This window comes from Pygocentrus nattereri, chromosome 19, assembly GCF_015220715.1.
Source record: "Pygocentrus nattereri isolate fPygNat1 chromosome 19, fPygNat1.pri, whole genome shotgun sequence".
Taxonomy (NCBI): Eukaryota; Metazoa; Chordata; class Actinopteri; order Characiformes; family Serrasalmidae; genus Pygocentrus; species Pygocentrus nattereri.
The window spans coordinates 34,206,670-34,278,758 of NC_051229.1; the positions used below are offsets into that span (position 1 = coordinate 34,206,670).

At 39.5% G+C, this 72,089-nt stretch overlaps 2 protein-coding genes across 3 annotated transcripts; one reads left to right on the forward strand and one right to left on the reverse strand.

The window, feature by feature from the left end:
- The first annotated feature begins 2,140 nt into the window (after positions 1–2,140).
- Positions 2,141–9,882, forward strand: LOC108424046 (cysteinyl leukotriene receptor 2-like). 2 transcript variants are annotated; one of them, XM_017691803.2, is made up of 3 exons: positions 2,141–2,175; positions 2,314–2,381; positions 5,829–9,882. In XM_017691803.2, the coding sequence occupies exon 3, from the start codon at positions 5,852–5,854 to the stop codon at positions 6,953–6,955; it is 1,104 nt and encodes a 367-aa protein (XP_017547292.1). In that variant the 5' UTR covers positions 2,141–2,175; positions 2,314–2,381; positions 5,829–5,851; the 3' UTR covers positions 6,956–9,882. The 2 variants fall into 2 exon arrangements, with proteins under 2 accessions (XP_017547292.1, XP_017547291.1); XM_017691802.2 differs by having other exon boundaries at positions 2,170–2,188.
- A 4,532-nt stretch (positions 9,883–14,414) lies between these two features.
- Positions 14,415–28,289, reverse strand: aadac (arylacetamide deacetylase). Its single transcript, XM_017691749.2, has 5 exons — positions 27,893–28,289; positions 25,310–25,538; positions 21,140–21,209; positions 15,788–15,959; positions 14,415–15,136 (listed from the first exon to the last, which is right to left on the reverse strand). The coding sequence occupies exons 1-5, from the start codon at positions 28,031–28,033 to the stop codon at positions 14,516–14,518; spliced, it is 1,233 nt and encodes a 410-aa protein (XP_017547238.1). The 5' UTR covers positions 28,034–28,289; the 3' UTR covers positions 14,415–14,515.
- Between the last annotated feature and the right edge of the window lie 43,800 nt (positions 28,290–72,089).

The following is a 72,089-nucleotide window of genomic DNA, read 5'->3' on the forward strand; positions in this document are numbered from 1 at the left end:
CATCTTAGCTCAAAACAATAGCGGCCACCATTGTCCTTGCTCTTATTGGCCTTTGTAAACAGTAGAATCCCAAACCAAGTCCATCTGAGTTTACCTAACAAACACAGTTTGCGGTGAGTGTGTGGGCATTTAGGTGTGCAGTTTGCACCATGGTAATTAGTGGGGTGTAAGTTTCCATTGTATGCTCCAATTTGCTCCAATGCAAAACATGAAATGTGCACCAAATGTGTTTTGGATGACTGACTAGATTTAAGGTGAGGTAATATTTGCAATTTCATTTTTAGACCAACTTTAAGAATTTTGAGAGTCTACCAGTGGTCTGATGATGGGGATTAGGAGTGATGAGGATGAGGAGTCGACTCCAGATGTGTCTGGTCTTCGATTCTGATGCTGACGATGCTTGGAGTTCGACTTTTCCACCATGTCAGCTCCACATTGTTTTAGACATAATGTTGGGGTCCTCCCAAATCTTTTTATTTACCGCTCATTCCTGGCTGTTTTAATAGCATGTGTAATGAATTTTCTGCAGAACGTCTTCAGGCTTGGTGAGTGTAAAAGAGCACCACCCTGCTAGCCCATTTGAGACTTTTCCATGCCAACGTTGATCCACAACAAGCGCCCTTTACCTGAGGCATCCATATACACAGCTCAGGGGAAGCTCTTCTTAAATATTCTTCATGTTAGAGCTATGATAAACAGGTTGTGAAAACTGAGTAAAACTGATAAACAGAGTGAAAACTGTGCCATAAGTATGCCATGGCAGGTGTTATATATGTCAGAAGGATATGTTTATGGCACGGTAGCCTCAGTGTTGTGTGGCAGGGTTCAAGTACTACCATGAAAATAATACTTTTAAACATGGTTAACTGGTAAATAACTATTATTTTGTTCTGGTTTACAAAATGTGGGATCAGGTCTAATGCCAAGTCATACATGCTGAATCATGCATTGATGTAGATTTGTTATGCAAATTTCTTGTACATCAGTGCAAAGAGACTGAGTCTCAGTGTTTCAGGACTTTGAGTAGGCCTTGTATGGTTCTTGTAGTGCACCACAGTGTCACAATAGAATCCCTACACTCTCAGATATGAAGGTACTAAACTGTCACTGGGGCAGTGCCCCTCTTTTAACTGAGGTGGTACCATCAAGGGTACATCTCAGGACCTTTAGTCAGGGAACATCAGTCCAAATATCCATAGAAACGATATTTTCTGTCAGCTGTACTGACTCCACGTACCCCGTCTCGTCTCCAGGCTTTTATTTTACTGTTCTGTTTAAAACATTCTGTTATGAAAAGGTACCAAAATGAACTTTTCACCTGGAAAAACTTATTTAAGCTTCACAATCGGACCTTAAAATCACTGTAGTACCTTTAAGGGAACATTTGTACCATGATGCATGTGAAATGTACCTGCAGAGTATCTTTATTCCTAACTTTGTACCACTTTTAAGCACTCAAGGAAATTATTAGGTCAATGTGGACAAGTCAATTATCTATACAATAGTATGTTACCATTTTTTGCGGCTCACTTCTCTCACCATGTCCTTATGTTCCAACAGAGGGCGCCTGGGCCTTCTGATAAAAGGGCTGCACTAGTGATTAGGGCTGTTACCATGTGTGCAAACAGCATTGCAGTATTTCAGCATTGGCCTTCTGCTTTATAGACATATAGAGTTCAAATTAAGCTCTGAACTCCAGAGTAGCACGTTTAGCCCTGAAACTGATCTGATGTTTTCACTTTATGAAATAATGAGCATAATGAGGCCAATGCCTCTGAATAAACTGACGTGCTTATGTTATCATCTTTGCCATCAATTTCATGTTTAACTTCCTTATGCACTGCATGCTGATAGTTGCTTTGCATTCATATCAAAAGACCTGAATTTGGTCATTCTCTCAAATCTAAGGTTTCAAGAGATGTCATAGAAGAACCTGTATTGTACATGTAAGAGCAGCAGGGCATGTGCGGTAAGATAAAATGAAATGATGAAATGGATAAGATCTGTCACTTTTTCCTTTGTTAATGCTTATTCATGAAAAATGGATAGATTAGGCTGCTGGGGGAAATTGCACAAATTGATAGGTGGAGGAGAGTAGACCACTTCCTTTAATTGTACCTCCGTCATCTCTTAGTCAATCGTAGCATAGCTCGCATAACTCCTCTTCAGCCTGTGGTGAGACAGCAAAGTACAAAAGACTTTTCAGACGATTCAAGCCATATACTACCTATCTGTTATCTGAGTTGTCAGCAGACAGTTTTTTTGTGTCAACGTATATGCAAACTGGTTAAAGACTGAATTTGAATTTTGCAGGACTGAGAACAACCATCTACCTCTACATACCGCATGTCGTTCAGCAGCCAGGCACAGCATTAACTCAGGTAATGTAGGACATTTTCATTACTTTTTGTCTGTTTCTCAGAAGAGTCTAGAGCTTGATGACGCAGATGTCAAGACGTAGTAACACAGTAATTACTTCTTAAAAGCAATGCAGATGGTGTGAAAGTGAATGCAAATGTCTTTTAATGTAAGATAACTACCCCCCCGACACAGCAAGAAAAGGATATTTTAAGGAGTGAAATCATCTTAAATCTAGTCAGTTCATCACATTGTTCCTATCGTGAGACTGCATTAGTAATATTTTAAGATTATGCAACTTTTTTTAGAGAAATGTATGCTTGAAACAAGCAAACCTGTCTGCCAATGGAATCAGAGCATTTGCCTGGACAAAATAAATGGGAAAAAAAAGTATAAACATTAAAAATAAACAAGTGTTTATATCATATTCATAATGAATTATTCTCGATATACAGACTAGGTTTAAGATGTTTATTCTTTGCTAGCATTTCTTGCAGTGTGTCCAGGAGTTTTCTTAAACTATGCACAGTAGTGTGTGATATGGCCAGACATTTCTCTCACAGTATAATTAACATTTCTGCATTTCTCACAATTTTGATTTACATCATAGTACATACACCAATCAGCCAACACACCACTGACCGGGGTATATTTCAATAAGCAAAATAATTTCTGATAAAATGCATTTGCATATTTGCATTTAGATCCAGTTGTAGATAACCTACAGAACGTACAGAAGAAGCAACCTGCATCACGTTTCTCATTACAACAGAAACACGGTCATACTTCCCCTTTAGAATAAGGTTAGTTTCACTTTTGGGTGAAAGGTTCATTAGGCTCATTAGGTTCAGAAGCAATTTAAAAATAACATTTCGATCCCTGGTGATGGTGCAGCCGTCCATAGCCGGGAGTCCAAGAGAGCACAATTAGCCTCGCTCTCTCTGGGTGGTAGGATGGCCCCCCTGTCAATGTGATACTAGTCAGTGCAGGCGTCTGTTAGCTGACATAACAGATCTGGCGGTTGGTGCTTTCCTCCGTAACCCCTCCTGTCACTGGGGTGGTACCCTCCCCGCCTTCAGTCAGGGAACATAATCGTCCTGTAATTCTATGTTTAGAACTGTACTGACTTCACACATCCTGTCTTGTCCCCAGGCCTTTTCTTTTTGATGTACACATGTAAAAGAGACGGTGCTTCAAGGGTTCTTTAGTAAAGAAATTGGTTCTATGTAGAACCATCAGCACTCTTAGAACACTTTGCATGGTTTAAGGGTTCTTTACTTTAAGAAATGTTCTTCAGACTGATGGTGAATATACTATAGATGGATCTACGTAGAACATGGCATCCAAAAAGGTTCTGCTATAGTTATGGTGTCAAGCTTGTAACAATAACATTTCCCATCCAAAAGAATCCAAAGAACCCTTTCATGATGCAACAAACCCTTTGACCATGCAAACGGTTCTTTGAGTGTTCATGGTTCTATATAGAGCCATTTTCTTTACTAAACCATCCTTGAAGCACCACCTTATTTAGAGTGTAAATTTGAGGGTACTTGCTTATCCAAAAATGTACTAGCACAGCTTTTTTCTATGACAGTGTAGAGGAGTCATTTACAAAGATGTGCAGAGAAATTTGGTGAATCATGGTGGATCATGCGGTTGCATTTTTCTGGTTCAATAAAGAACAGAAAAACCCCACACAGCATGCAAAGACCTGAGAAACAGCAAAACACTTTTCTTTCTCAGTCCTGAACTGTCTGTTCCCTGGGCCATAACAAATTGATCATCTTGCTGACACTGAACACAACTGCCAAAAAATTCCAGGAAAATTACAAACATGAATGTTCCCTGCAGCACGGCCTATAAGTGCACACTCCCTTGCGAGGTTAAACTATTTTGGCACTTTAACAAAAATAATCTCATATGAAATACAAATTAGTTCCATTAACCCTAAAGGCCACGGCACACTGACCCAACATTCTCTAATGCTGGAGAGTGACTTTGTCCTGTTCCAGAATAAGAGGTAACAACAGTAAATGGCAAGAACAATCTAGAACAGAGTGAATGGGGTGAACGTTGCAGAAGTGTGAATGCAGAGAACATTTTAGCATAGAGTGAATGGGAAAAACATTAAAGAAATATAAGTGTGGAGAACATTCTAGTATAGAATAAATGGGGAAGAACATTCTAGAACAGAATAAATAAGGTAGAACATTGTAGACTAGAGTGAATGGCAAAAACATAATAGAAATGTAAATGTGTGTAACATTCTAGAACAGATTAAGGTAGAACATTCTAGATTGGAGTAAATGGGTAGAACATTATAGAAACATGAATGTGGAGAACAATTTAGAACAGAGTAAATAAGGTAGATCATTGTAGACTAGAGTGAATGGGGAGAACAATAGAAATGTGAATGCCAAGAACATTGTAGAATAGAGTGAGTGGGGAGAATACTCTAGAACAGAGTGAATAAAGTAGAACATTCTAGAATGACTGAGTAGAACATTATAAAAGCGTGAATGTCAACAACATTCTAGAACAAAGTGAACAGAAAGAACACTTTACCACAGACTGAATGGGGAGAACAGTAGAAGTGTGAATGTCAAAAACACTCTAGAACAGAATGAACAGGAAGAACATCTTAGAACAGACTGAATGGGGAGAACATAAAAACTGTGAATGCCAAGAACATTCTGGAACAGAGTGAACAGGAAGATCGTTTTAGAACAGAATGAATGGGGAGAACATTAGAAATGTAAATATCAAGAACATTCTAGAACAGAGTGAATAGGAAGATCGTTTTAGAACAGACTGAATGGGGAAAACATTGTAGAGCAGAGTAAAGGCAGAGTAAAGGGGGTAGAACAGAAATCCCTAACAATGTGCCACACCACACGAACATTAGGGTAAACTGATAGAGAACTCTGGGTTGATGGCCTTAAGTTCTTTCAGCTCCTACTTCAGTTCTGCTTATGCAACAACACACAGTTGTAGGCAGAAGTTTGAACAGTTGCGGTCAAATGACGTTTTGGTGATTTTGAAAGAGAGAACAAGTGACCACATCGTCTACAGGAAACAGCTTGAACATGGCAGGGCAAATTTCTGTGTACAACTTCTAATTTCTTTCACAACTGTTAAAATCCAGCAAATAACCAGCAATTGTCCATTAAAATGTGCAGAAATGTGTTCTATGTAGAGGATGTGTTCACTTACTTTCTCTCTGGAAATCAGCAAAACATGTCATTTGACAAGGGATTCCAAACATTTGCATACATATGACAGTATTTTCACAGTAGTTACCAAATAACTCATAGTAGTTCATCACTAATAATCTAAGGATTCTTAACTGAATAAGAAGCACAGGAGTTAATGTCCTAAAACACCTCACACAAACATTAGACACTGTTTTACTTGCTTTGCATTTGCATCCATGAAAGCCAACATATTTTCCTATGTGCTCTGCTTTGTAGGATCTGTTGAACCCACTTCAGTGATGGCAAGCAACAACTCAACCCGGAGCCTCAGCTGTAACCACTCAGAGGAGTACAAATTCACCACCTACACTGTGGTGTTCAGCCTGATCTTTGTTTTCGGTCTTGTGGGCAATGTGGGTGCACTGTATGTCTTCTGCAAGTTCTCTATCAAGAATCGGCTGTCCACCATCTTCCTCAAACACCTGGCCGCCTCTGACCTCGTCTTCATCCTCACCCTGCCCATCCGGATCGCCTTTTACTCCACTTATTCTACGTCGAGTGACGGTGTGTCGAGATCTTTCATTATGGTGGCCTTGGACTTTACCTGCCGTTTCTCCACCTACTTGTTCTACATCAGCATGTACTGCAGCATCTTGTTCCTGACTGCTTTGAGCTTGTGCCGCTACCTAGTGTTGGCCGGTCGTGTTCGTCTCCAGAACAGCGAGGCCTGCCGGTGGGCTCGCATCCTGTGCTGGGGCATCTGGGTCTTCGTGCTTGGAGGGAACATGTTATATATTGCTGCTACTTTTGGGTTCAATATAAGAGCAGAAGGATGCCTAGAACCCAGGGGTGAATCCTGGGGTTGGCTGTATCAGCTGAACCTGATTGTCCTGGTGATCTGCTTTCTACTTCCACTGACCGTGGTGTTAATTTGCTACTCACTAATGATCCGACACATTTTGAGGACAAGGTCAGGCCAGAGGCAGCGGGATGTGGCACTGGTGTGCCTGGTGCTTTGTATCTTCTGCTTGTGCTTCCTGCCCTACCACATCCAGCGCACACTCCACCTCTACTACATTATGCACCACCAGAAGGATTGCCAATTGCTAGCCACCTTGCAGAAGACAGTGGTGGTAACTCTCTGCTTTGCTGCTTTAAATAGTTGCCTGGATCCACTCATCTTCTTGTTTGTTGGCCACGGATTCATACCGGTGATGAACAAGCTTATTGCTCAATGCGCACTACGAGGACAGTCCCACCAGGGGGGGGTGTCTTCTGCTTTAAGTTTTACATCTCCACCTGCAGTGCGACTACCATTGATTAGAGGTCAAAACAATGTGGAAATAGAACCGGCTTCTCCTGTAATATTGCGGTTCTCGCAAAAGATGGATACTACAGACTGACTGTAAATTTATACCATTTGTCATGACAACATATTTTGTTTTATTGTTGTGAGTATAGACTTACCTCAGGGTTCATTTCCAGATTATTTTATCCCCCCTGTTTCAAAGGACTAGGTACCTGGCAGTAGCTCTTATTATTCTGCAAGGCGGGAGCCATTTTTGTTGACAGAAATGTATTCTGGATGCAAAACGATAGCCTGAACTTTTTTGGGATGTTGTGCTACACTCAAAACTTTATCACCACTTGAACCAAAGTGATTTTGAAGTCCTAGTCTGGTTTTAAACTGTTGCATCTTTGCAAACCTCCTCTTATCCAGGATCACCAGTTTCCAAGAGGAGATTTTACTCAAAACAAGAGACATGTCCACCACAGTTTCCCCATTTTGTAGAAAAAGACAGACTGGAACGAATGGTCAGGAACAAGGAGATGTAAGATTTACATTTTGGCAAGATGTTTTCTTTTTCCTGCAAAAAAAAAGGCAGACAGGCTCAGAACTCTCAAGATTGTCTTCTGGGAATTTGACAGAACAGTGTGGTTTGAAGACATCTAAGGACGTCTTAAAAAACTTGTGTTTATATGATCTCTATCTATGATTGAAGAGATCTAAGTGTGTGAAGTGAGTGAAATCAGGCTATTTTCGTTTTTGCTGGCGAACTATGCATGTATATGCAAAATGGATAAGCCTGGATTAGCTATATCAAAAGATTAAGGGGGAGCACATGGTACGTCATGTACTGCCTTCTATCACATATCTTCGAGATAAGTCTCTTCTCCCTGCCCACAGCAACATCATGCACTTTTTTCATCAACTTAAGCCCATTTGATATTGCATTCCAAAAAGGTCATAGTTCGTAAAGGAAAACTTTAGTGCTCAAACTTCATTTAGGAACAGAGGAAACACTTTGGCCTAGAGTGCTGTCCTGATTGTACCTTTGATTAACTGGAATCTTTGGAATGGGTATCATTTAATCAGTGTCTGCTAAGGCCTAGGCCTAAAATAATGGCCTTCCATATGTTATTAGCAGTTCTACGGAGGCCTGTTTTAATCCCTGTCACACCATTCTCATTATACCTAAATCACAGCTTTGTTCCATGTACATCTATGCCTATCGCATGTTAAATTGGCCACAAGTTCTGGATTTTGTCTGTGATTGGCTATCCACCGGTATGTGTATGCACTTCAATGCACCGGGTCCAATCTGTCCAACAAACTTTCGCAAGCAGTTGCTCACCCTGTCGAGTGTTTTGGTGCAGGATACAGCTGCTGGATTTAAAAAAGCTTGCAAATGTCATGGGGCCACATGTTTAAAAGTTGCTCAGGAGTTTTCTTTAAAGAACTTAGTAGCTAGTAAGCAAGACATGTTTGCAAGCATATCACTTTGTTTTCTGTGGGTGTGCTTTTTTATTGGGGTCCTTTTTAAAAGTTGCCTATCGATACAAGTCAGAAAAAAACAATGGTTTATGGTTAGTTATTTTGCACGTTAAAAATAGGTGTCACGATTGGCCCCTCCCAATCCTGTCCATGTGCTTTTTGTTTACTTTTGATCTTCCATGTGTGTTTGTTTTGGTTGTTAGTCCAGCCCCTTGTTTCGTGACTCCACCCCTGATCGTCTCCACCTGTTTCCACCTGTCCGTTGTTTACCCTTATGTATTTAATATACCCCCAATCAATCCGTGCTGGCTCTATGACCCTGGACCATTTCAACTATAAGCCTGGATTTGCCCACAATAAAAGTCGCTTATCTCTGCATATGCACCCGCAACGCTCCCTGTTACAATAGGCAGTAAGCGACAGACTCTGGAATGTAAGGCCTTCCTAGAGTGTTGAATCAGTGCAAGTGGGAATGGTGCTATAATGTCAAGTAGGAACATCACTTCCTAAAGATCCCAAATGAACAGACGCCCAAACCACTACCTATCTGGCCACAAAAAAATGTCTCATCGGAAAAGTTGCACTTCTGGAATGGAACAATGTGCTTTGATGACATCTAAGGACAGTGAGGCTTCTGCTGTTCAGAGAACTTTGAAGACTGGTGTGATTTCTTATCTAAATGAAACTAAATTTGGTTTGTGTAGTAGTCTGTCTCCTAAGGATATATGCTTCATAAAACAACACTCATTTAAATCACAGTTTGTTTGGAATTTAGCCAGAAACTCTGAAACCCCTCTGAACACAAATGTATCATGGTGTGAAAATTCTAACATTTATCCAAGTCACCTGTTTATGCATTTTAAATCATTCTTTAAGAGATATTTGTAAATATTTGTAAAAAAGACGTGTAATACCACATTTCTTGTCAGTTTAAACAGGTATATTTGACTTTTTTAGTGGAGAGGGTGTTCATTTCTTTAATTACAACCACTGCAGTAGCACAATGTTGTATTCATTATCACTGCTCATGCTTTGATGTTTCATTTTGGCCCTATAACTACTGCAATAATGGATAAAGGAATCATTGCTTAGCTTGAATGATCAAACTTGTCCCACAAGTCTGATTTGGTGACAGTGGATTTAGAATGGCTTAATTTTTAAAATGCATACAGATTAGCAGTATTTACTGCTTGGGATGGGCATTTCAGTCAAAATTGATACTGATATTAATACCCTGCTACCGGATGCATCAGCCAGCTGCCAGCACAAACAGTGATGCCACCAAGAGCCACAGGTCAATCTAAAGTCTTCAATATAGTCAGACAAATGCTAGTTGTGTGTTTTTACCTCAGGTAACATTACTAGCCTTGCCACACTGTATTTTAGCTCAAAGTTTTACACTTGGTTTTTGGAGTGCTGGCTTGCTGATAGAAAACGTGATATACGTGGTTTCTATTCTTGTCTTTGGTAAAAGTAGTTTATCTTTGTCTTTTGGCATCAATGGCTTCATGTTCTGCATTTTTTAATAAAACTGATCAACTCACAAGTCCTTAATGGTGGTCTTGTCTTCTAACTCAGATGGAGGTGTTCGAGTCAGGATAGATATAAATGTTTAAAATGGTTGTTTGAGAATTAGAGAGCTTGAAAAAGCGCTCTACTGTTATCTCTCATACTTCTTATTCTTCTACCACACATTTCTGTGATTAATACAGCCGGAACCGCTTAACGTACAGACTCCGTTCAAACTACGTTTCGAAGGTCTCGGCGCTGTGACGTGTACTATGTATTTCGGGAGTTGATTGCATTGGCAGTTTTTAATAAAATTAAGTTTAAATGTTAAAAACCTCCCATAAGAATGAATGGTGGAATGGATGTCACAGCAGGCCACTCAGTCTCACGGACACAGCTGATCACGCAGGAAATCTGCTTTAAAATCCTTAAACTTTCACCTAGAAACTCCATTTCAGTTTAAATGGTAGAGAAACTTGTCCTTTCGGAAATCTCAAAATATCTCATCGTTTTATCAATTAGCTTTAGAGTTATGAGCATTTGTTTGGCAATAGGCAAAGAAAACTGCCCCATTCACTCCCATGTAAATTTCTCAAAATCAGAATCTGCTTATTTCAAGATTTTTTCCTGTGTTTAACTTGTCATAACTCAGACATCTTCTTCTCAATACACACAACATTACACCAAAACAATCCTCCAGGGATCTTATCTCACACCATCTATGTGGTTAAGCAACAGAGTAAACATTTCCTGAGTTATGACTGTTTGTTAAGAGGGTGCAAATCAGGCTCAAACAAGGCTTCTCCACTAAGAGCTGCATAATAACAGAGTGACAGTTCATTTGAATGACCCCGCCTCCTCCCCCCTCAAACACATACATCTCTCCCTCTCATACACACCACACAGACACACACCTAAGGAGACACACACACTTGCAGCTCTTTTCAAGCACCCTTGCAGTTCCTTCAGGAAATGCACATCTAGTTAATATATTACTATACTGCAAAGTTTGGGTAGCACTTTCTATGAATGTTACCTTTGTAAGCATCTATAAACACATTCATAACGTGTTATAATGCATTCATAAGGCATTATAAACATTGCTATAAATATTTATAAAAATGCATTACACATTGTAGCCATACTTATTATGCATTATGAATTGTTAACATAACACATAAGTACTGTACATAAAATACAGCTCATAAGCTGTATTTGTCCGCTCTAAGTAAAGTGACACATACTGTACTGAAGTCCCCTCCAGTGTTGAGTGAAGGATTTACTGAACGATTTACTGAAACAGTAAAACATACACAGGGAAGCACATTACAGGCTTCAAATGTCAGAGTTTAAACTAGTGCTGCTATCAGTGTTTCATCCAGTGTGGGAAGTCAATGTTCACCATTGTTAATGTACACCATCGTTAGCCTGGCACTACATTAACACTGTATACTGAATAGAATGCTAGCAGAAATTAGCATTACTGCACTGTAGTGTAGGAATGTTACAGAGTGAAGGGTTCTAGCACTTTACATTAGAACCAGTGAGGGAAAATATTACAACGACAGCACTCAATTATCTCACCTCTCCCTCTTCAGGCCTTCATTCCACAGTAACTTCATGCTCAGAGTGGTGTCAGAGGGGGTTCAGGGGAGGGGCTGATGGGTACTTTGGGTTTGCCATGATTTACTATAACATTTAAAGTGACAGCACTGGGTAGGAAAAGCAGTCATTTTAGGCAAGACAGCTTATGTCTTCAATGTAATTAATTTTGATTAATATTTATAGCCATGTTTATAATGCCATCTGAATGCATTATAATGTTATAAATGTGTCTACAGATGCTTACAAATGTGACATTCATAGAAAGTTACCAAAATGTGTAAATGACTTATGAACAATTATATTTATATGAACTGAAGTGAAATAAAATAAATAAATAGTTTTTTCATCCGATTACAGGCTGCAAAGCTGTTGAAGATTGTTGACTTTTTCTAAAAATGACCAAGAAAAATCACTGCTGTTTGTTAATGTTTGCCAAATTATTTAGCAGCGGCCTAAAGGTTTTAGCATTCTTTTTGTTGGGGGTCCCAAAACAACGATCTATCTATCTAAAAGCTCCCTCGCAGAAAGTTATGAAATAGTTCAAGACATGCTGTCTAAAGTCTGAGGCATTGTGTTATGATAGTTTAGTGATTATGGTTTGGATTGAAATGTATTTTAATCAATTTCTTTAAATCGATTCATGGTGAAGGGGTACATGCAGGGTGTTAAGAGGCAAAGTAATCTCAAAAAAAATTTTTTTTTTCAGATTTATCACTATTTTGCCAAAATTCTGTGTAGATTCACTGGTGGTTTTGGACAGTAATTAAACTGGCTATATTTGTGTTGCAGTCATGGTGACCCCTTGTTCCCGTCACCTCCACTGTAAAGATATCTGAGTCTTTACAATCAGTCATTTCTCACCAAATCACTCTGAATGACTTTATTTACATCTCAAGGACTGAATTATTCAGATAGAAACAGTGGAATGCCCATTGACAGTATAGCAGTAGGCCTATGCATTCCTATTCGTATGAATGCTAAGAATGGAATGAACTTTCCTCTTCATTTGGAGACCAAGGCCAAGGCCTTGCAGGTGCAAAGCTAAGTGAGCGCATACCTCAGCTGATCTTCCAATTCCCCTATCCTCTGGGTGACCTCTCCTCCTCTGATCTCAAAGGGAATGCTTTAGCTCAGGTGCCTCAGAGTGGGAGAGGGGGTTCACCCTCCACCAAACAATATCCTGCTGGATCTGTATAGATGAACCGGCTCATCCTTCCAAAGGTCCACATGACTGTAAAGAAAAGGAACTCCCAAACAGAAAGGTCAGTGGTTATCAGACTGGGCTTTCACATTGTGAAAACACTTACTAGAGAAAACAGAGGGGAAAAGTAATGTGATACTGTTTTATGCCTATGTAACCTTCGTAACCAAGTATATTTGAGTCAATATTCAATGTGTGTATCTAAAATGTCCTGAAGTTAAATCAAGATAGTGATTAGGAGAGGCAGTGTTTTTGTTTGTTTAAGTAGAGGTTATAATCGTGTCTTCGTTATCGCTTCATTGCATGCTTCAGTGTTTAATCTGAGTGAAGTGGGTGAGCCCATTTGTCAAACACAAACAATGACCTGGCTATACTTTAACACACACGAGGCCTCTCTTACAGCTCGCTCTCCACATGCACTCTTGGAGGCACATAAGAGTGCAACGTGACAGGGATGGGGAGGGAGATGGGCGGATAAGACAGTAGTGCAATTTTACACCAAGGTCACATGAAGAAGAAGGCCCCAAGGCCATCAGCTCCAATCCAGATTTCATTCATCTAGGACATTTAAACAAAGAGGCTTTTTTCTCGTATTCCACTGTTTTGTCACATAACAAAAAAAAGGTCCATTAGAGGCACTCTTTCCCCTGAAAAACAGCAAGAGATGAAGCCTTAAAGCAGAACCTTCAGTTGACTTTTTTACTTCTTGTCAAACTGAATCCTATCAAGTACATCATTCAGTGTGGAAACACAGAACTGTAGCAAAAAAAAAAAACTTCTTGTTCTAAGAGTTGAAGTCAATGAACAAACAACAACAATTAACTTGTACAGTCATTTCAGGAAATGAAAAATGATTAAACCCTGGCAGAAGGGCACTGACATTCAACGGAGGCTAAGCAGACACTACAATTAAGAAGTCTTGTATTTTTGTTGAAACCAGGTCCAGTATCTGTTATTACAGAGCCGTAGTGAAAAATAAAAAGTCAGTGGTCACAAAAATATTACAACACCTTGATGAAATAATAAAGTCAAAACTGTGCCCTTGGAGAAAAGAAAATACCCAAACTGTCAGCAGCAGCTATGTAAACAGCATTAAACACTCAGAATACATTTGGTTAAATAAAAAAAAAAAAGCAACACTGAACATCTAACCACAGCCTGGTTCCAGGAGGGCATCTGAGAGAAGGAATGTAAAGCTATTCTTTTTGAATTCTTTTTTAACTTTGTAAATTATATAATTTTTGTATTTACATTGATATAACGAGCTAATTCTAATGTATGTAATATTATATATTATAATTAATATGTAAGTCGCTTTTTAAAAATAATATCATTTATAATGGTAGCATTTCAAAATTATACAATTTTAAAATGTATGCATTTGGTAAAATAGTGTAATTTACCATTTCAAAGCTATATAATTTCCACATTTATAAAGTTACATAATATTAAATGTTTTTGTGAATATATATGAATATATATGTACTTATTGTATATTGTAAAATTTGCAAATTTTGTACAATTACATAGTTTGTGAATTTTGTAAAATTATGTAATTAAAATTTTTTGTAGCTATATCATTCACAAATTTGGTAGCTTTATAATTTTCACATTTTGTCAAATTCTATAAATTTACAAATTGCGTAGCTATAAAATTCACACAATTTGTAAAATTAAATATATTACTAATTTTGAAAAATCTAATCTACAAATTTGTAACTTTGTAATTTGCATTTTTTTTTACAATCATATAAATCACAAATTTGTAGCTACATAATTTGCATATTAAATAAAATTACATCATTTGCAAATTTTGTAAAAATTGCATTTCTTGCAAAATCATGTAATTTACTAATTTTGTAAAATGATCATTCACAAGTTTTCCTTGAGCCATAGTATATAGTTGTTTGCCATCCTTCGAGCGATTTCAAAGTCGGTGGGCCATATGTTGAACATGAGGGCACCGTGGAAGCCGTCTGAGTAATGTTCATGTGTCACGTCCACCCCAGCCTGACGTAAGCGCATGGCATACATCATACCGTCGTCCCGCAGCACGTCATACTCGCACGTCAGCACATAGGCTTTGGGCAGTGGCCGTAGCACAGCGTCGGGCACCAGCAAGGGTGAAGCCCGTGGGTCTATCATGGAACGAACTGGGCCATTGGAACCCTTTGGTGTTTCGTTTGCTGCTATAGGCGGGGCGCTGTAATTGTATGCCTGGCGGTACGACTCTGGCAGGAAGGCACTCCAGTTGACAAACTTTAGCAGTGCAGCTGACTCAGGGCTGTTGTGATCATTGGCCATCATGGACCAGAAGAGGGACTTGTCGCTGGTGAAGTACTGGCTCCAGAAGCGCACCATGAGTGTGCGTGGCAGGATGGGCATGTGCTGGTTCTGTTGGTAGGATGGAGTGTTGAGGTCCAGGGCCTGCAGTACTGGGTAGATCAAGGCCTGGACCTTCAGCTTCACATGCTGCTCTGGGTCCAGCTGCAACTGAGGTCAGAAAAAGACCAGAAGTACATTGATCACACCACTATTCTGACAGGAGTGACATTAGGACAGATTTTTCTTTGAAAATCCAACTACAAATACCGAAGCAATAATTTGGCAAAATAATTATTTTATACTTTAAAATATCTCTTAAGCCCAAACACAACAAAAACTTTGGCTAATGCAGCAAACAAATAACGTACACATATACCCTACCCATTAGCACCACACATGCTGCATACCTTTATCATCACATGCATCAAACCATGTTAAGTTTTGTGATTTTACCAGGTACATCCAAATGTTATGCCTGATCGGAGTACATAACTCACAGTGAGAACTAGCTAGCCAAAAGTACAGCCTCCACACGGTGAGGTTAGTTTTAATGTAGTTCTACATCTAAGCCTCTCAAAGTAAACAATCCCCCAATCTGTCAGTCTATAACTCTTCACTAAGCTTCTCTTGGCTAATTATATTCATTTTGATGCACATGTTTTCTGCATCTGTTTTGGAAAGCTCTTTTCACACAAACAACATAGACCTGTATTGAATTAATTGTTCTTGCATCACCAGACTTTTTATGTACTGTTATAAATACATGTTAGGTTAGGTTGCCTCACTCTTCCCTGCTGTGATGCTCCCTCTGAGCCTCACCTGCTGTGCCACTGCGGCCGCCAGGTTGCCTCCTGCACTGTCCCCGGAGACTGCCACGCGTTCCGGGTCCACTTTGTAGCTGTCCAGGATGTCCACTTGGAGGAAGTGCTTGACTACATGGTACACATCCTCAAACTGGACAGGGAAGTGGTGAGCTGGGGCCAGCCGGTATCTGCATACAGGTCAGGTAAGATTCCAGTATAAAAAGAACATCAAAACCCATGTAAACGTTCGCTATAGAAGCTTTCAAAGATAGCACTCAGACCTTACGTGTGAGTCTGACCGTAAACAAGAGGAAGTCAAGCCACCTTCGTTTGTAAAGCACATTTAAAAGACTGTGTCGACTGAAGTGCTGCACAACAAAATATAACTAAAAATAACTTTTCATGATCGCACAATAAATTCAACAAGGAACATCACATGCAGATAAAAACTAATCAAAAAAAGTATAAGAACTACTAAAGACAACACAGAAAAAAACAAAAAACAACAGATGACTGAATATGTAGTCTTTAAAATGCCTGAGGATATAAAGAAGTTTGGTAATACTTTACTAGGTAACACTTTACTGTAGGGTACTGTTCATATGGCTACATGATACCAACATAAACTCATCTTGACAACTGACAGTAGTCTGTATATCTGTTCAGACGTGCTTATTCCAATAGGCAACATCTGTCATGAAGGCTAATTTAGCTAACTTAGATCAAAACAGGCAAATATAACCTTTATATCGAATGTGTCACAATTGGCCCCTCCCAGTCTTGTCCATGTGCATTTTTGTTTTGGTTTTTCTAGTCCGGCCGCCTTGTTTCGTAACTCTGCCACTGATTGTTTTCACCTGTCCCTCGTTGTCCCTTTGTTACTTAAGCCCTGTGTTTGCCCTTTGTCTTTGCTGGTCTTTGTATCGGTCTTTGTTTGATGTCCCTCTCCTGTTTGAACCTTTGTTTGCTGTTGGATGTTTTGTTCAGTTCAAGTCAAGTCAAGTCTAGTTTGTCTGTCATGTCTGTACCTGGATCTCTACATATTGGCTCAAAGACCCTGGACCGTTATGACCCTGATTTTGGATTTGCCCTCAATAAAAGTTGCTTATCTCCGCACATGCGTCCGCTACCTCGCTCCTCGTCACAGAATGGCACGTATAAACATTTATTTAAGGTTATGTCAGTTGTCATGACAAGCTTATGTAGGTGTTATATAGCCTTATGAACAGCACTCTACAGTAAAGTGTTGCCACTTACTTTAGCGTCCTGTTCACAAGGCTACATGACACCTGCACAAGCTTGTCATTACAAGTAATGTAGCACTACATAGACATGCTTATTCCAATAGACATCATTCAGTATAAAGGTTACATTTGCCCATTTTGATCAAAGTTAGCTATAGTAGCCCATGTGAAAAATGTCAATAGGACTTTTGCACATTTCTGGGTTTCTGTTAGCAGGATATTTCGTTTCTGGTCAAACCAAAACAAAGGGCGCAGTTCAGTTTTAAGGTGCTTTGCTGTGTTGTGTTCCTTACTGCCACAACTCCAAACAAAAAAGGCACACCTGGGTTTTCACATATTTCTGACCAAGCACATGTTATGATCAAAATGGATCCAGTCAATCAGAAGGGTAGAGGGTCATAATTGTAGAGAAAAAGCAGGTATTCATGTTGACAACCACTGTTTGGCAAAATGGACGTTTATAAGACTCCTCTGGGTCAATTCATGCTCAGAGGTGGTGCTGTACCCTCAGGTTTCATACAACAAAACACAAATGTTTTATTTCATCCAACAAAACATTCACGTTCATGAGGCTTCTCATTCAATTTTCCTTTCCACCTTAATGATGCAACAGTCCTTAATGGCCAACCTTAAATGGCACCTGAGTTAGTGCGGGTAGCTGATATCTTTGATTAGCCACCTCAATATGGCTATAGCCAGTACAATATCACTGCAAATGCAGCCATAACTGTGTGAAACCCGCACATTGTGAGGATCTTCGTTCTTCCTCATTCATCCGTACGGTCTGGCCCTCCCTATCATCTCCTCATATACAACCTATGAATCTACACGTACATATAAAAACCATTTATATTTTAAATAAATGTAAATATTAAAAACAAGCCAACGATTTCTAATCAGGTTTGCTAAGTTAGCTCGCTAGGTTAGCTACGTTAGCTAAAGTTATGTTAAAGTAACTTACCTTGAAAGCAAAAAAAAAAAAAAAATACCAATGTTTTATTGGTCAAAAGACCAATCAGCCAGTCTGCATCACTGCCACATATCTTCAAGACAACATGTGAAGCACCTTACTTCCATGTTTTGAAACCAGCACCAGGCTAACTGGATGTGTTCCCTGCTTAGCCACTTTTTTCTCTTAATGTGAAAAAACCGCAGCAGAATTTGAAAAGGGCATACTCCAATAAGCATTTATGAATATTTATGATCATTACGTGAGTTCTCAGGCTTATGTAGGAGTCATGTAGCTTTATGAACAGTACCTCACAGCAGAAGACATCTTGGGGGGTCACCTTTGAATCTCATTGAAAGCGTGGAATGGCTAAGAGCAAGTGGTGGGAAGATCATAGGACTCGTGATGTGGAATGGAATGGAGAGGAGGTCAGAGATCGAGCCCACAGCCAAGCCATGCAAAACTTTAAAAGTGAGTAACAAACCTTAAATACAACTCATTTTTTTACTGGCAACCAGTGCAATGTTATGAGTACAGGGGTAAGGCGTTCTCTTTTCTTAGTACGATTCAGGAGCCTCACAGCTGTAGACATGACAAACTTGTCTAACAGATTCCAAAGTACAGCAAGACTGCAATAGTAATCAATAAGAGAGGCAATAAAAGCAAAAACAACATTTAGGTTGCTTTTTAAATTTTCCTACAATTCTATTTTGCCTCACACAACATTGCTTATTTGCATCTTAAACTTATCTTTGATTTTTTCCTCTAATATCAACAATTTTTTACATGTCAATGTGCATTATATGTGCCGCAGATAATTAGCTATAGCTCTGGCCAATTGATGACGTGACGTGCAACCAGAAGGCAGACGCTCGTGCAGAAAGATGCAGAAAGTAGTCAGGAGACAGGCAGGAGTCAAGTCCAGTAAACACATAAAAACAATAAAGACAATCATGACCAACAAGGGCAAGGCAAAGCAAGGCAGAGTCCACAGAACAAGCGATGAGTCAAAACCATGAATCCAAAAAGCTAGGCAACAGTACAAAAGGGGAGGTCCAAAAATCAGAGTCAGGAGGAAAAAACAGGCAGAAAATCTAAACATGATCAAAGTCAGAACAGAAATAACGCTCAGTAGTTTCACAGGGAAAAACAATAGTTCTTAACTAAACTATTCTAAAGCATGGGCTTATATACTAAACTAAGAATGTCATGTGACAAACACACAGTTGTAGTTTATTAGAATTCTAGCGACCTAGATCGCTGATAGGCAGATGAGGACATGTCCAGAGTCATGTGATCTTGCGGAGGAGTCTGGGAATTGGAGTCTAAGTCTGGAAAGATCAGCGAAGGGAACAGTTCCTCCTCATGAGTCTGCAACGGATTCTGATCAATGCAGTGTGGACAGGTTGCAGGTGTGACAAAAGATTTCAAAACATTGTAATTTCTATTTTGTCTTGGTTTAATTTAATAAAGCTCTTAGGCATCTAGCACTTTATGTCTCTTAATCAATTGGAAATGAGGTACAGAGAGCCATTTTCACCCGGTTTAAGAGCTGTGTCCCATTTACATAACAGTAATGGGGTGATTTTGTACTTCTGAATGATAGACCCAATGTTAGTATGTAGAAAGAGAACAAAACAGGGCCCAAGACAGAGCCCTGAGGTAACCCACCACTAATATGCATAGAAGAGAAGGAAAAATCATCCACATTAACAGAAAAAGTTATATTTTAAGATGCAAACTTCCTTGGATGACAACACCATATTTCAGGTGATCCAACAAGATGATGGATCAGTAACAAATTCTGCTCTGAAGTCTAAAAGAACCAAAACAGCACATTTTCCACTATCAACAACTAAAGTGCAGACTCAGTAAAGTGTGACTTAAATAAGCAAATGGGAGAAACCTGCTATCTACATGTGAAAGGTTTTGTAAACTGAAACCTTTTATCTGTAAAGCTTTTCTACAATCACAGCTTATCTTGAAAGGAGTCTCTAGGGGATGGACGTCCCCAAGAGTAAGTAAGTAAAGAGCACTCACGGAAGATAACATAGTCTGCAAAGCTGTTTTTATGTGAATGGTGAAATACCTTGTGTGGTTGAGCAAAAGTCAGAGACCACCTTCATTTTATTTAGTTTCCAGTCAAAATGGCCATTAAAAGGTTTAAGAGCCAAGTGAAAACCAACTGACAAGAAAAAATGCAACCAACCTCTAAGACTAAACCTAAAAATATCTCTGCTAATTTTTCTGTAAAAAACTGAAAGCAAGTTTCTCATAAAGAATGGAAGCTGTAATAAAGGCAAAGTGTGGACACAAATGCTGAACATCTACAATTATAATTCATTGTTGGGGCTTCATTGTAATTTTCTGTCTGGTGTGTTTTCTTATGTTGAAAAATGAACAACTTATATTTAATGGCCATGAACTTAATAAATGAAGAGCTGTTTGTGACGCTTGCACAGTCTTGTTTTCTGAGAATAGAAATAAGATTTAACATGATCTTTCCTTGGTCATAAAAAGGACATTTGAGATAATCAGATTAAGGCAGAGTCAGCTCAAAAAGGGGTGATCAGTGGCACAAAACAAAACTGTTACAATTACTGCCTTTATATTGTTGTATTTCATCACAATTACAGTTAATTATGACTACTGTTTACTCCTTGGGCATCATACAAAATGCGTCTGAAATTAAAGTCACACATCATTTGTACGGTGAGACTGAGTGTCCAAAGCGGAATGTCTGAATTGCTGTTTTAGGCAGATCCCTGGCTTACTGTATCATGCCATGTAGTCTGGGTGAGGCAGACCACAGAGCACAGCATAATGCTCATTATGCACTGTTTGGACAAGCACAGCTAAGCGGATCTCTACTGAAGGCCGGAACAGCCAGGTCTTTCAGCCCATGGCAAAAAGGCGAGCCAGTGTGGTTCATCAGTGATTATAATGACGCCAGTCCAGCATTCATTTAACTCATTCATAGTTAATCTCTGCTGAATCCAGTCTGTGTTCAATCAAAGGTTATTGTCATTATGCTACTTATACAAAATTACAAACACAACTGGCACATTTTAATAGTCAATAAAAATCACTTCAAACCAGATGGTCACACTTACTGGGAGAAAAAGACAAGAACTTCCTTGTTTTGACTGGGGAGAAAAAGTGTCATGATACTCACTCTACTGAAACAACAACCGCATTGAGCTCTGTAACCAGCTGTCTGGCCAAAAGATCATAGGGTCCCATTCCTGCAGTAAGAGAAACAGATGGAGAAAAAAAAGAAATGAGAAAGAGAGAGACACACTCAGGACATATTATTATAGTGGAACTGAGATAATAGAAAAGATGGACTTAAATTTGTTCTTAAACAAAACGTCCTAAGAAACAGTCTACATTCGATTCGTGACATGTTTTTACACTGCAGAAGAGTTTTGAACGTGTGTAGATTCTGAATCCCAAATAAGAAAGCATTGGTGAATGAAAACTGATTCATTGGATTTCAAAAAGAAATGTAATATGTATGCGGGAGGGCTGGGTGGAAGTGCACGTGGGCAGTATCAGTTCCACTGTTTGTTGATAATACTCACTACAAGAAAGTCCAAGCAGGAGGCAGAGTGTTGGAGAGTTGTTTCACTGATGGCTGACTGTGTGAATGTGTGGGGGAGTGGGGACGTTCAAGCACTGGGGTGGATAGTTGTTGTATTGCAGAAATTGTGGGGTGGCATCTGAGGTGACCAGATTTCAGGTAGGGCCTTGGGCACCTTGTCCCTTGCCGCAGTTGCAGCAAAACTACTGCATTGTCACACTCATTTACATAAAGTATTGAAGTTACAGCTACTGTCACTGTTAAAGCCACAGTCACTGTTACAGTCAGCATTGCAGTGTCATAACAGCAGTAAGCCACCGATGAGGTAGTTTACAGTTGCTGCACTGTTCCACAGTAACAAAGTACCCGATGTAGTACTGCTATAAAATATAGTCTTGTGCAAAAGAAAATTGACCAGTGCAGAATAAGCAGTAATAAAGTCCAGTGCAGACAGAATAGTGTAGAGTTTTACAGTTTGATGGCCACAGGAAGAAATGACCCTGCTTTCTGCAGTGAGACTGGACTCCTGTACTCCTCTGGCCCTGCTGTGTTTTGTGGAGAGGGTGGGAATGGCTCTGCATAATCCCTGACACCTTTGCCAGAATGCTCCTCACCAACACCATCTCCACAGCCCACAAGACTGAACTGCCCAATATAATGATCTTGTATAGTCTAATAGTGTCCTTCACTTTAATACTGCTGCCCATGCAGACAACAGTATGCAGGCCGCTAACATCAAAGGACCTCAGCCTCCTCAGAAAGGCCTTTCTGTACAGCTTGTCCACATTAACTTCCCATCCCCATTCACTTCCCATTAACTTCCCTTGCTTGTATTTTTTACTGTTTTTAATCAAATACAGGTCAAATTGGATTTACAACTCACTGCTTTCTGTTTTATTGAGGTAGTTTGCAGGCAAGGGGTCCTATTTTTCTTTTTTTGCACCAGACCTATAAGATCCTATTTAAGCCACTTACTTTAACATTCAAAGCCAGTGTGATTGAACAACCACCTGCAGATCAATGCATCATGATGCACTTTTACACCATCAAAGTGACACGTCCGGTTAGATGTTTTCAAGGGAATGAAAGCAATAAAACATGCCTGCCAGGGACTCTATTTGTTTGGCACAGTTCTAGCATGTGGTGACCCATCCGTTCTGTGCGGTTCTGACAGCAGCTTGAACAGACAGCATGACATCCCCCATCAGATAATGTTACCAACATTATGTCAGCCTTCTAACGGCTGGTTACCGAGGGTTACTGTGGTCAGGATGAATGTCTGACGGTTTTACCAGATGGTATGGTTTTGTTTTCACAGATAGGGTGTGACTTCACTCAGAGATGAGGATGATACAACAAACAGTCAAGGAAAGAATGATGTTTTGGTTGTCATTCTGTAATCTTCAAGTTGTATACTCATTAGCACTGAACTGTGTATTAGAAGTTCAGAGCTGTTGCAAACAATTCAGTCCTCTAACTTTGAATACTTCTAATTCTATATTTACAGTACTAGGCAAAAGTCAGACACAACCCTTCTTTTCTTTAATTTCCAGTCAGAATAGCCATTAATTACAAGCAATTTCCTTTTTAGGAAATATGTCTGAGATTAATTATAAGATAAGTTGAATAAGGAAAGAAAAAGTCCAAAGACAACAAGTAAAAAAACTGTATTTCCTCCAAACTGAAGTGCAAAACATTATTGAAAGCTATAGAGAAAATGAGACTCCTAACAACCACCTGCAGGGCCTGGTAAACCGCCAAAGCTGTCCCCATCAGACAAACAGCACTTAACACTTTCATCTTTGAGAGAGAGGAGAAAATCAAGCTGCCTCAGATCTGAAAACATCCACAGGTGTTTCTGTCCATCCTTCCACTGTAAGAAGACGACTCAGTGCTATGGGTCTGGATGTGTAGCTGATCAAGAAGAACTTCAAAGAAGTGATCTCAGAACAACGGACTGACCAAACCATCACCCAGACCTCAGCAACCCCGAATGTGTTACTTGGGTCATGAGAAGCAGAAACTAAATTCTAAGACTGAACTTCAGAGGTGTGGAAAAATATCCCTGCAGATTTGTTCAAAAAACTAAAAATATTTCATTTTATGGTTTTCTACTGTTGAAGAATCCTTAATTTACCTGAAAGTAGGACATTTTATTACAAAACACACATTTTTGAGCATGTAATGGGTTAAAATGGCTATTTTGGTGTCAGTATTCTACTGCATTATCTCTAGCATGTATGTACATCATAGATGTGGTGTTGACATCACATTATGAATAAATTCACTTTTATATTGTAAGTTACAAATGAAACTAGATGAGTTTTATTCATTTTTTCTGAACATCCTGTGGGCCCAGGGGTCAATGAGTTTTAGAAGGAGGTGTGGAACATTTAGTATTTAGTATCCACATCATGCTCAACATTGTCCTCTGTTTCAGATGCCTCTTCTTCTGTTTCACTCTCAGCATTTTGTAAATCATGGCTTATTGATAAGCAATTTACTGAATTTCATAGAAACCTCCTGTTAGTCATTATAGTAGCAGCAGATATGAAGTTATGCACAGGACATAACAGTTTTGCCCCTTCCTCGGCACGTCTGCATTATACTTGTGCAATATTTGGCTTTTGTGGATAGTGTGTGTGTGTGTGTGTGTGTGTGTGTGTGTGTGTGTGTGTGTGTGTGTACAAATTGTAATAAACTTTATCTGCACTGTTTTTAAATTTGACCCTGAACAGTATCTTTGTACCTAAAATGGTGCAGAGACTTTACAAAAGCATCAAAGTGGTCATTGTCATTCTTCCACACGTCGTCACTGTTGAAAAAGCCATCAAGTGATAAAGTTTAATACAGGGGGATTCACTTGAAAGAGGTCCCAAATATTTTGTAATAACTCTCACTAGGATGAATCAACAAGCCAAGACGCCCCTGCCTGAGAGCGATGAGGTAGGCGCTGGGCAGCCACCGTGATGTTGTACCCCCATTTGCAACTTCTGGGTGCAGACCTCTCACTTCCAGCACTGCATGCAATGCAATCAATTACACATACATCAAGGTATGTCGCCTACTCTTTGGTCCAGATTGCTTCATCCCATCCAGAGTTACACTAGAATATTCAGGGCCTCTTTTTAGTGAATCTCCCTGTAGTTTTTAACTTAAAAAAAAAAAAAAGTCCAGATTTGACCCAGAAACGAGGGTTAAATAAATGATGTGTGGTCTCTGACTTTTGCACAGTAATGTGGATACAATCATATGCAAAGGTTTGAACTCCTTTGGCCAACTTACATTTTGTTCTTTTTTAGGTTAAAATAAATTGTAAGTACCGTAAGCGAAGCCTCAACAGTGAGCAAACTTAAATATGGCCTGTTCTGCACATTGTAATCTACAATTCATTTTTCTTTGCTAAGTTTAACATATTAGGAAAAAATAACTATAAAAAAAATCAAGCTATGATATGTGGCATAACTTATGTAGATTTGGTGTTTTTTGTTTAATTCTGTAAATAAACAGTAATTGTGCTTCAAAATGTGCAACAACCCATTTTGTATTAGTCTTTGAAACACAGTGTGATGAATGTTATGTTATGGCTATTTTGACATCTCGCTGTTAATCTTCACATCTGAATATTTTCAGAGAGATAAAATAGATGCAGCATTTCTAGCGCAAAGTCTTCTGAGCTTTTTTTGTCGCTGCATATCAGAATAAATATTTTAGTCGTGAGCAACTGAAGAGTGATGTAGTTATGAGTGGGACAGGACTCACTGGAGCTGCCGAGGCACCATCCTCCCCCGTGCAGATAGATAATGGCTCTCCTCATCTCTCCTGCTCCTCTCTCCTGCCTGGGCTGATACATCAACACCTCCACACCACTGAAAAGCTCTTCCGCCACCTGCACCCGCTCATCGGACACAGGTACCACCCGCTCGACAAAAGTGATGAACATCATCACCCCCATGTAGTCCTTCAGCCCCAGGAGCTCACTGAAGTCTGCCTAGAGAGAAACAGGGACACAGAAGAATTAGCTAGCTCTACAAACGGTTTGCGAGCACCCGAGTAATTTTTCTATTGTTCACAAGGGGAAAGGGGCATTTCGCACACCACCTTAGCATTTAGCATAGCACTTTTTACCCCTGTCCGACTGTTTTTGTTGTTGTTGTTTTTCTGTAAAGTGCTACGGGTGACCCAAGTTGAAAACAATTTCAGTTCAAAGTGGTCAAGTTGACGACGTCATGCGTGTTTTTAGTGTGCTGATGAATAAGATCAAGACATTTGGGGCTCCAGTGACGGTTGCAGTCACTGAGTCCATTGAACTATGTAACGTCAACGGCTCAAAGTTAGCATGACCTGACTAAAGAGAAGTGTAGCTTATTTTGCTAGTAGCGCCACACTTGCTGGTTAATAGTAACTCGCCTTCGAAACAGGAGAGGCCCACATGGCTGGTGGGTCAGGAGACAGACATGCTGCAGGCTAGTCACTAATATTGTATAAGCACAGAACTCCTTGACCTCAGAAGTTCTCTCAGGTTGCTGGGTGAAAATAACTTTCACAGAACGTAACAAAGATATTTAGCTTGTCAAAAACAAACACTGGGCTGACTTGCTCCTGGTCATAAACCAACATTAGTCATAGCAGTATGCGCCTGTGGGAGCTTCCGGCTTAGAGCAGTGCTCACCAACCTTGCTAACGGAGATCTGCCTTCCTGAAGAAGAGTTTAGTTCAAACCTTAATCTGCTTCACCTGATCCATCTAATCAATCTCTTCAGAAGACCTTGATCAGCTGGATCAGGAGTGTCAGATCGGGGGGCTGGAACAGCAGGCCGATGGCTAACTGCAGCAGCTTAGAACACATAGCTTAGACCAGCATTTCCCAACTTCTTTAATGCTTTTCTTGCCCAAACACAACTGATTCAGCTCAAGGACGCCACCATCAACTAACAAACTGGCCTGCACAACTTTGCATGTCCTCCGATTGGCCTCCTCTACAACTCTAAGCATAAACCAGTTCATTAATGCTCCTAACTCTGAGGCCTTAGCTGCTGTCAGTCCAGCCATGCCTTTTTTATTTCTCCGTGGCTTGAACGGTGGCTAAGCATCTGCCAAGCATGCGTCAGAGTGTGAGAAGTTTGGCTGTAGTAAACAGGGTGTTGAGATTTAGCACTTTTGCAAGTGGCAGGTTTAAAAAATACCAGCACATCAAGTTTAATAAATATTAAAGACCTTGAGGCGAGCGCTCACGAATACGAGCAACTCCCACGCAGATCAATTCAACTGTGGCAAACCGGCAAAAACTGACATGTCAGCCTTGGAAATGACCAGAAGTACTGATGTGAAGCTACAAACCAACAAAATCTTTAGTCAAAGCACTGAATCAGGACAACGCAAGACCAACGGAACTCACCGGCAGCACCATAAATAAATATTGATTTCTGTAATAGGGCCTATTATTAGAACAGGTGAGCCCATTGCTCGGATTATGATCTGACATAATCTGTTGTAACTGCCACTCTGCCTTGCAGTACTTAGGCCTACAGCTTGACCGTGGAGACAGTCAACAATAGTGACAAACCCATTAAATATATCTCTGCTGTCCGAAGAAAACCTCGTATTTCCATGTTTGTTATTTTTCAGTTTTTGACATAATTCGGAAATATCTATTGTCCTTTATATCGTGGGTTAATTTCATGATGAATGGACCAAAAGAAACGAACCAAAACGACTTGGCAAGACGTCTGGTTCCATTGACTTACATTAAAACTAAAGTAGGTTTGTTCCTTTTCTTCCGAAAGCACTGATATAGCACAGAGTCACATAATGCAGAAACTGTCCAGGAATTGTGAAATTACCATGCAAAATTCCCGACAAGTTCATACTGAGACAGCAACCTGAAATAAATACCGCAGCTCATTATAAGCCAGGTGCAATAGAACCAACCTTCAAATCTCCATCTAAAACACTGACCAGCAGCTTTACGGCTCAGTAGACCTCTTAAATATTATCTTGATGACATGAAAACACATGATCAGCTCATGATTAGTACTGCATTTAACTAAATGTGATACTTTGTTTAATTGCATAGCAGAAATGTAGTTGTGTTGGAGCATCTGAGCAACTGAAGTCGTGCAGAGACTCAACAAGAAGCAGTCAAATAACTACAAGAACCACAAGAACCACAAGCACCATCTACAACACTGTAACTGTGTGCAGTCATGCTCACTGCTGTCTTGATCCAAATGATTAACAAGTGGATTCAAACACAAAGCTAATTTACTGCCTTCAACAACATTTCAGTCCATGCCAAGTCATCTGCAGACTAGGCGCTACTTTAGAGCCATGAATCAGTTTTACCAGGTGGCTTAAACTTCTGAAGAAGCAGTCCGTCAGCATGAGCTTCCATCTCTCCTCAATGTCGTCCGGAATGGGCGAGTAAACATAGTACGCCGTGAACGCGCCCAGCACTAAAAACAATAGCACTGCTTTGGACCGCATTCCGTTTGTTTTGGTTTTGGTTTGTTTGCTTGCTTTCTAATCGGAGATTCCTCGGCGACGGCGAGCGCGCGAACGGCGCTGTGAGTGAGCGCTCCTGCTTAACGGCGCGCTCCCTTCGGAGTAAATCCGCGAGCGTGTGGAAGGGGGGAGGAGGGGGCGATTAATTTTGGAACGGACGGAGCCGGCACGTGTGCACGTCTCCGAGCGAACATGATCGGGCGCGTGGCGTCCTCCTCGACGGAATTCCGAAGAGGCGACGGGGTCCGACTCGTGAATGACTCTTTTGAACCGACTCTATTCGATAAGTTGGTCGAATTGATTCAGAAAAAAAAGCATTAGTGTTTCTGTTGGTTCCTGATAGTTTTGTAATGTGTTCGGGCTTTTTAACGGGTTTACAATGTAAAGGACCCTGATGGTTTAACAGGTGACCAGTGGCTGATTCTGATGGTTTTGATGGTTTCCAGGGACGTCACACTGAACTTGTGTTTTGCAGCATTATATTATATTATATATGTAGAAATATATTCCATGATGCAACAAACCCTTTGAATCATGCAACTGCTTCTTTGACTGTTCTGGGTTCTCTATAGAACCTTTTTTTTCCACTAAAGAACCCCTGAAGAACGAAATAGGCAATAGTTTTTAGATAAAATGCTCCAAAATATATCACAACCGTGTGTTATAGTGCATTACAACATGTAACTATAGCTACTTATAAGCAACTTATACTAGGCGCTATAGGTGTTTATGCATGCATTATAACGCATATGAACATGAATTATTAAGTGTTACCATAATTCCTCGGACATCTACTTGGCGAACAAATGTTATTGATTCTGTTTCTGAAGTGATGAAAGTAAAGTTGACTTATGAATCAGTGCCGCATTGAAACTTACAGATTAAAAGAATCGGTTCGGGAAACTGATTCGAACTGATTCGTCACTATTCCGAAGCTCAGCAGTCTCAGGTGGTGCGCGCTCCCCATGCGTGGGCTCCTCCGCGCGCGCCAGAGAGCCTCGCGTTCAGGAGGCTAAACGGGTTAGCAACAAGTCCGAAAGAAGCCGTACGAACGGAAATCGTTCGAAGCCATCGCTGTACCTGGTGTGGATCTGTAGAGATGATAGGATTTTCCCTCAAAAAAAAAGTCCGATGCGAAAGTGAAGCTATTTTCAGCATTTGAGCAAAGAAAAGTGAGCTCGCAGGCTGCGCGCGCTCTAAGGTTATGGAAAAGCCTTTGGCTCGTGATATCCGCTAAATATAACTTGAGTGAGACCGTCAAGTGTTTGAAACCGAAGCCCGTTAACGTTTTCTTAATGTAACTGTGAGACTGAAATGGGATTTTGTTACACGGTCTATTAATCTTCCTTAAGTGCATATGAACTGTTTGTGGTGCTTAGAGACAGATACTCTATACTGCCCAAAGTATTTACTCCAGTCACTTCCATGGCCACAGGTGTATAAAACCAAGCCCCTAGGACTGCAGACTGCTTCAACAGACATTTGTGAAAGGTTGAGTCGCTCTCAGGAGCTCAGTGAATTCCAGCGTGGTACCGTGATCGGACGCCACCTGTACAACAAGTGCAGTCGTGAAATTTCCTCACTACTAAATATTCCAGTCAACTGTCAGTGGGATTATAACAAAGTGGAAGTGATTGGGAATGACAGACACTCAGCCATAAAGTGGTAGACCACATAAAATGACAGCAACGGATGCTGAGGCGCATAGTAGGTCGCCAACTTTCTGCGGAGTCCATCGCTACAGACCTCCAAACTGCAGCTGCATCCAAGCCTTACATCACCAAAAGCGTTCAAAGCATCGAATGCAGTGGTGTAAAGCGCCACCACTGGACTCTAGAGCAGTGGAGATGTGTTCTCTGGAGTGACCAATCATGCTTCTCTGTCTGGCAATCTGCTGGAAGAGTCTGGGTTTGGTGGTTGCCACAAGAACAGTGCGTGTCTGACTGCATTGTGCCAGGTGTAAAGTTTGGTAGAGGGGGGCTTATGGTGTGAGGTTGTTTATCAGGAATTGTGCTTGGCCCCTTAGTTCCAGTGAAAGGAACTCTTAATGCTTCAGCAGACCAAGAGATTTTGGATGATTTCATGTTCCCAGTTTGTGGGAACAGTTTGGGAACAGCACCTTTCTGTTGCAACATGACTGTGCACCAGTGCACAAAGCAAGGTTCATAAAGACATGGGTGGGTGAGTTTGTTGTGGAAGAACTTGACTGGCCTGCACAGAGTCCTGACCTCAACCCGATAGAACACCTTTGGGATGAATTATAGCGGAGACTGCCAGGCCTTCCTGTCCAGCATCAGTGTCTGACCTCACAAATGCGCTTCTGGAAGAATGGTCAAAAGGTCCCATGAACACACTCCTAAACTTTGTGGAAAGCCTTCCCAGAAGAGTTGAAGCTGTTACAGCTGCAAAGGGTGGGCCAACATCATATTAAACCCTATGTATTAAGAATGAGATGTCACTCAATTTCATATGTGTGTGAAGGCAGACGAGCAACTTCTTTTGGAAATATAGTGTATAAACATACAAATGGGTCTTCGGTGGTTGTCTAGCAAAAGAATGGTTCTATTTAGAACCATGAGTTCTATGTGGATCCAGTTCATGCTTAAATTGTTCTTTGTGAAAACATTCTTCAGATTAACGGAGGATGCTTGTGGTTCTATATAGAACATTTTTGAAAATGGTTGTGTGATGAGGAATTGATTGCCAAGCTCATGTACTGAACATGGACAATTGCTGCAACAATTGATTCGATTACACCTTCAATTCAGTTTCTATAGTTGTACTAGTGTTCGGATTAGCAGGGTTGCTAACATTAATATGTGTTGGCATGATCATTTTTATTACTATTTAATCTGCTTAGATCTCAAATTTTGCCAATTTATTTCATAGTGATATGAAATGTGAGCCCTCCTGGCTCTCTGTGTTTTAGAGTACCCCTATTTTGCCCCTCATCTAGTGATGGATATCCTCCAAGTCTAGGTCTTCAAACTTGTACCTATTTGGCAACATGGTAAATGTGGGTCACCCTCAATGTTCTCCCAGATTAAATAAAGGTTGATTGATTGATAATAAACACCTGGGAAACAAATTTTTGTTCAGGTTTAATATTGTCATGCACAGGAGGCATGGCCATGCAAAACAGCCACACAAAAGAGACGTGTTGCATTTGTGGTGGGAATGACATTTATAAGTTATTGTTGTTTGCACAGGCACTAATGTAAGTTGTGCTATTCTTTGCTGGGCTGTGGGATGCTTGGAGTTGCTGTCTACCATAGAGAAGAATTAAATGACAAAAAGCGAGCTGTCTGCTATCTTGACCCCTTGGTTAGTGATTTTCTGAGCAGTCTTTCTCCATTGCTGCTATTTCAATTAAAGAGCTTTCACATTTAAAGAGCAGTGTTTCCCATGTCTTTTTATTGGCTAAAGCTAGACTGGTGTCAGAAATGGGATAGCAGCACTTCCCCAGTAGCCTGGAGAGGAATGGTGCTTCAAAAGCAAACATCAGAGAAGACGGAGCTTGGCCAAAGATGGTGGAACAAGCAGTGCTGAGCAGACTTTGTCCTTCTGTTCATTAAAAGAGCATTTGCTTTTAAAGTGAAACGTTTCCCATGTCTTGTTCTTCACTAATTCTACAATAATTTGAAATGGCTGACATTTTAAATGTCTTTTGCTCAAAAGGGATATTTGGATATTTTCTCTTTCTGCTCTAATAAAGTCTTCAAATATGATATGTGGATCACAGCTTGTGCACTTAGTCTTACAGTAGACATGCTACTGTGTGGTACCATTATACGTTTGCACATGCATGCACAGCAAGACACTTGTGGGTGCTGCCCTCAGTGAGGGTGATGTGCCATGTGTCTGTGCACGTGAGCCTGTTTTCTTCAGAGTTCTCTGTTCCATAACTTTTCGCCAGAGTTTCAGCCTTTAATTGGGCAGAGCGGGGGATGCCTGGCTGTCTGCTTCCACCCGTGATCAGGACAGCTTGTGCAGTAGGAGGCAGGGGAAGGCTGGGGTGAAAGCCCTTTAGAGGAAGATCAATGCAGCGTGCTTGAATATCTAATCAGTTCACCGACTGTCTGGGAATTCCCTCACAGTTTGCTTCTTTGCCTATGCATCAGTATGGGGGGAACCTCCAGAACAGCTGGTGCCTTTTCTTAACTGTGCTTCCATGTGACCTTTTGCGACTTTCTATGTCGGGCCACCTGTAACTATCTCCAAAAGGGAATTTTTAAATTGAGATGTTTCTTAGGAACACCTTGCATACATATAGGTGGGAAAGAAGGAGCAGGTTCTTTTTTGTAAAGATGAAAACACTAACTCCCACGGACAAGTGCTCATGCTGTGTCTGGGACTCAAACATGCAGACAGAATCCTTTTAATTAGTTGAGAGTAGAGGAATGAAACTTTGGCACATCAGCAGATTTCTGCGGCTCTGAACTCTGAAATGTTGAGAGCTGGACGTGCTCAGTGTTGGTCAGGAATGCTGTTGTCAGGCTATACTAAGCTTTAAACTGTGAGGTGTTAGTCAGGTCATAGTCACTTAACTTCGGCTGAAAGGACAATAATCCATGACGGGTAAAGGAAAATTTTTTATACAGGTCATGAAGTATTTCACTACCTCTAAATCCTTAAAAAATGAGAGCAGGGATTTGCGTCCTGAGCACTGGCACATATCTGGAACAAACATTAGCCTAAGTGTTGATCCAGGCATAGCCGTAGTACTTAGTTGCTGTTAAAATGAAAATGTCTAAGTAGAATTAGGATGGTAATTTCTATATGTAAACTCCGTTTAAACACCAAAAAGTCTACAGTGAGTAAATTAAGTTACAGATCAAAAACCGCTCCATATACATAGATCAGCATCCGATACCAACAAAGTCATTCAAGGACATGTTTAATGTTTTGAGTAATATGTGAAATATAATGAAATGTGCTACTTAAACAAATTCTGTCTGCATGTTTGAGTCCCTGACACAGCATGAGCACCACCATGGTCAGTCCACCTCTTCATTGTCTTTTTTTGAGAGAGACAAAAAGATAACTTTTTAATGCAAAAATCTTCATCACATGATGACTCCCTTCTTCCTATTGATGCCCAACCACATTTTTTCCCCCGCAACAGTGTGTCAAAATTTTGACTTAGTATCACATCATAGCATCCAAAGTCATTCTTTCAAGAATGAAAATCATTATTTTGTGATACTGTATGAAAATGTCAAGAAAACAAGTAATTTTTTTCAGATACTATATTAAAATTTTGATAGAGTAAGAAGTTATTTTGATGTAGTAAGTCATTATTTTCAAGATACCATGTCAATATACGGAGTGATTTAAAAAGATTCATCTGATCAAAATGATCACAAATGGTTTCGGCAGCACGGTGGCATGGTGGGTATCGCTGTCGCCTCACAGCAAGAAGGCCTGGGTGTGATTCCCCGGCCGGGTGACCAGGGTCCTTTCTGTGTGGAGTTTGTATGTCCTCCCCGTGCCCATGTGGGTTTCCTCCCGCAGTCCAAAGACATTCAGTCAGGCCAAATGGACATGCTAGATTGCCCCTAGGTGTGAATGTGTACATCTGTCTGTCTGCCCTGCGATGGACTGGCGACCTGTCCAGGGTGTATCCTACCTTCTGCTCAATGACCGCTGGGATAGGCTCCAGCATCCCCCACGACCCTGAGGGAGAAGCGGCTTAGAAAATGTGTGTGTGTGTGTAAAAATGGTTTAAGTGAACATAAAGTTTATTTCGCAATTTTACAAGTGCTCAGTATGAACTTCCTCCAGCTATACGGACATCATCAACACCGTTCAAATTCATCCCACACTCGATTGAGCATGTCAGGTGTCACTGCACACGGCTCTTTCAGTGCAATTTCAGAGATCATCCAGTGCTGTGGAACCAACAACGAACGCTCTGAGCTGTTGGAGGTTCACTGCCAATGAAAATCACAGTTATGACGGATTCACTCTTATTGAAGTGGAGAATGCAAAACGATTCCTTCTCAGGGGTCGACATCTCCTCACAGTCTGAAGGGAGCCGTCTTACACTGACAGTCAGAAACTCTATGACCCCCTATTTCATTTGGTATGTGATATGTTCCTAGGCACCTCATGGTTGTAAAAATATGATGTTTTGAAATTGGATGAATCTTTTTGAAATCACTCTGTATTAAGAAAATAAGTAATTTTCCCAAAATACTAAGTCAAAATTTCGAGTCATTATTTCAAAAACAAGTTGAAATTTTGCCATACTGCTCCCTGAATCAGAGGAGGCGGCAATGGGCTTCCATACCTCTATCTACTTTTTTTTGCTCCAGGCTACTATGGTCACTCTGGCCAGTCCCCTAAAAGCTTCACATCCTAGCTCACAAGCTAACCACTACTTCTGGGTGCTAATACAACAATGTTTAGGTGTGCTATGATTGATTTCTTACACATAAGTGGTCTTACAACACTGCTGGTAACAGAAGAAATGGGCAGTCATCTATTTGTTCAAGGTATCATAAAAGCATGAGGGTGCAGAAACTCAGCACGTTCATTCTGTATTATAAGACGAATTATGTTTTCTAACGTTCGTTGCCATTGAAGTGCTGGGGTGGCCTGGCTTTTAAGTGAGAAGGCCTAGGCCCCTTAACACCCTCCTCCCTTTGGTACAATACTGGTAGTTCACCTTAAGACTGAAGTTGTTACACGTTTTCTGCGGAAGGTGTGTGGGCTGTGCCTGCAGTAGAGTCAAGACAGTCCAATCCAGTGACTTGCTTTAAGCTATAACTTTGTAAATCACTGTATTTTTATGCCTTCCTCCAATGATGGGCTGGGTGCATGGTGTTCCCTTAATTATAGTTGTGCTACTTCATCCTCACGCTGTGTCAATTTCATTCTTTGTGACTTTTTGGAATTCATCATCTACTATACTTTATATTATCTCTGGCTGGCAGTAGGAAAAAACTACTGGAAGTTATAAATGTTATTGGTATAAGACGTCAACCTTCACATAGAGAACCCACTGTACTTCGCACCACCTCTGTCAATCATTTAGAACTCATAAACCCACAGTTACATTCATAGCTATTTTTACTGCTAGTACTGTAGTTTCTAGAATCAGGTGTGTTAGATCAGGATTGTGGATTGGGCACCCCAGATCTAAATACTAACTGAAAACCTGAAATGGAAGTGACACTTATAAGCTGACTTTGATTAATAGATTTAATGATTATTATTTGGGTTAATGATTATTAGATTTAAAGATTAGCTAACCTGCTGTTCAACTTTGCTCTTAGGTCCTTTGACATGCAGAAAAATAAGCTTTGAATAGTTTCAAGTGAAAATATTGACATTTCTTTTTCTACAACCCCAATTCCAATGAAGTTGGGACGTTGTGTAAAACATAAATAAAAACAGAATACGATGATTTGCAAATCCTTTTCAACCAATATTCAACTGAATACACTACAAACACAAGATATTTAATGTTCAAACGGATAAACTTTGTTGTTTTTTTTTGCAAATATTCACTCATTTTGAATTTGATGTCTGCAACACGTTCCAAAGAAGTTGGGACAGGGGCAACAAAACACTGGGAAATTTGAGGAATGCTCAAAAAACACCTGTTTGGAACATTCCACAGGTGAACAGGTTAATTGGAAACAGGTGAGGCATGATTGGGGATAAAGGGAGCATCACTGAAAGGCAACAAGCAAGGACGGGACGAGGTTCACCACTTTGTGAACAACTGCATGAGCAAATAGTCCAACAGTTTAAGAACGACGTCTCTCAATGTGCAACTGCTAGGAATTTAGGGATTTCATCATCTACAGTCCAAAATATCATCAAAAGACTCAGAGAATCTGGAGAAATCTCTGCAAGTAAGCGGCAAGGCAGAAAACCAACATTGAATGCCCGTGACCTTCGATCCCTCAGGCGGCACTGCATTAAAAACCCACATCATTCTGTAACGGATATTACCACATGGGCTCAGGAACACTTCAGAAAACCATCGTCAGTGAACACAGTTCATCGCTCCATCTACAAGTGCAAGTTAAAACTCTGCCATGCAAAGCAAAAGCCAGATATCAACAACACCCAGAAACGCCGCCGGCTTCTCTGGGCCTGAGCACATCTGAGATGGACTGACGCGAAGTAGAAGTGTCCTGTGGTCTGACGAGTCCACATTTCAAATTGTTTTTGGAAATCATGGGTGTTGTGTCGTTTGGACCAAAGAGGAAAAGGACTGTCCGGATTGTTATCAGCGCAAAGTTCAAAAGCCAGCATCTCTGATGGTATGGGGTGTGTTAGTGACATTGGCACATCTGTGAAGGCACCATTAATGCTGAAAGGTACATGCAGGTTTTGGAGCAACAAATGCTGCCATCCAAGCAACGTCTTTTTCAGGGACATCCCTGCTTATTTCAGCAAGACAATGCCACGGCACATTCTGCACGTTACAACAGCGTGGCTTCGTAGTAAAGGAGGGCAGGTATTAGACTGGCCTGCCTACAGTCCAGACCCGTCTCCCATTGAAAACATGTGGCGCATTATGAACACAAAATACGACAACGGAGACCCCGGACTGTTGAGCAACTGAAGTTGTATATCAAGCAAGAATGGGAAAGAATTCCACTTACAAAGCGTCAACAATTAGTGTCCTCAGTTCTCAAATACTTTTTGAGTGTTGTTAAAAGGAAAGGTGATGTAACACAGTGGTAAACATTCCCCTGTCCCGACTTCTTTGGAACGTGTTGCAGGCATCAAATTGAAAATGAATGAATATTTGCAAAAAACCATAAAGGTTATCCATTTGAACATTAAATATCTTGTCTTTGTAGTGTATTCAATCGAATATAAGTTGAAAAGGATTTGCACATCATCGTATTCTGTTTTTATTTATGTTTTACACAACGTCCCAACTTCATTGGAATTGGGGTTGTACATCATGCGAACATAGAAGCTGTTCTTTGTGCTGTGTGAAAAGTTCATAATGAATGGACCGGCAGAAATGATCCAAAATGGCTTGGAATTACATATTTTTAGATTAATGTACATTAATAGAAAATTCATCCTGATTGGTTTGATATGAAGTAGTTCACTGCAGATAGGGTTCACCATGACTCCAACCCAAATGTAGGCATTTTAACCAACAGAGAACCTATATGTGTCCTCTAGGCTTTTATGTATAATGCTGATGATGGTAAAATAGGAATAATAATAATTTGAACCAATACATTTTCTTTGCAGACCATTTTAATAGTACAACTCGTTACATGAACTCATCCACCATGAATAAATATGAATAAAAATGTTTTAGACAGATACTTTTAAAATCATTGTCCAAGGCATTAAACCATTCCATGTAATAACTTTCTGTGAAGGAGCTTTTAGAGACATGAAACTTTTCAGACATTCCTTTCACCACCACTGTGAGCAACTCTGACTCAGTAAGTTTCTCTAGAATGGAACATTTCACACCAAACCACTCTGAATGTTTACATCTTAACCATTTCAATATAAGGAAAAAAATAGTGGATGAAAAACATGTACTTTGGTAAATGGGGCATTCAAAAAATGATTTGCCATTAGTAGATGTGGCCTCCAGTGGAAAAACAAAAAGAATATATATGCAAGGTTGTGTAATCCTTCAGATTGCATTACTCATTTGAAGAAAAACTGGTGTTTATCTGGCAGTTGTCTAAGTATTATTATGGCAAAATGTTTATTCATGCAGCTGCTAAAATAGCTTCTGGAGAAGTGCCTCTTATGGGCCATTATTTTCTAAAGCACTTCTGTGAACTGCGTTTGAAAGTAGGCCTGCCACAGGTTCCCAGTGGTTCCCTATAATTCATCAACAAAAATGTTTTGGAGATAGGAAAGTTATAAAGTAACAAGATTTCTATCTAAGACAGATATTACTAACAGGAATATACATAAAACTTTTCAACAAACAATTTTAACAAGCTGTAGTTCGTCCAGAACGCTGTAGCCAGTGTCCTTACAAGAACATAGAAAGTTTGACCTTATCAGCCTAGTTTTAATCAAACCTACATTACTTGCCAGTTTCGTTCTACAGTGAGTACAGAATTTTTTTAGTGACATGTATAGCTCTAAACAGCCTCGCCCCTCAGAAATCATTTAACTTTATAACTGTCAAATCCCTGAGCGAACTTCTCTTATGAACCATCACGCCTATTTAGATCACACGGTGCTGATTCGGTAACACTTTATTTTATACCTGCAACATTTTATTTTAAAATTTATTGTAAAATTTTATTTTAAAATTTATTTTATACCTGCAACATTTATTCATATTATGTCAGTACAATGTCATTTATTTCATAAAACATCTTATGTCAGGTTGTGAGAACCGACATAAGCACTTAATAAATGTTCATGTAGTGCTTCATAAACACATTCAGTGCTTATGAATGCGTTATGAAGCCCTTATGTAGGTAGCCTTCAAATGAAGTGTGACCGCTGGTTCTAACTAATAAAGGTAATCAGTGGTAAAACCTTTTCATAAAAGCCTCTGCAGTGTTGGAATAATCTTCATGTCTCCTTCTTGCCCTCCTTCCCTTCTCTACCCCGCTATTACCCTTTGGCCTCCTTTAAGGCCTGACTATGTTTGTTCTATGTACTTCATTATTTGTAAGTCGCTTTGGATAAAAGCGTCTGCTAAATGTAAATGTAATGTAATGTAATGTAAAAAACTCAGACACAGTCTCAGTATTTATGTCTAGGCTAAAAACCCAGTTTGGTAATTCGTTTTTCTTGTTAGATGAAAGGTGCAGATCTGGGGGTTTATGGTCATAGAGTAAACTGGGAGTGTTGGCGCCGCCGTCCCACTGCTCTAACATGCTTACTCAGGTTTGTTGACAGTGTAGCGGAGGGGTGCTGACATCTCATGAACTTACTTTCTGGCTCTCCCCTTTAGTTAAGCTGTAACAGCTCGACCTGCTGGGGTCTCAGCTGCACTCTGTTAACCCTGTAAACTGTAATCAGTCACTTTTTTTATACTTACCTAATTTAGGTCATGTTTTTATTTACTGAATTGACTTGTATTATTTGATATGTTCTTACACATTATCAATCCCTTGTTCTGTATCAACTCAGCGACACTGTAAATGAGGGTCACCCTCGATGTTCTCCGAGATTGAATAAACATTGGTTGACTGATTACAGATCTAACACTGTGTGTTTGCTTTTTCTTTCCGAAGTTTAACAACTTCCCATCCTGTGGGTCTGATGCTGTTGCTTCTGCCTTGATTGGATGCTCACTGCTCGCCAGCCTTCAGGACCTGTTTGATCACATTGGAGCTTCCTGCATGCATATTATGTAAATGCTCAGGTTACATTTTACATGACGCTAATTTCAGCAAATAAACAGTAATTGTGCAGAAGTGTTTTCTCTGTGCTGCTTGACCTCCGTACACATCTGTGCAGAGATCTTTCTGCCCTGCGGTTTTGCTCAGTATGTGCACACACACACACACCCACCCACACCCACCCACACCCACCCACACACACGGCTTAGAGCCCAAGTTTTATTTTACTCCTTGTTCGGGTCATGTGTGTCAAACTCTTGGGTTGGAATGTTAATCTCAAATACCAGCCAGTGCTGTGTTTTGACAGGAGCACTAAAGAGTAATAAATAAATGAATAAATAAATAAATAAATAAATAAAATTCAGTGAATTCTGGAGTTTTGGGAAAATATTAGACTGCAAGGATGCATATCCACAGTCCTTCATTTTCAGCAATTTGTACACTGTACAAAAGATGTTCTGAAGTGCTTAAGGTTTGAACTGATGTAAAATATTGAACTTAAATTTGCTTTTGTGTTTCATTCAAATGGCTTAAGCTGAATAAAAGCAGTTCTACACTGTGTACATTTCAACCTTTCTGGTGTAATTTGCAATTACAAACAAAGTGTGGAAGAATATTTCGGAACGTCGGTTGTGCCCCTTCCCCAAGCGGATGAATCTGATGATTGTGGGCAAATTGACAAAGAATTCAAAGAGAAGTCAGTCAAAACTGTTTGCTGAAGATGTGAATAAATTATCTTCCATTATCATCCTGGGAAAACCTGACAATTCAACGCTTCTGACTTTTAAAAGGTTATTTCAGGCTTTACGGGGCAACCCACAGCAGTGCATGATCACCATATTTTAGCCTGTTTTTATTTTCCTGACTCAGTTATGCTACTTTTTTCAATTTTAACAAGAATATTTTACAAAATCTTACATAGTGCTGCTTGAAACCGCTTGTTTGACTCTCTTGGATGGGGTCGTTTTTTTACAGTGCAGTTCTAGAATTGTAATAACCAGCTATTTTGGATTCAGCTATGTGGACAAATAGTGCACTGTTTGAGTTTGGATGCTAGAACTTTCTATCTTACAGCGACGCTATATAGAAAAGAGGGAGCTGACTGAGTTTCAGCCACTGAGAAACAAAGACAATTTCAATGATCACCATATTAATGTTTATACCTCACCATTTCATTCATGTATTCAACTGTCTGACTGCTCAATCATGGCTTTGGGCGGTAAAATGGGCATCGCTACCACCTGAAATTCTTTGCTCAGCATATTCCTGAAGTTCAGGCGACTATGACCCATGGCCTTTTTGAAAATGGTTCTATATAGGACCAGAAAGTGTTCTACTATTGTTATGATGTCAGTCTTACAACAAAAGAAGAAACATTTTTTGTGCATTTACTAAAAATCCGGAGAAGAACAGTCTTTGAGAAAACTAACATATCACTGTCGGAACAAAACCTCATATCTCCAAAATGGTAACTTTACAGGAGAAGGAAAAAACCAACTGTACTTCTAATGTAAGTCAATGGAACCTGAATTTTTTCCAAGTAATTTTGGGTCATTTCATTTGGCCAATTTGTCATGACATTTACACACAATGTAAAGAATAACAAGCATTTTCGAATTATGTCAAAAACTGAAAAATGGCAGAAATGGAGATACGAGGTTTTGTTCTGACAATATATTTGGATTCAATGGCTTTTTCATGCATGTTTTCAACGCTTTCATAACCCCTAAATTCATGCACAAATCAATCAGATTCCATTCTTCTCTGCGACGTGAAATTGTGTTGGATCCAGGCAGGGGTCATTGCACAATGCTGCTAGACCCTGATCCCACATCTTGGAGATTTTCTTTCAATGTCAGACCTGAACTGAATTTGAACTATAAACAATATCAATTGAGAGTACATATGAGCAGATGACAGCTCACGCCGGGGTCCAGCGCCTTCTCTGTATTACTGTTTATTCACTCAAACAAGAATCTGTAGTGTTTTTTTCTCTCCAAGGAGGAAAGCCAAAACCAGTTACAACAGATACAAACACTGCCAAACAACAGGAGACACAGGTCACGACTTCACAGTTGAAAAGCATTTCTTATAACTAGACCCAGATTACCTGAGATCAGGGGTGTCCAGTCTTATCTGTGGAGGGCTGGTGTGGCTGCAGGTTTTCAGCACACCTGTTTCCACTTAGCTGCAATCAAACCAGCCACACTGGCACACTGCAGATAAAATTTGTTACCCTCATCTTAAAGTATGGACTCAAGTGTGTTTCCACATCAATTCCTCTGTTGCAGGCCTGTTGCACCATGGATTTAAAACTTGATCTCATTTCATTGTATTCATTCTTTCCAAGTGCATTTCAACAAAGGTGGACTGATCTACAATGGTTGAATTGTAAATGAAAGACATCAAAATAATAGCTGTCAAATGTAAAGTAGGATCCAATAATGTGAAAGCAATAGTGAAAATGCTTGTTTTCCTAATTTAACAGTTTTTCTTTATAGATCATGTCATTAGCGTAATAATTTGAGCAAATCACAGAACGTTGGAAACCCTCTATTGCAGTGTTGCCATATGGCAACAATTACTTTGTCAATTTGACTAAAAAGCAGTGATGAAAAATCTATGTTTTCCTATTTAATTGTGAAGAAAAGGGTCTTCTACTTTGAAAGAACAAATAATTGAAATCATTATATGACCAGGAATTCTTAGCTGGATGTTATTACCATAATTTCCAAATACCCTTTGAAAATGTATTAAATTTAGAATATTTGTGAACACTGGGTCGTACATATTTTGGATTTGCTTGGTCTTGTATTTTAATAAAACAATGCTATTAGAGAAAAATTAGATTTTATGGTGCTTTGTATTCTTTTAGATTTTATGGTGCAGTGGTATGATTGGGCATTGTTGCCATATGGCAAAAATGTACCAAATACTCCACTTTATTTTTTTTTCAAATATTTCCATTATTTATAACAAAAGCAAGTTAAAACATTTATCATGTTTAAGTAATAATTCTTGCAATAGAGTTAAGTATTTGGCTTTGTATGTCCTCTCCTGGCATGGAGTCCTCAATTGTGTGCAAAAGCCTCTGATGAGAGTGATCTTAACATAAGCTTTGATGGAAGAGATGAGACTAAAAAAAAAATAAAAAATCTTACATTTATGTAAAAAAGCCTCAACACACTCAGTGTCACAAACGTGCTTCTGTTTAAACAGTGATTTTAAAAAGAAGTGCATACATTTCTAAAATTAGTTGTTGAATGACTTTGAATGTAGCCTTAGATTTTGGACTCTGCTGAACGTAAACTCGAAGACAAGATTGTGAGGATGTTGTCAATATTATGTGTGGAAATAATAAATACATTTGAATGGAGGGGATTCAGTGCATCCCTTTTTTCAGTGCATATATAGAATTCCCTTTAAACTCGTGGAGTAGCTTCAAAATTTGTCGGTGTAAAAATGCATATATTTGCTAGAAATACTACTTAAAAATTGTGCATGTTAATTTTGAAAAAACATTGACTGAAAGACTAAATTGAAGAAAGATATTTTGCCCCCAAGCAGACATAAAATGTATATCCTCCAAAAATGAACCTGTTGTGTTTATTTATTACCGTTGTTTAAAAGGTGAATATTATTATTGTGATGTATTTATATTTATAATTTCACACATTTCTGTATAAATTCTGCCATAGATGGTCATTAGATTTTTGCATGTGTCATGAGAGCAGTGTTTAAAAAATGTTTGATTTCCTTTTGTTGCTTAAAATAGACGATTATTAAAGTCAAAAACAATTTTAAAAGCTAATGTGTGCCTTTTTTTGGTGTGTTGCCTTGGGGCAACATTGGGTGACAACAGAAAGATATGACAGAGTGTCCTATGGACAACAGGACAAATATTGGGAAAAAAAATAGCAAAAAGTTTCGAATTTTTTGATCTTGAAATTGCTTTAAAAATTCGTTTTTTTCCTGATATTATAAAGTGCTGATTTCTGGCATATCACTCAAGCATTTACAAACCACAAATAATAGTTAAAGCAATGCTACAACATATAAAAACACTAAATATTTTAGATGACCTAAATAAACTAAACAAATAATTCTGAATAAAATGATAACTGTGACTAATAATTGTTAAAATGTTGCTTCAAGGCAACAAACATTTTAAAGCAATTTCTCACACCATAAAAAGTATTTATATGACACTAAGAGTAACAAAAATTATTTTCATTCAAATAGATATGAATCATATTTTGGGGGTGATGAAAAATAATACATGAGGCAAACTCTCTGGATCATGTATGTGGGTCATCCATAAGTTGCACCTTGCCTGAAAAAGGTTTGAAAACACTAATGCAGAGAATGTTTGACCAAGTATCTGCATTATTGATCCCTAAGGAAATGTAGCAATAAAGTATTTGTCTGTCTGTCTCAAACTCCAGCCTCATCATTTTAAACCATTAAATATGAATCATATCCTTGTAATGACAAAAAAATGAGTTTGTTACCTTTAGGCAACATTGGGAAATGCGTTTGTGCTTTCACATTTTAATAGAAATCCATGACGTGACCAGACAGACTCTAGGAGAGTTGATATGGACTGACCCTTCCTTGGAACTCTGGTAGTAAGTTTACAGCAACCACAGATTGTGTTATCTGAACAACATGATCAAGTTAGTGTTGACTACAGTTTAATGGCATTAATGAGGTGTGTCTACAATAATACGGTCATTAACTGGATAAAATTGGCTCTGCAGCATTCCAAGGACAGATGATGGATATTAGTAAATGGAAGCAAAACCACAACAACCATACGTGCCAAGGTAAGATTTTCCTCATAAACATGCTTGAATCGGCAACTTGCCGTATCACAGCAACATACTTACCAAAGTCAGGCATCCATATCAATTAAAAGATAAGTCACTTTTATCAACCACTAATCATTAATCACTTAGTGCCTTTAGATAGAGCAGAAAGGGAGGAGTAGGGAAGACAGACTTTCTAGTTGACAGACTCCAGACCCCATGTAGTTCTACATTTTACCTCAAATCCTATAAAAGACACTACTCTAAGATATTTATTAGCTCTTATCAGCTAGAGCTGTCAGTTGGTTTGCCTTCTACAGACACAGTGGTACCAGCTCAGCTGACGTTCAATATATCTGACAAAATGAGAGCAAACAATGGAAAATTAGACTGCCTGTTTCTTTACTCCGGAAAGCATGTTTCCATGAGTCCAGTGATTTACACCACTCCAGCCGACACTTGGCATTGTGCATAGTGATCTTAGGCTTGTGTGCAGCTGCTCGGCCATGGAAGCCTATTTCATGAAACTCCTGACATACGGTTCTCATGATGATGTTGCTTTCAGAGGTAGTTTGGAACTCTACAGTAAGCAATGCAACAGAGGACAGGCAATTTTTACATGCTTCAGAACTCTGTGGGCCCAGTTTATGAATACCATTCACTCCCCTGTGCATAAAGTTCATATATGAAAATTAAGCTGCAAGCACAGCCTGGTTTGAATTTGTGGTTGTTGGGATGTTATCCACCTATCAGCCTACAGCAGTTTAGCCCCACCCACTCACACAAAGTTCTCCCCAATTTAGATGGATCCAGTGGCACCCACTTTTTAGGACTCCTTCAATCACACAAAACCACCAGTGCTAGGAGGGCAAAGGCTAGCACAGGCTTCCTTAGAGACCTACCAGATCTTTTCCAGCTGCCACTAACGCAATATCACTGGACAGCTGAATGCCATCGGAGGAAACCACCAAGCGCCAGTTCTGTTACATCAGCTAACACAAGACTGCGCTGGCTTGCATCATGCTGGGTGATGGGGGTGGGGGGGTTGGGGCATCACACCCACCCACCCAGAGAGCAAGGCCAGTTGGACTCCCTTCCATGGATGGCTGTAGCATCAACAAGGATCGGAGTCATGATCTCCTGATGATAAAGCCAACAGTTGGAAGCCCTGGCTACTTTTGGAATGAGGCATAAATGTAGGGCAGCCAATCAGAGCAGAGCTCATTTACATATAGAAGAGGTCATAAAAAATGTGTTCCTTTTAAAACATTACAATTTAATTTTTTTTTGTCACCTTGTTTTGAGATGTGCTTTCTGGTACTGTTACTATAATGATTAAAATTTCACTTAATGGTCATTTAATGGTTATAATTTATATTATTTAACATTTATAATAATATTTAATGGTTCTCATTTGTTATTGTGGCCAAGGAGCAGGATTGGGAAACACTTTTCCACTCATGTTGAAACAGCATTCCTTTCAAGGCCTTGAGGCTTTACCCTTTTGCTTTAGCGCCCTCTGGCAGGACACCATCACACATTTCAAGCCATAGTAAAAACTAGTTTTTCATTGTGTTGTATTTGTATTGTAATAGTAATGTAATTTAATTAAAGTCTAAATTATATCAGCGAAAAACAGTATATATTTTCCAAGTCGTACATGTCTTTTTTCAGAAGCTGAACTTTGTTCAGTTGATTAAATAAATCAGTTTTATTTTCTGACAGGACAAATCTAGTCAAGGTTGTGTCTGAAGAGTCAGTAAATGAGTGATCCCCAAGCCTTGAGTGGCCTCAGTTGTTTTGTCTCACTTGTGAATATGTTGTGTCTACATTCTGCCGTAGCTCTGTGGGAACGACTGGTGACAACAGAACTCAAGTACTGTTGGCAGACGAGATTCTGCTATTAAGGCTTACAAAGGAGAATTCAACTAACTTTTAAAAAATTCTGGATGACTGAGTGATTAAGATGTAAGCAAAGTCATTCAGAGATTACAGATTCAGATTTGATATGAAATGCTTCACTCTAGAGAAATGGCCTAGTCAGATTTCTTCACAGTGGTGATGGGAACAAAATCTGAAGCAATTAGTGTATCTAAAGGCTCCCACATACACGTGTATACATAAACTTATACAGTATATTGCTGCTGACGGAAGAAAACCTTGTATCGCCAAAATGGTTACTTTGCAGGAGAAGGAAAAACCTACTTTACTTTTAAAGTAAGTCAATAGAACCAGACATTTTTCCAAGTCATTTTGGGTCATTTATTTTGGTCCACCTTAAAATTTACATACAATGTAAAGGGTGATGGGTATTTTCAAATTATGTCAAAAACAGAAAAACGTCAAAAATGGAGATAAGGTTTTCTTCTGACAATAATGATATACTACCTACAGATTGTTCTCAAAAAATAGAGTGCATTTTAGCAATGCTCTTAAAAAGGAGAGTTATCAGAAAGTTTAAGTTTAAGAAGTTTAAGAACATGTAAGTAAAGAAAATGGTGCTATATAGCCAAGAACACTCAAAGAATCATTTTCTTGCTTAAATGGTTCCTTGCATGGTAAATGTCCTTTGGATTGATGGAGTACGTGTTGTATATGTATATTTTTTTAATTGGTTCTATGTAGCAAAAAAAGGGCTCTGCTGTCGTTACAATGCCAGGCTTGTAACCACAGAAGAACCATTATTGAAAAGGTTCTATACAGTACCATATGCAACATGTTCTCCATCCATCTGAAGAAGCATTTAAGCATGCATACAGTTCGCTGAGTGTTCATGGCTCCATTTAGAACCATTTTCTTTACTGAAGAACCATCCTTTTTCAGAGTGTACATACAGTATGATAGCACTTAAGTAGTATGACTCACCCTCCCCATCAATTTAGCGTAACTGAATGTAAAGGAGTAGTTTGTCGAAAAATCTAAATGACATTTTTCCCTGTGAATTCCATTCAAAACATTGCATTATTTCCAGTATATATGAGTTTTATTATTAAAAGAGACAGCAGAGGGAGCCATGACAACATATCTAACATTTCTTCCATGATGTTGGAAGCTTCAGTGCTCATTAAAGGTCACTCTCTATTCATATCCATAGAACATGAATCAAGTAAGTGGCAAACCCAAATACCTTAATCACTTGCCACTATTAAGCCTTCCTTATTGCTTTCATTCCCTGTTCAACCTCAGTGGCCCTTTCCCTCTACATCCCCTTTCATTTTGCAGATGCATCACATTTTAAGCATATTCTCTGTAGCCTTGTTGGTATGTAAAGAGGGCAACCATTAACTATTAATCGCAAATCATTTTAGAACAGGTTCCATTTTATCCTGCAGGGGGCAGCATTTTACAAATTATGGATCATCATCATCATCAGTTTTTTCTAGCTTTCTAATATGATGAAAAAAAAATATGAAAAAAACTTCAAACGCTGTCTTGCATAACCACAGTCACAGTCTGCTCAGGGCCATTTATGAACATCCACCCACCTACCTCAGTCACAATGTTTTATATGCAAGAATAAAAAATAGCTAATATTTCATACTTTTTTCATATCTGTATGATATGACTCCTCATTTATTTTCCAAAAGGTACTCCTGAGAGGACCAGATATAATATAATCCACTTGCATAAAAAAGGAGAAATTCAAAGGAAAACAAGTATAAATACAGGAGTTTTACAAAACTGGAGTTCAAAAGATGATTAAAAGTTAGAGAAAATGAGACTCCTAACAACCACCTGGAAGACCTGGTAGACTCCAGAACTGCCCCCTTCAGATAAACAGCACTTAAAGCTTTCATCTTTGAAAGACAGGAGAAAATCAAGCTGCTTCAGATCTGAAAACATCCACAGGTGTTTGTCCATCCTTCCACTGTGAGAAGACGACGCAGCGCTATGTGTCTGAAAGGATGTGTAGCTGTTCAAGAAGAACCTCACTGAGAAAAGGAGATGGAAGTTGAACAATGGACTGACCACCCCAGAGTCCAGATTTCAACATCACTGAATGTGTTTGATTAGTTCAGAAAATGATCAACCAACTTCTAATACTGAACTTTGGAGGTATGGAAAAATATCCCTAACCTACCCTACCCTACCCTACCCTACCCTACCCTAACCTAACCATGATGCACTCTACAATGTGTGTGAAAAGTCTACAAATAAAATCAAATTCAATCAAAATGAGTGACAATACATTTTAAGTAGCATGTAAGTGTCTATAATTTCTGCAATGCCCCTGTGTCCACTTCTCTGAAGCCGTGACCTCCCCTGCTTTGCCACGGTCACTCATCATTCAGCCTGTGGGTTAAGAGGTCATCCTGGGGGTGATTGATAGTGAGCATTCCTAAGGACCACCAAGACATAGAGTCACCCTTTTTACCAGTAATTCACTCATAGTGGTAGGAATGCTGTGCACAGAGTCAACATAACAGCAGATTAAGAGTCCAACAATGTTTTGCGACCAAACCCAAATGTCACACTGGACCACGAGTTAGAATGAAGTTTGTAGTCCTGTTGACCGATGTTGAGTACATAAAATTTTTATGTTGGAATTGAATAAAGTGAATCTGATTTGGGCATTTGGCTCCATTGCTTTCAGTAAGAATCCACTCTGCCTGTACAACTGCTCAGAGAGTCCCTAATAGAATCCCTCCTGGCAAGTGTCATTAGTTTTAGCTAAAATTAGACATTAAAGATCAAATTGTCCAGCAATGCAACAATCCACTATACCATTAGAAAGACTGAAATCTCAGGATTCGATTCCCACAAATCATTTCATGATCCATTACATACAACAGTAACAATCATCTCATTTGCAAGATAAGCACTGAATGAACAAATCCTAGTAAATCTGTGGGTTCTTACCTTCAAAGCCTCCCTGCTGTCCACAGAGACATGATAATCCAAAGCATCATAACACAGCAAAAGTCAGAGATCAGTTTAGAGATCTATGGGTCAGGTGGAGATTAACTCCTCCCTTCTAGCCTCTTTTACTCTGTGTCAGTAATTCATACAATTATTCTGACAAGGGTGAAAAAACTTGTGTGTTACCTTCCAAATGAGACCAATATCATGACTACAGCCCAAAGTATGTGGGAACGGTGCTTTTTACACTGAGTATGCCATTTCAGGAAAAAATGCGGTGAGAGTTAACAGATTTAAGTGAACCTTTTTTCAAAGAGATCAACTGGATACATAGCTCATATAGACTAAGACACTCTAGAGAAGCAAAGCATGAACCTAAGGTCACCATGCCCAATACTAAGCATCAGCTAGAGGGGTTTAAAGCTCCCCAGCACTGAGATGTGGAGCAGTGGAATTGTGCTCTCTGAAGAAGTGATGGAGCTCCATCCAATTCCAGCATCTAGTCTAAAGCCTTCCCAGAATAGTAAAGACGGTTACTGTAGCAACAAGGAACAAACACGTCATTAACACTCTTCATTTCAGAAGAAACGCTGGATGAGCAGGTGTGTATCTACACAAGAACCAGCAATATCAGTGGTATTGCTGTGTATTGCAGTGTTTGTACTTTGCTCCAGTGTTTAATAACAGATTACTTTGTTACAGAATAGTCTTGCATCTCCAATACAAAACTCTGTATACTAAACATGTCTTAGCTGATGGACTTTTTGTAATAAGGGGAGTTTATCCACAACTTTAGTGCTCCATATGACTCTACAGTTAAAGGGACAACATCCTCGCTGCTATTCAGTATCGAAGGTGATAGTTCCTCATATTTTTTTATTTTTATAAACTTCAATGCATAAATTTCAGTTTCAAGATCATCATGCATAAGAAAGAAAGTAAGGAGAAATCCGCCTCTGTCCCAAGCACTGTACACATCAGCAGAGAAACAAAACAATACACTGTAATCAACAGTGTGCAGATGTTTCATATGAAATTATTTGATTCCCGGTGATGGCATGAAATCTGCAGTGACACAACGAAAGTGCTGCACAGTTAGATAAGGAAGCTGCCTAATGTACTGAGAGCACAGGAAAAAGGGGAGGAGGACAGGCCTGCCTTGAGGCCTTCTGACCACTTGGGGGAAATAGCAAATGAACCATCAGACTATTTAGAGAGAATATACCGTCCACACACTGGTCAGTCCATGCCAGCTGAAGCTCAGCCATGCTGAGAGAGCAGGGTGACTCAAACTAATCTCACACCTGGGATACATTTTCTAAGCCTCTCTATTTTCCACAAGGCTGAAGATGTCCAGAGCCAATGACTTCAACTCTCTGAGGTGCCACAAAACTGTTCATCATATTCAAAATATCTATTTGCATTTTGCCAAGTTCCATGGAAACAAAAACAATTTTGGCTCCCTAAAAGCACTTTTTGTTGAGTACTTTTAAATTGGTACTTTTTTAAAAGAACCATGTCCCCAAACTGTTCCTCTGGGCCATAGAGATGTTCAACCAGGGGTAAATCAATACTTTAACAGTACTTTAAGTGAAGTGGAGCAAAAAAGGTTCATGATCAGCTTTGTACCTACAACTAGGTGTTCAGACAATGACAGTTTTCTTGGCATTTCTAAATGTTTCCTAAATGTATTCTTCTCTTAGATTTGACCAAATATCAAACGTACACTCTTTTCTCTTAAATGTACCAGGACTGGTTGGCATGCCCACTCCAGGCAAGGGGCAAGGACCTGCCCCAGATGAAGGAGTTTTAGTATCTCGGGGTCGTGTTCATAAGTGATGGGGAAAAGGGATCGTGAGATTGGCCACAGGCTGGGACAGGCGACAGCAGTAATGCGGTCGCTGTGCCGGACTGTAGTGGTGAAGAGGGAGCTGAGCCATAAGGCAAAGCTCTCTGCTTACTGGTCAGTCTACATCCCAAACCTCACCTGTGGTCATGAGCTGTGGGTAATGAGCTTCCTTCACAGGCTGGTGGGCTGCACTTTGCTTGACAGGGTGAGGAGCTTGGTCATCTGGGAGAAACTCAAAGTAGAGCCACCACTACTCAACATTGAGAGGAGCCAGTTGAGGTGGTTCAGGCCTCTGTTCAGGATGCCCCTTGGCCCCCTCCTGGAGGAGGTGTACGAGGCATGGCCTAGTGGGATGAGACCCCACTTTCACTTTATATTAAAGCCAATAACCAGTTAGAAACCTATATTCTCTGGAACATATGTGGTTTGAGATATTGTATGTCCATTTTGTAGATAACCATCACTTCATAAGGAAATATACCAGAAAACAGTAGCGTTACGTCATGCATCTTGAAAAAGAATCTGTTTCATGGCCCAGCGGAACCTTGGAGCATGTTTTATTTCAATTCCTGTGACAATATCAAGAGCCAGTTGTAGAGTCATGTTGAAAGTTGAAGAGAAAAGTGAGGTCATTTAAAAATCAAACCATGCACAGAAGTAATGCTTTGGATGGAGGCATGTGTTTTTCGAAGGCTAACAGGAGACAGAGTGGTGGTGCTGAAATTCTGAATGGTTCAAAAGTCCAGATGTTCCATAAAAAGATTGGGTCAAATCCGAAAAAAAAAATCCCACTTGACTTTTGCGATTATCAAATTCGGAGAAAATTGGTAATAGCATTTCATCTTCGTGTTCTGGCTGTTCAAGGTGCTGCCTGTAACCTATAGAGACGTTTTAACACCAATCACATTGTTCAGTGACACTTAACTAAAGGACAACGTTCCTATAGCACCCACATAAGCCGTTCATGGCAGCTGACAAAGGCTCATCAATGCATATCAATTTTTATGATGTCAGAAAATTTTAATTTTGATGTTATAACACAAATAACCAGACAATTAATGCTTGTAAGAATAAGCCTTTATAAATCTCTATTTAGATTTATGTCAGTTGTCAATGAAAGGCTTATGTAGGTGCTGTGTAGCCCTAGGAACACTCATTTCTCTACAAATGTAATTTTCTAATATTTCTTGGAAATGCATCAATATCCACAATGACTAAGCAAATATTAAGCAAGTAGAGCTCTTAAGGCACAAGAGATTTTTCCCAATCCCATGTCATATCTTTAAATCTGCTTGAGGGAAATTAATTCAAATGACTGATCATAAAATCAGCACTGGGCTTTCTATCATGGAGAGTTTATTTATCATGGCCCCCAGTAGGAATGAAAGAAGACTCATATGCTTTATCACTTTGGTTCCTAATGGCTTTTTCATTTTCACAGAAATGGCTGCTCCAAAAGAATCAAACAAATGATTTAAACTCATGCGCAGTTGAAAAGGGGCAAAATGTGATTGGCCACCCCAGATGCCACTCAAAATTTTCTGCCACATAATAGGCTTCCACCTCTCTGTGGGATGGGTGTTTGCACCTTTGTCACTTAGATCTGCCACTCCTTGGACTTGCTGCTATCCATTCACTCCATATGTTGTAGGACTTTTTAAATATATTAACTAAAATTTATGACATCTGTGCGATGCAAAGAGCATTGTGATGAACTTAAAGACGGAGATGCTTTAGACAGGTGGTTTATACTAATCATTACCACTATAGGCCAATAATTTTCCAAAATATAGGAAGGTTTTTACCTGGCAGTTAAAAACTCCTGGTCTGTTTACAATGTCTGCTGACCTTCTGTTGCTCATTATGCATACAGCATAAAAAAAAAGTTATGTATATAAATGTTTATATGAGTTATATTTTGAAATTTCAAGCTGTTTCTAGATGCACTTCCAGCCTACAGACCCAAGCACCCGAAGGAATTTGCCACTACCACTTCAAAAGTATTTTGCACCCAAAGAACAAAGCTATTGCTTGATGGAGCCAGAGAGCACATCATTTATTACTGTCTACTCAGGCTGATGTTTTATGCCAACCATTTGGTCACATGACCAATCATTTACTTCTGAATGCTACGCCTCTCTAACCGTCCAGTCATGAGTTGCACCAGCTGAACTTAAAGTCTGAAGTTCTCATAGGAACCAAAAACTGTTTTGGACGTCACTCATTCAAACCTTTTGCTTATTCAAAACAAAAATTTAATTTATACAACTGGAAGTGGCCAGGACTTTTGTCTTCAAAGATGAGCAACAACCATAAATAGACCATTTAAACACAGTTTATTATTATTTTTTTTTTTTTCATGGCAGTTGTGCAGGGTTGTGTGATATGAAGAAGGCTGCAGTTGTCCAGTTTATTTCAGAACAGCCATCTTTATGGAGAAGATGGAATTGTTTTTACAGCAGGGGGCTCCTCCTCACTCCTCCCCTTTTACCCCTTAGCGCTCACCAGTAGCTCAACACAGTCATAACATGTCACACCCAGAGAGACACCAGTTAGTTTGCTGCCAGAATTATGGGGGAGAGACAGTTTTGTTTGTTTATATTACTGAAAAATGTCCAAGATGCTTTCCATTCTGCTGTCAAATGGCCACTAGGGGGCAGGGCTTGCACAACTTCAACATGTGATTAGTCTGTATCGACATGACTTTAATCACTGAAGATGTTATGAATAAAATGTCAGGAGAAGGAAGTGCTTCGCAACAAGCCACTTTAAAAAGTCTTGCATTTTAAAATGGATCACGTTGCTAGCCCTCATGGAATGGGAGATACAGGCCACAGAATCTTGCAAAAATTTGCATCTGACTTAGGTGTAAACTAGGTGAGTTTGTAAAGATGACTGCATGTGGTGGAGGTCCGGAGAGCCAGAGAAACTTAGAGCACCGTAATTCTGTGAAAATAAGAGTGACGGACTTCAAACTTTACTGGATTATAGGGCATTATGGCTTCTTATTGACTTATTGTAATCTTTGAAAAACTGAAGATAATATTCAATATCTGATCTTCAAAGCAGATCGACAGATTGGCCAAACTGGTCAGTAGAACGTGACATCCCCTTTCCAATGAGCCCTGGATCGCATTGCTAGCCTTCTGGGAAGTAGGCAACATCGAGCTTAAAGCATCATCAAACAGTAAAGTCAACAAGTTAACTAATCAACTACTATGTGCAACCCTTACTAGGGGTCCTGCAGAAAGAAGCCACTCTCTGCTGAGAGTAGCTAGTTTAATTCTAGCGATGTACAGATTTGTGGAAGCACCCGAGACAAACATTTTTGCAGTGTAATGTTTTTCACCCTTTTCAGCCAACCAGTAGCATCAATTTACATTCACAACTAGGCTATGAGCTACATTAAGACTTAACCAGCCACAGATTGCATTGCAAACATGGTTTCTATCATAAGTAGAGCACTACAGTGGTTTAATTTCATGCACCAGATGAAAAATAATCCCTAGAATAGAAAAAAATCCATCACTGGAGTAATGAAAACCACAGTGAGCTCAACTACAGCCTTACATTCAATCAGCTCTATTAAACATCTGTTTAATTTTATTGTAGAAAAATCATCGTCATCATCAACCTCACCATGTGTTTCAACGGCATTTAGTCAAACTCTTGGAACAATGTTGGATTGTTTAAAATATAGTTTTACAACATTTAACTACCTAGAACAGATAGGTATCCATGAAAACCATGTTTTAGTTCCCTAAACTGACATATTTGACAGATCTGAGTGTGTAGTACCTTTTAATGCTTAAAGAACATACATGTATTGTAAAGGATATGACTGTAAATGGAAATGTTCAGTACCAATTCAAAGGGCTCTTCTTAGAAACTTTGAAAAAGTTATTTGGGGAACTTAAGTTGTTCTATTACGGTAGTCACCAACTCTGGTTATGAAGATCTACCTACCTAAAAAGTTTAGTTACAACCACAATCTACCACACCTGTTCTAGAAGTTCTTAATTGTCCAGATAAGATGCATTAAATGTTATGTAAGGATACAGGTTGGAACTAAGTTCAGCAGGAAAGTAGATCTCCAGAAGTAGGGAAGATGAACCCTTTTGTATGACACCTCCCAAAAAACTCTTTTTGGCACCTTTCTTGTGAAGAGTAAATGCTGGTGAGGTCATATACATGTTTTGTTCACACTGTTTCCAGATAAGATAATGTGCAATAATAAGACTTCAGGTTTATGATCCTGACAATAAGAACAATATTTTAAGCCTCAGAACCCTCCCCTGCTCTCAGTCAAGCAATGTTTTCATCTTACAAAGTCCTGTTTTATGGATCTGACAGAATTCTGGAGTGTTCTGCTTTGTTAAGCCCCGGGGTGGAATATTTGTCATGTTGAACGGCACCCCTTCCTGTGGTGAGCGATATTGAAGTGCAAACCCGGCGAAAGCAGAGCTGTTAAAAATCACGCACATATGTGTAGACAGCTCAGCCAGGATGAGGGCCTGTAAAATAAGTACCAGCAGCCCCTTCATGTCCTCTAATGACTTTAACCTGTATTGATGGTTTTATTCATCATTAGGCACCAGAGGATCACCAGGGAGCAAGACGAAGATCAGAAGCCAAAAGGGCCCCTTTTATTTCTTCTTTTGGTTCTGGGCTGTTCACGTGTCAAGAATCCAAAACACATGTTCTTCCGGAAACATCTCCAACCTGTCCTACAGACTCACACCATGAGGGTGTTATGGGTGTCATGTCTTTCCTTCTACTGTTTGGTCCAACTACTATTGAAATCATAGAAGAAAGCATTAAAAAAGAAAGCTGTCATGTGTCTATATTACAACCCCAATTCCAATGAAGTTGGGACGTTGTGTAAAACAAAAATAGAATACGATGATGTGCAAATCCTTTTCAACCTATATTCATTTGAATACACTACAAATACAAGAAATTTAATGTTCAAATGGATAAACTTTTTAAAACGTTTTTTGCAAATATTCACTCATTTTGAATTTGATGCCTGCAACACGTTCCAAAGAAGTTGGGACAGGGGCGTGTTTACCACTGTGTTACATCAACTTTCCTTTTAACAACACTCAATAAGCGTTTGGGAACTGAGGACACCAATTGTTGAAGCTTTGTAGGTGGAATTCTTTCCCATTCTTGCTTGATGTACAGCTTCAGCTGCTCAGCAGTCCGGGGTCTCTGTTGTCATATTTTGCTCTTCATAATGCACCACACATTTCAATGGGAGGCAGGTCTGGACTGCAGGCAGGTCAGTCTAGTACCCACACTCTTTTACTACGAAGCCACGCTGTTGTAATACATGCAGAATGTGGCTGGGCATGTCTTGCTGAAATAAGCAGGACGTCCCTGAAAAAGACGTTGCTTGGATGGCAGCAGATGTTGCTCCAAAACCTGTATGTACCTTTCAGCATTAATGGTGCCTTCATAGATGTGCAAGTTACCCATGCCATGGGCACTAACACACCCCCACACCATCAGAGATGCTGGCTTTTGAACTTTGCGCTGATAACAATCTGGACAGTCCTTTTCCTCTTTGGCCCGGAGGACAAGACGTACATGATTTCCAAAAACAATTTGAAATGTGGACTCGTCAGACCACAGGACACTTTTCCACTTTGCGTCAGTCCATCTCAGATGTGCTCAGGCCCAGAGAAGCCGGCGGCGTTTCTGGGTGTTGTTGATATATGGCTTTCACTTTGCATGGCAGAGTCTTAACTTGCAGTTGTAGATGGAGTGACGAACTGTGTTCACTGACAGTGGCTTTCTGAAGTGTTCCTGAGCCCATGTGGGAATATCCGTTACAGAATGATGTTGGTTTTTAATGCATTGCCGCCTGAGGGATGGAAGGTCACGGGCATTCAATGTTGGTTTTCTGCCTTGCTGCTTATTTGCAGAGATTTCTTAAGATTCCCTGAATCTTTTGATGATATTATGGACTGTAGATGATTAAATCCCTAAATTCCTTGCAATTGCACATTGAGAAACATTGTTCTCAACAATGTTGTTCACAAAGTGGTGAACCTCGCCCCATCCTTGCTTGTGAACAACTGAGCCTTTGTAATGTTCCTCACCTGTGTAATGTTCCAAACAGGTTTGAGCATTCCTCAACTTTCCCAGTCTTTTGTTACCCCTGTCCCAACTTCTATGGAACGTGTTGCAGGCATCAAATTCAAAATGAGTGAATATTTGCAAAAAATTATAAAGTTTCTGTTTAAACATTAAATATCTTGTCTTTGTAGTGTATTCAATTGAGTATAGGTTGAAAAGGATTTGCAAATCATCATATTCTGTTTTTATTTGTTTTACACAACGTCCCAACTTCATTGGAATTGGGGTTGTACTTGTCCAAAAGTTTGTAGACACCTCCTTATCCACTGATTAAATATAGTTGTTTTCAGTAACAGCCTCTACTCTTTAGCAAAGGCTTTAGACTAGATGTATCTTTGCTGTGAGGATATGATTGCATTCAACTACTGGAGCATTATAAAAGTCAACTACTGATTTTGGATGATTAGTTCCGGAGTGCAAATCATTCCAAAAGGCATTGGATGGAGCTCCATCACTCCAAAGAACACATTTCAGTTGCTCAACAGCCCAACGCTTGGGGTTTAATATGATGTCGGCCCACCCTTTGCAGGTATAACAGCTTTTCTGAGAAGGCTTTCCACAAGGTTTAGGAATGTATTTATAGGAATTTTTGACCATTCTTCCAGAAGAGCATTTGTGAGGTCAGACACTGATGTTGGACGAGAAGGCCTGGCTCGCAGTCTCCACTCTAATTCATCCCAAAGGTGTTCTGTCAGGTTGAGGTCAGGACCCTGTGCAGGCCAGTCAAGTTTCGACACTCCAGAGAACACATCTCCACTGCTCTAGAGTCCAGTGGCGGTGCTTTACACCACTGCATTCCATGCTTTGCATTGCGTTTCATGATGTAAGGATTGGATGCAGAAGCTCTCTACTCTGTTCTTGAGCTAATCTGAAGGTCACATGGAGGTTTTCTCCAGAAAGTTGGCGACCTCTGCACAATTTGTGTTTCAGGACTGGACTTGTTGCACAGGTGGCGTGCGATCATGGTCCACGCTGGAATTCACTGAGCTCCTGAGAGTGACCCATTCTTACACTAATGTTTGTAGAAGCATTCTGCAGGCCTAGGGGCTTGGTTTTATACACCTGTGGCCATGGAAGTGATTGTAACGCCTGAATTCAATCATTTGGATGGGTGACTGAATACTTTTAGCAATATAGTTCATCTATCTATCCATCTTGAAACTATATTTTTGCATTTTCATATGGTGGAGATTTTTTTAAAACAGTGCCTGTGTGGATGGACCTTTTTCAAATTAAGGGGGAAAATCATTGTAAAAAACATTCACATGTGTGTGGATTTGGTCCAAGACACAAACAAATACAAGGCATACATTTACACGCAGGGTATCAAGTTACAGTGGACAGACTTACGGGGATGGCAGGACATGGGCAGAGACCAGGTGGATTAAGACAGGCTAGGAGTAAAACTATGGGGAAAGGAGATGAGATGATAATAGATAAGAAATAAGAAGATAATAGATGCAGAGAGAGAGAGAGAGAGAGAAAAAGAGAGAGAGAGAGAGAGAGAGAGAGAGAGAGAGAGAGAGAGAGAGAGAGAGAGAGAGAGAGAGAGAGAGAGAGAGAGAGAGAGAGAGAGAGAGAGAGAGCTTGACTGTAGTACTATTGCACTATGAACAACATCCTCCTACTTTAGATTTTTATCACAAGGTTTTGATAGCAGCACATATTCTGTTGTAAAAACTACATTGGCTGTATTAGAAGCTTGATCAGACCAGGTGGTTTGTGTTCAAAATAGAGCTAGGCTTTCAATTCAGGCTATAAATTTCAAAACTTAATTCTAGTAGTATGCTAGCACTAAGCTAACTTCAATTCACACGAGCCAATTTGAAATAAACACAGAAATTTAATGTTTATAACAGACATTTTATGTATTTTACCTTGTAGCAGTTTTATCCGGTGTCCACATGTTTGCAGTAGATGGGCTTTAGCAAACCAGATGTTCCGTGATTTTCAATGGAGCCACAAATGGAGAATCAATGGAGAATCAAAAATTCTGCCACCACAAAGATTCCGCAGACCACAGCAGATGTTGATTTTTTTTGTGAGCCATAGATGCCATGTCTTGTTATTGAATACCAGATGAACAAAATCTTAAATGCGACTTTAAATACAAGTGTACAGAGCATCTTCCTGGCTTTTCACAACTTAAACAAACAAACCAAACAATCTCCACAGATAAGGCTCACCTCTGTTGGTCATTTTTTTTCTGCAGTCACCATAGCAACATTGGAGTGGCTTCATGCCACAGCTGAGTACAGCTATATGGCTTAAAAATGCAAAAATGCATGACAGGAACACTTTCAGTAAAGAGTCCTGGCATGGAGCTGCTGCTGTTTTCCATCTTTAAAAACTTGCTGAAACACAGTCAGCTTCAGCTAATTTTTATGATCAATGACGTATCCAGGACCTCCAGAAGGCCTAGAGCAGTGGTCACAAACCCTGTTCTTGGAGTTTGACCTTTCTGCAGTGACAAATTATTTTTTTTAAAATTCCTCAGCGCGCTTCCTGGCTTCCTCATGGAAGGTCATGGAATCATGACCTTCTTTAACCAACTTTTTTGATTTGCCTTTTGCCTTTCTCTCAATCTGAGCTACGAGACTTTCACTCTCAGGCACAATAAGCCTCCCTTTAAACGCATTCTTGTTCTTCCCATTTTTCTATACCACTGAGCATTGTTGACATTTTTAGTGCACAGTAATTTTACGTCCCCGGTAACATTGGTGGTGTCGGGACTCAGAGCGCCTCGCCCTCCTACCTCAAGTCCCAGACGATGTGGATGAAACGTATATTATTACCCATCAATTAATTCTAAGTTAAGTTTTACTACTAAATTTATTCTGTCCTCTAATAAAAAACGGGTAATTAAAATCAAAGGATTCTTGCAAAATACAAAAAGATAAGTCAAAAAGATTAAAAAGCATTCTTGCAGAAGGTTAAAGAAAAATGAAAAACCAAAACTTCAGCCAATGGTTCTGTTGAGGAAGGAGATGGCCCTTTTCATTTATTAAGTTTCAGGTGACAAGTCGGCTCCCAGATCACCAAAATGCAAAGATTCAACACATTACATAAGTTTTTATAATGTTTTTTGAAAATGGTCATTGCTCCTCCCCGGGGCACTCTTCACTTCTCCTCTCCAACCATCCTAGGGTTCCCATTGGCTATCATTGTATTCACTATGCTAAATTTACCTTTTGACACCTCTATGCTTTGTCAGACATTGACCATTTTTACGAATTCTCCATAATGGGTTTCTCAACTCTGAGCTGGACATCAACTTAATTCTTAAAGAGTTACGACCCATTCCTGCTCACTGCTTGTCTATCTCCTCACTAAAAGTTAGCTTACTTTTAGTGAACAGGCTGTATTTTTTTACTTGGAGATGTTCACTTATCTCTCAAGGCCTTCTAACAGTGTTTGGCACAGACACCTCTCGCCTAGAAACATTAGGCCTGTTTTCCTACCTAAGGCTGCCTGGGCCTATCTGGCTCAGTTAAAAATGACTCTATACTCTATTTTAATCATTTCTGCAAACCTATTATTAATAGTAACAACTCAAGGATATTTTAATCAATAAATTCCTTCAGTGGACTAATATCTGGCGGTTTGCAGCACGCCCAACAACATACGCTGCAGCAATTACCCATGATGTTAAACGTTTATTGGTACCAAAACACTTACACAAAACAAAAAACACCACATAGACCTGCAATTCTACGTCAACAACCGTGATCACTTTCACACCATTCAGGGTCTTTCACCCGAATACTTTATGCCTTTTGGTCTTTATGTATGGAAATACAAGCATGATTGGTTGAGTCCACTATCAATTCAGGAAGGTCTTGAGGAGAGAACTCACTTGGCTATATCTGTTTAGCTGCCATGAAGACAAAAATCTTTATTGGACAGTTTCCACTGATTGTTTCAAGCTTTAAACCTTTAAGCTTTAATATGTAATAAGCCTGGGATTTTTACATTTAAATAAAGACATTAGATTCAAAGTTAGATTTTTTTTATTTCACAGAAATCATTAGGCCCAGAAGGCTCTGCAGGTTCCCGTCTGATATACAGAGGCTACATACAGTACGCTTACTGTTTATAGGCTTAGAATTGATTCCATTTATATTTTTAATATGGTGACACAATGATTGATTCTTTTAATGTCTTTATTTGCAGCTTCCTTTCCAGCATTCTCCATATCACTGCTGTAATCTCTTGGAGTGTGTGTTGAGATCATTCATGCTGGCCACATGATGAGCAGCTAAAACTGGCAATAACACACTGTTTTTCAGAGTTGGAGAAGTATTGCCAGACTTTTGAGTGAGACTCAAAGGACTCAAAGGCATGCATACATGAGAAAAGGAGACATTTGGCCCGCAAGCCCCTAATCCTTTTCAACAAGAGCATGGTTTTCATTTGTTCGTTAACTTGTCCAGCATGCGTCGCAAACTACAGCCATTTATACTGCGTTCAAAAACTAATGGATCTGGAAAAGCAAAGGAAAAAGACAGAGCTTTCCCATTTTTGCGTCTAATCCGCTGTGAGTGCTGACCTGAACCAAATAATCCAAACCCTTATAAGCCCTTGCTTTAAATTCATATTTTAGGAGATTCTTTATACTTACTTTTCTTCCAGCAGAGATCAGTGTTGCGTAAGGATGCTTACATTTATGTTTTAAAGGGGTAGTCTGGCCAAAGTGAATGTGACCATCACTACATATGTTATAAACATAACTAATTGCATCCTACAGTTAAGAATGAGATTTAGACTAGAAGAATAGAAAGCCCCCCTGTCTGGTGATGCATCTCGAAGGTGGAAGGAGCTTTTGCCAAATTCCAACCATTTGGGGGCTAATACTTAAAAGATATTTGAACCCATTTTTTCTCCATTAGCTGTGTAACAGATTTACATCTGTTCCAGAAGTTGCATTTGGTGTTTGGTTATGAGGCAATGTAGTTTAATCCAGGCCTCTAGAAGAAGCTAGTTCGTTTGTGTGTCTCTTGTATCCTATATAATGGTGGCAAAGAAGTTGAGTGGCATGGTGACCCCAACAAACCTCTGTTGTTGTGGAGAAATTCCTGCTGTTCAACTTTCCCAGTGCTTTGTTTGAGGAACTTCCACTCCCTTCTCATTAAAAGGACTTTTGTGGTTCCTATTTGTGAACTGCTGGTGACACAAATTCTACTGTGGAGCCAACTCGGCTTCCACACATCTATGGCCGTCCCAAAAAAGGGACTGGCTTGGCTGGTTTATAATACTTTGGGACTTTTGAGGAGGCCTCAGGCCCACATGGACTCAAATTTCATTCTTTTTTTCTCTTTGTGTATTTGTGTGGGTTAAATTATGGCTGTGTAGAGGTGGGATTGACTGATTTATATTGCATATTCACCTTTTCATCTTTGCAATAATGCCAAAAAAGGTCCACCATCTTTGCTGTATTTCTTATTTGCTTGTCCATTCATTCAGTATAGTCCACGATGTTCCCACTCCCTGCGTTCTTATATAAACTCAGTAGGAAAAGGGTGTGTGCTGGGTGTTATAGCTGGCTAATACATAAGCAGGCCAGATAGCTCCATATAGCGTCCATATATCCAAAAATAGCACGCATGCTAAGTAATATGAAGACTGAAAAGACAAATATTTGATGTTTCAGGGTTTTTGTATCAAATTTGCTTGGCATCAGAACATCCATCCATTTTCCAAGCCGCTTCTTTGTCAAGGTCGTGGGGGGGTGCTGGAGCCTATCCCAGCAGTCTTTGGGCGGAAGGCAGGATAGACCCTGGACAGGTCGCCAGTCCATCGCAGGGCAGACAGACAGACACAGACAGTCACTCACACCGGGGCAATTTAGCATGTCCAATTGGCCTGACTGCATGTCTTTGGACTGTGGGAGGAAACCGGAGAACCCGGAGGAAACCCACGCAGACACGGGCAGAACATGCAAACTCCACACAGAGAGGACCCCGGTCACCCGGCCAGGGAATCGAACCCAGGCCCTCCTCGCTGTGAGGCAACAGCGCTAGCCACCGCACCACCATGCCGCCCCACATCAGAATATAGCAGAATCCTTTTTGGAACTATGTAAAACCATTTTCCCTCAATCTGAAGAACCATTTCACCATGTAAAGAACCATTAAAGCATGAAATGGTTCTACATAGAACTCATGGTTCTTTATAGAACCATTCCTGTTACTAAAGAACCACTGAAGAGCCATGTTTTTTTTTAGGAGTGTATTGTATATGGTTCTGTATAGAACCTTTTCACAAGGGGCTCTTTTTGGTGCTATATAGAACCATATACACAACACATTCATCAATCTGAAGAATGATTTCACCATGCAAAGAACAATTTAAGCATGAAATGGTTCTATATAGAACTTGTGCTTCTAAATAAAACCATTGCCTTCACTGAAGCTGATAAATAACCATCTTTTTTAAGACTGTTGTATATGGTTCTGTATAGAACCTTTTTCAAAAGGGGTTCTTCTGTTACAAGTTTGGAATTGGAACATAAAAGGGTTCTGTTTGGTTCTACATAGAACCATATCCAACACAATCTCCAACAATCTGAATAACTATTTAATCATGGAAAGAACAACTTAAACATGAAATGGTTCTATATAGAGCTCATAGTTGTAAATAAACCCATTGCCTTCAATAAAGAATCCTTGAAGAACCATATTTTTTTTTACGAGTATTGCATGTAGTTCTGTATAGAACTTTTTTGAAAAGGTTCATTCTATTAGTTACAACCTTGACATCATAACGTAGAACCCTCTTTGGTGCTATATAGAACCATATACACAACACATTCTCTGTTAATCTGAAGAACTATTTCACTATTGAAAGAACAATTACGCGTGAAATGGTTCTATATAAAACTCATGGTTCCGAATAGAACAAGTGCCTTTAAAACCCTTGAAGAACCATTGGTTTTCAAGAGTGTGTTGTATATGGTTCTGTACAGAACCTTTTCACAAGGGGTTCTTCTGTTACAAGCTTTACAACATGCTAAATAATTTGAAGACTGAAAAGACAAGTAATTGATGTTCCAGAGTTTTGTATCAAATTTGTGTTTATAGATCCAAAGTATAACTAAAAACCCATGAACCAGTCTTAAATATGAGGAAGCTGCATGTGCTCCTAAACTGGTAGGTGGCTAATTTACTTAGTTCTTCATTTAAGAGGACATTAAGATGACTCAGTCAAATTCATACTTCGCCATCCAAACAAATAGATAGCAACATATCACAAGACAGTTGGGGTGTCCACCCCATTCATAAGAAACAAGGAAATGCACAGTCCCTCTTCCTCCTTCTTTACTCCTCCACCTCCTTACCAGTCTAGAAGAAATGTTGCAAGTTCAGCATCATCCCTTTAGTGGCCAAGAGCTCAAGTCTCCAGTTGTGGAAAGCAAAGGCAATGTGAAATCTAGTTTTGCTTCCATTTATATCAGCTCATTTCTTTGCTGCTGAACGTGGTTTCTTGCTGGGATAATGGTTGCTTGCTTCAGCCATTGTTGCAGGTCTTCAGCTTTTTTCTGCTGCTAAAAAATAAAATTTATTTATTCATATGTTTGTTTATACATGGAATTGTGTTGTACTGTAATGGAAGCAGCGGCAAAGAGGACGAACTACTGATAATTTTATAAACTGTTTCAACACTTCTTATGCACTTAAACACAAACTGCCGGCAGCACATGGCCTGACTCATCTGCTCAGCACTTGGGACTGCACTCATATTCAAGTATTTGAGACTTAGCACTTGACCCTGAAGACTCCCAAAAAAAGTGACTCAAACAAGCCTGGAACACACAATCTCACTGCACAGAAATGCAGTGTTTGTGTGACATGTACTGTGTGTTTCACATTACCACTTCATATCGAAGAGAAGAAACATAACTGCAGCCCCAAGGCAGCTGTTGGCCTCTACTAAGCTGGTGTATGTTAAGTACTCTAACCTCTCTGGAAGGAAAACACATTACAAATGTCACAAAACAGACCATGTTATTACCTTCAGTATATTACAGCAAAAATAGCAGCACAGTGTTAGGTTGAGAAATTGTAGCATACAGTTCAAGCTTTATTACATACATTATATTGCCAAAAGTATTCGGTCGTCTGCCTTCACACGCATATGAACTTGAGTGACATCCCATTCTTAACCCACAGGGTTTAATATGATGTTGGCCCACCCTTTGCCACTATAACAGCTTCAACTCTTCTGGGAAGGCTTGCCACAAGGGTTAGGAGTGTTTATGGGAATTGTTGACCGTTCTTCCAGAAGCGCATTTGTGAGTTCAGATACTGATGTTGGATGAGAAGGCCTGGCATGCAGTCTCCATTCTAATTCATCCCAAAGGTGTTCTATCATGTTGAGGTCAGGACTCTGAGCAGGCCAGTCAAATTCTTTCACACCAAATTTGCTCATCCATGTCTTTATGGACCTGCTTTGTGCACTGGTGCGCAGTCATATTGGAACAGGAAGGGGTCGTCCCCAATCTGCTCCCACAAAGTTAGGAGCATGAAGTTGTCCAAAATCTCTTGGTGCTGAAGCATTAAGAGTTCCTTTCACTGGGACTAAGGGGCCAAGCCCAATTCCTGAAAAACAACCCCACACCATAATCCCCCCTCCACCAAACTTTTCAGTTGGCACAATGCAGTCAGGCAAGTACGATTCTCCCGGCAACCGCTAAACCTGGACTCGTCCATTGGATTGCCGGATGGAAAAGCGCGATTCAGTAAATTCAGTTAAAATGATCATTTTCATCTGGCCATGGTCGAGGCAGAGAGTGGTGGACACGGTTATGAATCCAGTGGAATACCATGGGTACCTGGGGAGCCACATAGTACTTCAATAGTGTGTGTGTGTTGATCCGAGTATGCAATGAATGAAATATAACACTGTGCACTTTTTTGCATGCTTTCATGACATGACATGAATCACATGCTTATGTTTCGGGCATACGCTGCACAACGATGAGAGAACATTTTAAATGGGGAACTAATTCTAACAAATCCCCAGATTCTTATTCTTGTTTTATGGTTAGCAGAAAGACTGAAAAGGATTCACAGGATCTTAACAATGGAAGGGTTATGCAACACATACTTCTTGAAAGATGGTCCAGATATTTATGTTGGCATCCTCACTACTCTACTCTATTTTTCAGAGTGGAAACATGTCCTGGTTTGTAGTCTCAAGTCTGTGGTTTGGAGACAGTTTCCTGAAAATCAGCTCTCAATGTGGATTCTTACTCACTGTTAATTCTCTGTCTGACAGACATCATTTTCAGTTGAAACTTAATCAAATCTGCTGTTCTGATGGTAGACAAATGAAAGGGGAAAGTGTCTTAGCAAGGTGTTGTGTCACCGCCAGTTGCTAGAACAGCTTCAAATATTTGGCAATGAATCTACAAATCTCAGCAACTGGGATGGAACATCATTCTTCCAAAATAAAATTTCTCAGTTGGCATGTATGAGGTGGCATAGAGTGCTGACCAACATGCTGGTCCAAAAACACCTGTAGCTCTTCGATTTGGTTGGGTTGTGGGGCCTACAAAGACCGTAGCATGTGATTTATAGCACTTTATACTCGTGCAGTGACCCCTCGTGACCTGTGGATGGGGGCACTGTCATCCTGGAAGAGGCCACACATAAAAATGTATCATCACAAGTTGAAGGTGATTACTTGCATTGACCCTGTCCTCCAAGAGGACAAATTGACCCAAAGGATGCCAGCAAAATCCCCCCCATTAATAAAATTGTTACTTTAAGGTGCGTCCACTGCGGTTTTGCATTTCAGCTGCACAGCTTGTATGATCTCCATGGAAAAGCATTGGCCATAGAATGGGATGCTCTAGAGCGGCTGAACATGAGCTTAAGGTCACCATTTCCAATGCAATGCAAGGGCTACAGGGATATATAGCCCCCCAGCATTCACCTGTGGAGCAATGGAACTGTGTCCTCTATAGTGACAGAGCTCCATTCAATACATTTGGAATGATTTGTGATGTAGTACGGATCATCCCACATCAGTACCTGACCTCACTAATGCTCTTGTGGCCGAATGCAGTCAGAATCCTCACTACAAATGTTCCAACATGGATTTACAAAGAGCAATTGTGCAATAAATGATTATTTCTGTTTGTGTGGCAGATGTATCTCAACATATTCCAGTATATAGAGCACAGGACCTTTAGAGGAATTCAGACCCTTTCACTGTGTAACATGCCACACTATTGTAAATGTTCAGGAGAATAAAGCTCAGTGTCTGAAAATCTCAGAAGTGATTGTTTCTTCTGTTCCTGACATGTGGTCGCCATTTAGCCTCCCAGCAGTCAATCAGTGGTGAGGGTCAGTGGGTCATTACTCTCCATATGGAAAGACTTTCTTCTTATTCACACAACCCTTTTTACAGGACAGAAAGCAAGAAAGTGTTCGCTTAACATTAAAGAAGTGTTAAGGAGATCAAACCGTTTGCTATGATATGCCCCATCTAGGTAATGCGCACAAATCCTGATTCCGAATGAACACAGTACTGTGCAAAAGTCAGAGACCACTCATTTATTCCATTTCCAGTCAAAACAACTAAGTGCAAGTTGTTTATTTTTGCAGCAACAGGAAAAATTCAGAAAACATTTAACAAGGTGTTACATGACAACAGAGTTTTAGGGCCACTTAATAAAAATTGTAGATTGAGAATAGTCATAAAAAAAATAAAAAAAAATCAGAATAGAGAATAAAGCCGTAATATTTTGAGAAAAAAAAAAGTATTATTTAAAAAAAGTCAAAATATTTCAAGAAAAAAAAAATACTATTTTGAGGAAGAGAGTCATAATATTATTTAGAGAAAAAAAATCATTTTGAGAAACAAGTTGTTGTATTGTGGCTAAAGGATTTGCAATGGGAAAGCAGCACCCCCTCATGTTAAAATGAGGGGCGTTGAGTTTGTGGAGTTATACTTTCATATCGATTCACCCATAAAGAAATAGTCTCCACTGTGGTGCCCAACAAAAAGAACTCCAATTTTCAGTTTTTCTTCTAATTTCTTTTGATGGCAGGAGAGTACAGTGACTTTTTTTAATTAAATACCAATTTGTGGTTTTGTACAAGAAAAGTACACATTTGAATTATTAGGTCTTCTGAAATATAATGAATATCAAAAGTGAAAACATTCCTTTATAACTGTTGTTGGAAAAAAACCTTGTCCAAAAATCTCCAAAATGATAACTTTACAGGAGAATGAAAAAAAACAAAACAAACCAAACAAACAATACAACACACAACATACTTTACTTTTAATGGAAGTCAATGGAACCAGACTTTTTACCAAGTAATTTTGGGTAATTTTTTGGTCCATTTTTCATGCCATTTACGAACAATAAAAAGGCAACAGGCATTTTCAAATTATGTTAAAAACTGAAAAATGACAAAAACTGAGATACGTTTTCATCCAAGAGCAGCGATATGCTGATACTACAATAGCATGGTTACAGTTTTTAAGCTTTATTCCTAGTAATTTCCTTTAAGGGCGGGGAATTAGAGTTTTTGGTTTGAAAACAAACGCAAAATGCATCGTTTTGGACCTTTTAGACTTAATTGTTTTTGTTTCTGATGTTCATAATTGTTCAAATTTTGTTAGAAAATCATGAACTTAGAATCGTGAATGGAATCGAGTGGTGAGCAGTGTGCATCGTTACACCCCTAGTGGAAAGCCAGCATGCAAGACCGTCAGGTAGAGGAAGTGAAGGAGAGAGGAGAGCTCTCATTGCTGTCATTGTTGAGCATGCTGGAGCTGCAGGGACCGAGTTGGCAGCGTAGCATCATCTTGATCTGTAACCATCTGGCTCCATTTTCACAAAGACAAAAAGACTAATGACCTGCGCTAGTGCCACGATTCCCTGACTGCAGCCAATAAAACATCAGGAGCTGGCCACGACCGCTGGAAAACTGTGATCCATCACAGACTCAATGCAGAACAAAACTCAACATGACCCATGTAGTGTATACACAGCAAGCCTTTTCCAACTAGAAATGTATTCCAGCTGATGCACACTTGAAGGATCAGAGCAACCAGCAAGTTTACACTTGACCTGAGAGAAAGCTGATGTTGAGGCAGCTAGTCAGGTTTTTAATAGGCGTGATTCAGCGTTGAATCCTAATAGCAAAACATCATCCTCCTCTTTGAAATCGAGGTGGTCTCTAGGTGACCCTTGAGTCCAAAATAGTTAAACACTAATGAGCTTTTTATAATAACTTGTCCTTGAATCCCACCGACACCGGTGATGATAGCTCTATTTATGAAGAGTACAAGATTGCTTTTGCCTTAGCATGATCACAGACTGTTTTAAACAGGTCTGTTATACACTTCTGGAATAGCTTAACTGTAGTTACTGAATAAAAAGCCTTTGATGTTAAGGGGTTAAACAAAAACACTTTCTGATGCCTGAAACACTTTACAGTAATTTTGAGACAAGATTGACCTAAAATATACTTTAAGGTACAGCCATTGTGGAGAGTTACTTGCAGGGTGTTTGTTAAAATAGTTCGATAAGATAAGATAAGATAAGATAAGATAAGATAAGATAAGATAAGATAAGATAAGATAAGGCTTTGTCATTCGCATCACATGGGGTACATGAGGTGGAATGAAAGTGTACTCAAGGTCCAAGTTAACTCCTAAAAGTAACAATAAAATAGAAGGTCCAAAGTTATTAGCATTAAAAATATTACATATGAATACTGAGAATCTGCATTGAATTTCACTGCTCATTTTGGATAGTCAGTAAAAATGGCTATTTGTGTTCACCATGACCCCTGGCACCTCTCTCTGGTTTGTAAGTTTCTATGATGAATGACTTTACCCTGCAGAAGTTATGAAAAATGCCTTTAACATTGTTTTATGATTGTTGCAGAAGTGTGTTTTTAATAGTAATTATGTACTGTGAACTACATGTATACATGATAAAAAATTTTTTTTTTTTAAAAAGTAAGACACCTTACTGTCACGATTGGCTCCTCCCACTCCATGTGCTTTTTTGTTTTGATTCGTTCCATGTGCATTTGTTTTGGTTTTGTAACTCCGCCCCTGATTATTTGCTCATTGAGTTTGTGCTGGTTGTTCCTTTACATCCTGTTTAGTGTTTTATCCTGTCATGTCTGTCCCCCGATCGCTTCGTATAGGCTCTATGACCTTGGACTGTTTTGACCACGACCCTGGATTTGCCCTCAATAAAATTCGCTTACCTCCACACATGCGTCCACTAACTCGCTCTGTCCAAAATTGTCATTTACACTGATTAAAGTTAAGAAAATGTTTTCCTTCTGCTATAAAGTTTTATTTCAGAGACATGAGGCTTTGATACAACAGTGACGATTTATAAATATTTTCCAGAAACATGTTTAATGACCTGCAGTACGTTGCCAAAGTTGCACTGGTGCATTACGTTGAGCTCAAGGGGTATTTGAAAAACTAAATTTGGGGCTTAAATTACTTGGGGGTGGGGGGGATAAAAAAAAAAAAAAAAAAAAAAGGTATGACTAACCCCTCCACCCCTCCCCACCAAGCCGCCATTTCAGTTGAGCATTGATAATACAATTTTTATGCTTTTTAAAAAATATATATATATAAAAAAATTTTAAAAAAGCATAAAAGTTGAAAAGCATGAAAAGTTGTTTTCCAGTTACTCTTTAGTGGAGAAAAGGTGGTTCTTCTATGGAAATGCTTCCAAGAACTATTTTTGGAACCTTGATTTTTAAGAATGTAGTTGCATGAAACATTCACTATGTAAAGCCAACCTTAAGAACTCTGAGCTCATAAAGTACATTATAAAAGAATTGCTGCCCGAGTTGAACTGAGCACTTCTCATTGGAACATGCTTCCTCTGATAAGGCTATTGAGTGGAGTTTTCTTCCAAAGGCCTAACTGAGCTGCTGTCCCATTAAAGCCTGATATTTACTGCCCAGCTCTGTTTACCCTCTCATCGCTAAATCACTTGCAGTGATGCCAGAACCACATGGTCATGCTACATCACCACATTTTCCACTGTTTCCCCATTACAGATCTGGCCTGGAATGGTAAGACTCACCGTGATCACAATAATTCAGGCTTTGAAGCATGAGATATTCCAGGAAATTATGTGTATCAGATGCCGGTCTGTTTGCACACCCTCAAACATTTAAACCTGAACTTCTACCTGCTTTTTATCATGCGTTATTGGACCAAATATTGACGTGAACGATGGCTCAGTGAAAACATGTATTTTGTTCATATTGAACTTATGCTAATGAGTTTTTCATTCATTTCTATTGACTGAACAAAGGAACACTAGAGCATGTGTTTTGGCTAAACATGGTCATAAAACAGAGTGCCAGAAATGTTGTTTATGCTGTTTTTGGTGTTATCACCCAGGTCATCTCACAGGTTCTCAGTGTAGGTACTCACATGTGGAGAATGATAAGAGTAACGATGAAGGTTCTGGAGGTCAGAAGGGGAATGTTGTGTGGATGGATGGTTTTGCATATTTTCAGGACAGAAATGTAGAAGGACAGGACTAAGCTGCAATATCAAGACAAACAAAAAGGCTTATAATTTGTATTATAAAAGCTTCATGTGTAATTTTTTAATCTGGAAACCACTTCTGGAAACTAGAGTTACTGAAGATTAGGTTGGACTTCAGTTTAGAATTAGGCTTAAAACATTACATATAGACACTTACATTTGTATCATACAATGGGGTCATTTTATTACAACTCCATTTCCAAAAACTTTGGGAGACTGCAGAATGTAAATTGAAATAAAAATAATGCAATGATGTTCAAATCATGTAAACCATATTTTAAAATGAAAATACTACAAAGACAGCATACCAAATGTTGAAATTGATTTTTTTTTTTTTTTAAATACATGCCCATTTTGAATTTGATGCCAATAATACACTCCACAAAAGGTTGGGACGGGGGCATTTTTACCACCGTATTTCATTACCTCTTAACACTAAGCATTTGGGGACTGAAGAAAAAATGCTGGAGTTCTGAAAAAGTGATGAGTTTAGTCATTCATATGGG

Bases quoted from the DNA above. Each gene is read 5' to 3' on its own strand.
- aadac (XM_017691749.2), bottom strand. From the start codon at position 28,033: ATGCGGTCCAAAGCAGTGCTATTGTTTTTAGTGCTGGGCGCGTTCACG. The intron at 25,539-27,892 runs GTAAAACTGATT...GTTTCTCTCTAG, and splicing joins TCAGAAGTTTAAGCCACCTG to GCAGACTTCAGTGAGCTCCT. The intron at 21,210-25,309 runs GTGAGTCCTGTC...CTCTTACTGCAG, and splicing joins ATGGTGCCTCGGCAGCTCCA to GAATGGGACCCTATGATCTT.
- LOC108424046 (XM_017691803.2), top strand. From the start codon at position 5,852: ATGGCAAGCAACAACTCAACCCGGAGCCTCAGCTGTAACCACTCAGAG.